Source organism: Nelusetta ayraudi, unplaced genomic scaffold (assembly GCF_046127955.1).
Source record: "Nelusetta ayraudi isolate G7.1 ecotype Tasmania unplaced genomic scaffold, CSIRO-AGI_Nayr_v1 ptg000155l, whole genome shotgun sequence".
NCBI lineage: Eukaryota > Metazoa > Chordata > Actinopteri > Tetraodontiformes > Monacanthidae > Nelusetta > Nelusetta ayraudi.
In genome coordinates, this window is record NW_027466205.1 from 164157 (window position 1) to 222894 (window position 58738).

The following is a 58738-nucleotide window of genomic DNA, read 5'->3' on the forward strand; positions in this document are numbered from 1 at the left end:
CTGGACCTGAGTCAATATTGAGACGGGGAGCAAATCATCCTAAGAAAAACAGTAAACATCTGTTTTGTGACTTGACCACCTCTCTCTCTCTCTCTCTCTCTCTCTCTCTCTCTCTCTCTCTCTCTCTCTCTCCCTCTCTCTCTCTCTCTCTCTCTCTCCCTCTCTCTCTGGCGATGTCGGCCCCGGACACCACTTGGGCCCCCCACCCCCCTTTTTTTTTTTTTCTAACATTTTCCATGAGAGCAAGCCTTGGAGTACCAGTAAAGTGGGTGACAGCATGTATAATATATATATTTTTTTTTTTAAGCGAGCGGGAGAGAGAAAAAAAAACAGAGAAGTGGCGCAAAAACAAAAACAAACCTTGACGCGATGACGGCAGTGGCTTGCGCCGCGCGGGCCCCCGGCCGCAGAGCAGGAACGCGCGGGCGGCCTTGACGCGATCCGAAGCACCGACTCGCTGGCTGACGACATTTATGGCCGGCCTCCTTGTGAAATAGTGTCCGCTGAAATATCGCTCCGGAGCCCTTGTAGCTGCGGGCCTTCGGTAAAGACGCTTGATTTGTTGGTTGTCAGTGAAGTTTGGTGGTGGGGGTGGTGGTGGGGGGGGGGGCAACCCAGCTCGTTCTTTGAAGGTAACGCCGGAATTTATCATCCTTGATCCATCTCGATCCTTCGTTGGGATAAATTCTGATTTTATGTTTCTGGGGCCGATCGAGAAGAAGCAGCAGCAGAGCGCTTTGCAGGGTTGGTCATCTTTACCGCTCCATACATGCATCCATACAAGTGGATCGAAGCCGCTCGAAAATCCAGCTCAACGCCCCCTCTGGTCTGTCGCATCACATAAAGCTGATCTGAAAAAAACACCCTTCTTGCTTCTGCCCTCTTTTCTGCCCCACCTTTGCAATTTCGGCCTCCGCTCCTGATGGCTTTCCCAGCAGGATGCGAGGGCCTTCCCAGCAGAAACGTTGACCGTGAAAAGCAAAGGCCTGAGTCGAGGTGGGGTCTCGTCAACACCTCGGGCCGACAGGTGCTGCGCCCCGCAGCGCCTGGTTTCGCCTTTTTTTACTGTGGCGAAACCAGAAGGCACAGAAACAGACTGTAGACTTTAGTTTAGTATGCATTTCCTTCTTAAAAGAACAAGAAATGGCCACCAAGCAGAGATGAAGCGCTCATGTCCAGGCTATTGTGTCGCCATCAAGCTGTACGTACAAGCAGTAGCAAATCAGTCAAAGTTGCCTTTTCACTGCACATCCGGTCTGAGCATGTCACAAATAAAGTTCGGGAATCTTGAATCAGATCATTCTCCTCGATTTTGACAGACCCAGTTTCGCCCTGCAACTCTTCCAAATCCTTTCTTTGGGCCCTTTAGTAAATGTTCCGCCTGGCCTGCCAGGTTACTTTAGCGCCCCCCGCCCCTGCGATATTACATCTTAAAATATATGAGTCAAAAAACATTAAAAAAAAAAAACAAAAAAAGAAAGATCCGCGCTTTTATGTCTGGGGTCGCGACGACCTGAGAGGAACTCCGTCATCTCCCCGGGCGACGCCGATTTCCTCGCACACCTGTCAGCATCCGGCCTGTTTACGGCTTCTGTGTGGAGGGGAGAGCAGCAGGTCCCGGTAAATACGCAGAACCCCGGGCGGAAAGTGATGGCTATTCCAGCGCCGCCGATGCCTCGGGAGACTTGGCACGGCTTGAGTCGTCCACCTGGATCCGGCAGAGCGCCGGCCGGGGGATACAGCCGGGGGGGGGGGGGGGGGGGGGGGGGTTGTCATGGTGATCCACAAAAACCGAGAAGCTCTTTCTCACATCCAGCCCCCCCGTCCTGAATCTCAGATCCAAAGTTCCAACTTTTGAAGAAAAAATAAATTAAATAAATAACCTTCGTGTTGTGGCTCTTTGGTTTCATCTCTCCTTCAATTCCCCTTTCCGTCCCCCCCCCCCAATTTTATTTTCCCCCACTCGTTTTCTTCCAGCCGCGCCCAGATTGAAAGACACGGGCAGTTTCAAAATTTCCGGCCCTCGACGTTCGTTTCCGGTCCTGTTCCAATCACGAGGGTGAGCCCTCCCCCCCCCCGTCCCCCCCGTGATGGGTGCCTGCTGCAGCGGCTCCCGTACGCTGTCTGCGAATGACATCGGTTCCCCTCGATTGGTCACATCCTGCGCTCCGGATATGAAACTGCCATGAGTGTAACCTAATGGAAACACGTCTGGCCGTTGGGGCGCGCGGTGAGGAGATGACGCTGAAAGCTCTTTGACAGAAGCTGGGAGTGAGCGCAAGCAGGTAATTCCCACATGTTTACATGGCAGACTTTGGACTCGGCCAGCAGCAGGGTTTGCAGCCACCGCCGCAATTTCTCTTTCGAGGTCCCGCCCCCTTGTGAAGATGGCCTTGTCTTGAAAATTCCCCCTACTATATTAAAAATGATTTGGAAAAATTCATTTTAGGAAGGTGAAGGCGAATGACAGGAGAATGTAGAGATGAAGGTATTCGAGTGCCTTGTCCGAGTCTTCAAGCGGCAAAATACGTTTTACCACCTTATTGGATTATATTCAGTCAAAAAATTTCAAACATTGAAGTTTCAAAGACTTCTCAAGAGATACCTTGCCAGCTTGGCAAAACAACAGAAGTAAAAGGAACAACCTCACTCATTTCAGTCCACGATTGAACTGGAGACACACCAGCAAGCGGTGCCTCCATTTATGTAACCCCAGTCCCATGTAGCTCGAAAGTATTGGCTGAGAACTGATAACTTGGGTGTTGCAGTACACCGGGACGGGGCCTGAGTGCGTATTTAAATGGCGCTATATACCTGTGAATACTAAGGCAATAATGTAAAATAATTTGGCAGGTGCCGCCAACAAATTTGAAGAAGTAAACACAAGAGTTGGTACTTTCCCTTTAAAAGAGAAAATTCCCTCCACACAGTATTAATTAAACAATTTCACCACAGATTGTAGTTGAAGCTAAATAATTGTTTCTTACAAATTTGTATTCAATGTTGACCTTTAGACTCTCACATAAGGTTATGGCACGCTTGACCAATAATTTCAAATGAGAAAGTAAACCCCAAAATGATCAAAGAAACATAAAATGTCCACAGCCCACGCTCACACACACATTCACCCCGGGTTCAAATAAAAAAAAATTTAAAAAAAACGTTGGAGCGTGGAAGCCGGAAACGATTGGCCGCTTCACTGGGGTTAGCTAGCTTAAACAAAAAGGCACGTGCGCAGTGTTTTGGGAGTACTCAAAGATCCTGTCACAGTCAGAGATGGCAATGGGGCGGGGCAAGCACGGTGCCGCTTCAACATCCAAGGGAAGGAGCGTGCAGCAACACGCGGCGGCGCATCACGGCTCCAATGAGAAGGATGCTAGCGGCTGAGCAAAAGCTAACACCAATTTCGCACTTCAGCTTGTCTTTGACACGTCACAATTCCCCGAGCAAAGCAAAACATGTCATTACCTCTGGCAGCGTGTTGCTGGCAGATCTTCAGAGCACACAAACATCACCACAGGACGACTCGTCGTCAGTCTTGGGAGATATGAGTGTTGTTGCTTCACTTTTACGGCTTATGGCTAACCTGCTCGGCCGCCGATGAAGCGGCTTCAGTCAGATGTTTCACTGCTTCACAAAAACGTGATCTAATAACACTGCCCCAATACAGATCTTTATCAAACCACTCTTTTTTACTCTGACTTTTAACTCTACATAGAATGACGGTTTTTAACTTCTTTTTTTTTTTTTTAAATCTAGCACATTTTTAAACATCATGAACTTATTACAGCATCACATTTTTATGTCCATATATAAACGAATGAATGAGAATAAGACAAATGAAAATAAGACCACAGGGCCGCATAAAATATTCATTTTAATGCATATTTTGTGAGAGAGTGGGGCAAACAACAAGAAGTAAAAGGAACAACCTCACTCATTTCAGTCCACGATTAAACTGGAGACACAGCAGCAAGCCAAATTTTGCATGAAACGGGACCTTTAACTTATTTTGTAAATGAACGGTCCTGGAACAACACTGCGTTTATTTTAAATCCCCGTTCCCCCTTCTCTCCGTCCACACTTTCACTCCGTTCGCTACCGGCCGAGTCCACCACCCATTACTTCAGGAGAGTTGGGAAAATAAACCGAACGTCCTCGGGTCTCTGGGGCCCATTCATCTCGCTTTTTTTCCCACTTATTATGCCACGCTGGAGTTGGCCTGGCGAGGTGCCTGGCCGTCAACAATGGGGCAACCAGCAGACATCCACAAACTATGCAGCCTCCACTCACTCCACCGGCTTTCCAGCAGCAGTTTGCTCATAAAACAACGTGACACGTCGAGATAAAATCCCGCCGCACTCCGCCGGCTTGCAGCGCTAACAATGGAAGCCGTCCGAGTTTAGATGACGTAAATCTCTCTCCCGCCCCCCCCGCCCCCCCCCCCACCACCACCACCACACACACCTACTTCCCTCCTTAAACGCTCGTGAGACACTTTTGTTTCACCGAGTAAACAGCAGGAATGTGTGAGAGAAATAAGAACAGCCACAGGCTGAGGTCAAGGCCACCTTTTCGGATAAGGGCTCAAATAAAGCTCAATTGGGAGGGTTGGTGGGGGTTATACCGCTGTCAGCGCCGCTGACATAAAGGTTTGTTGGTTGGTTTTAGTTCGCCAGTTGGACTCATTGGCGAACTAAAACCAATCGGAGCTGATTGAACAAAAATATACCTTATGTAAAACATTCAGATAGGCACAAAAGTTCAAAGTGTTTTCATTTAGTTGGATCACTTTCTACAACTACTGTACATAGTGTCCTGTCCTGGGGAAAACATACGTCGTTAAATGGCATATTTTTTGTTTTGTTTTTTCATCATAAATAATTGTGCGGGTAGCTGTAAGTGCACGGGATGGAATAAAACTATCAGTTGTACGAATATTTCTGGTTAAAGCTGGCTCGCACTCAGTTCAGTGGAAGAGAAAGGGTTTGATGGTGAATCACACTGAAGCGGGTCACTGACATTTGTTTCCATGCGACATTAGCTCATGTGGCTGCAGCCAGTGGAAAGCGAGAAGGTTTCAGCACGATGTCTATGCCCAATGCGTGCGTTCCTTTGCCATCGAACTTGTCCAGTTCCCAGTTTATTGTCAGGCTGACATCTCGTATAACCGTTTTTCTTGGATAAAAATCTGAGGTTGGACTTTGGAGACGGCGATCTGTGTGCACTTGCGCGTTTAACAGTGGAATTCTGCAGTGGTCGTGAAGAGAGAGAGAGAGAAGCGGGACGGTCACCTGAAACACTTTGCTTCAGGGCGCGCGCGCACACACACACACACACACACACACACACACACACACACACACACACACACACACACAAAGGACTTCATAAACACCTCAGTGTGCAACATCTGACTTCAGACAGTGGCTGCGCATGGTAGGATCATTTTCACCCACTTCTAACGTCGACATTCAAGAAGACCCTGCTTCATTAAAGAGCTCCGGCGATCTGGAATAGCGTTATATGCAGTCCCGTAGTTCCGCCTTGGGCGACTCCTCTGACTCTTTCCATCTTGTAACCTTTTCTTTTTTAAGTCTTCCTACTCTTCCTGCTGAAGGCATGAAAGGAAAATTGGGGGCTCATGCGTGAGAAAAACTGCACACGCGAAAAGGCCGTCTCCATCTGGTTCCGTGAAACTGCAACAATAGTACAGCACAAGAGAGGACAAGGGAGGAGGTGCAAAAAAAAAGAAAGGAGGCTGTTAATGCAGGAGAGCAGAAACCTGGTGTGCTGGAAACAGACACGTATAAATAGACGCATGATTTATGGACCATGCGCAAGGCTGCGGCTCTCGTGAGAGGCTCTATTTGCCTTATGTTATTAATTGTAGTAATTATATTCGCACCAAATGTTCTCACTCTCGAGGATCGCCTCGACCAATCATGTCTGGCCGCTGTTGTTAAAAAAAATAGCAATCAGCATTTGTCATGTGATTCAAGCAGTGGTGTGACAGCTAAACTGTCGTGTTTACGTTTTCACAGTTTAGCTAACACACCGACTTTGTGTTCTCTCAAAGCCTCCCTGAAATGTCTTTATAATTTGTCTCCAGTGGCCTATGCTGGTCACTTTGCTAAGAGCAGGCAGTGTTGGGTGGACTGGACTGTCATCCATTTCAGCGCCACGTTATTTAACAAATGTGGACTTATTTTTTTCTTCTTTTCTTCTTTAGGGCAGGACAAATTTTTCTATAAATATACAGCTGCAAATTCCTTCTTTCTTCTACACCTCCTCCACGTTCTCAATTCATTTCTTCTGACATTTTGAATTATTATTTGCCTTTAAAATTGACTCGTATTTATTCACTTTAAAATGTTGCTAATTCCCAGTAACCCTGAGTGCAAGAGGGAGCAGGAATAGCAGATGGATGGATGTTGCCAATTATTCAGTGGCAGCTAATTAAGGGAACTCTGTGTATGTGCAGCCACTTTAGCGTTGGCTAATCATATAAAACGTAAAAGTAAATATTCCGCTAAAAAAAAAAAAAAAAAAAAAAAAAAAAAAATTCTGTGACCATTTGTTTAGCTTTAGCCAAGGAAAACATTTACATATCTAGTGACCGGTTGGTGGTGGCAAAGCACACTAACTTTATTTGTAAGAAGATGACATGGCAGTCTAGTTTGGGGCTATTATCGTTGCTTATGCGTGCTATTACGGTAGTTATGTTCTTTTTTTGTCCAATGAGTTATCCTCTAAGTTGCCATATAAGGCTGCGGAAGAGGGATAAAAGCCACACGGGTAATCAAACATTCGCATGTGTGCACGGTGTGTCTTTTTTTTTTTATTGTCATACATCCGCGTTGCTTCCGCCAATACCAACAACAGGCTGGAGAGGAATAATAATCAAAAAGGAGCGGCAGGATTCTCAAGTCACGTGATCAACCGAGGTTCCGCCCCACGTCGTGTTTGAAACTGTAAATTCTGGAGGGGCGGTAACTTGGAAGCCGGGAGGTGGGGGGTCGGTCTTTTTCTTCTGGCACTAACAAGCAGGGACAGTGCGTTCACCTACCGGGATCCACCACCGCCATGGCTTCTGCACTGAATCTCACGCCGCTCACTTTGAGTTTAATTTATTTGTCGTTACTGTTCGCTTGCGTGCACTGCCACGACGATGCGGAGGACGAGCACGCCAAGCACTCCTACACGGTGGAGATGTTCAACGAAGCCGTGCCCACTGCGCCCCACTTTGTCATGTTTTACGCCCCGTGGTGAGTGGCCGTGCAAACGTTCATCAAAACAAAGTTTTGTTTTTGGTTGGTTTTGTTGTTTTTTTTTGTGTCTGGTATCGACTTGGCCACGGCAAGCGTTGTCGCTGCTAACAGTGAGATCATAGCAAGCACTGAAGTTAGCGCGCAAGAGCTAGCTAGTTAGCCACCTAGCTCTTTGCCTTTGTTTAAATGGGATGTTTAGCCGAGAGGCTAACTAGCGTACGCAGCTCGAGTGGAGCCGGTCATAATTTGTTTCACACGTGTCAGTTTTCTTAAAGTACTATCTTATCAAATGCGTCGATGTGTGGTCGACTCTTAATCTTAGCCGTCGGGGACAGTGTAATCTCCTCGGCTGTTCCAAGAGCTACTTTTGAGAGTTGGGAGTTTACCGGCGTTATGCTTACGTGGCATGCACTGATTGACTTTTGTTATGTCACTTCTTCCAAAAATGGGGTCTACGGGACCCCAGAAGTGCGCAAGGCGAACCAAACAATTCGCCGCCATGTGAAAGGCATGAAGTCGGAACGGCTCTTTACTCTACAATTATGGCCAGCCACAAGCAGACCTATGAGTCTGTCGTCAAATTAAATGTGTTTTTTTATTTTTTATTTTATTTTATTTTTTATTTTAATCTTGCCTAACTAAATAGTCCAAACAAACGGGTATAAAGTTTAAAGTCTCAACGTGTTGTGTTCATCTTCATCTTGACTGATGGTGATTTGGGGGGGGGGGCCCCCACTGTTGCTGTCCAGGTGTGGCCACTGCCAGAGGTTACAGCCGGCCTGGAACGAACTGGCGGACAAATACAACAGCATGGAGGATCCCCCCGTGTACGTCGTGAAGGTGGACTGCGTCCAGGACACCAAGTTCTGCTCCAACGTCCACGGCGTGAGGGGATACCCCACGTGAGTAGCCTTCGCATCCGCCTGCATTTTTTTTTTTTTGTTTGTTTGTTTGTTTGTTTTACGCTTGAGCAGCTGCAAGCAGGTGCGAGGCAAGCGGGCATCCGCCCTGAAAACCAGCAATTGCCTCGTTACTGATTGACAGAGGCGGTGACACATTGGCCTGCATTTAGCCAAGTTCCTCGGTTACAACCTCTTAAACCCTGGATTTTCGCTGACCCCGAAGAACCCGAGTCGCCGCTTTTACAATGGGCAAACTTTTCAAACGGAACTGTTCAAGGCCTTGAAAGCGGTTGTAAAAAAAAAATTGTGTAACGCGTTGGACGTTTTGTTTTGAGCCAATTTCTTGTATTTGCTTTGAAAGCACCACCCGGGCCGAAGAGTTTATTTAACCATCAAAGCTCTGTTTTTTTTTTGTTTTTTTTTTTGTGCAGGTTGAAGTTGTTCAAGCCAGAACAGGAGCCTGTTAAGTACCAGGGAGCCAGAGACCTGCAGTCCCTGGAGACCTGGATGCTGAAGAGCCTCCAGGAGGAGCCAGAAGTGAGTCTCAAGTTCTCTCAAATTCTTTAAAAAAAAAAAATTGCATCGCAAGAGCCGTTTGCTCACATCCTGGTTCTTGTCGTGACCCAGGAGCCGGAGTCGGAACGGGAGCCACCAAAGGCCCCCGAGCCCAAACAGGGAATGTACGAGCTCACTGCACTGAACTTTAAGGCCCACATCGCCCAAGGTAACGATGGAGAGGAACGTTTTCATGCAATGCAAAGTAGCCCATTGTGGTCGACGCAGCTGCAACCTGTCCGCTCATGATTTTCAATTTCGATTTGTTTTTTTTTTTTTGTAAAACTGCAAAAGTAGCCTAGTGGCGCAGAGCCCAGGAGCATGCTAGAGGGAAATCAATTTTTCAACATTGTCTTGATGGGGAAAAAAAAAAAAAAAAAAAATCTGATTCCGATTTAAAATCGATTAATCGCACAATCCCTACTACGCATTTCTGAATTAGCACCGTCGATGCGTAAGACAGATGTCCAAGTCCAAGTCCCGGGTTCGACCTGCCTGTTCCAGAAATGCAGCCCAAACCCGAATTGAAAACAAAGGGCTGCGTCGGCGGGGTCATCCAAAAGCAAAAACCCGAGCGTGCGAATCACTTCGGCCCGTGCGACTCGCTCGTGCTCCGTCGGATTCAGCCCCCCCTTCTTTTTTTTTCTCCCCCACCCACAGGCTCCCACTTTGTGAAGTTCTTCGCCCCGTGGTGCGGCCACTGCAAGGCCATGGCCCCGACCTGGGAGCAGCTGGCCACCACGTTCGAGCACTCCGACGACGTCAAGATCGGAAAGGTGGGCGGCGGTTTACGCTCACGGGGACTTGGGAATATTGAGATGCACTCACGAGAATGAGCTTAAAGAACAAACAGGACTCGGTTGTCCCGTGTTCAGCGCCCCGTTTCAGTCCCCTGCAGGCAAGTCTCAGTTTCACCCTCGCCTCAGAACTGAGACTCGGTTGCACCTCCCGCTTTCGTCGCGCAAACGTGGCATAAAATTTGACGCGAGGTTTTGAAACTTCCCGTCATTTATTTGCCTGCCGCGCTTTTTGCACGCGCTCGAGCTGCTGCCGAACAGGATGCCGGTCACATGACGGCCCGTCCGACCACTTGTTCAACAAGCACTCGTAAAAAAGACAAACCTGCTCACGGTGTGTGTGTGTGTGTGTGTGTGTGTGTGTGTGTGTGTGTGTGTGTGTGTGTGTGTGTGTGTGTGTGTGTGTGTGTGTGTGTGTGTGTGTGTGTGTGTGTGTGTGTGTGTGTGTGTGTGTGTGTGTGTGTGTGTGTGTGTGTGTGTGTGTGTTTTAACAATCCAGGTGGACTGCACGCAGCACTACGAAGCCTGCTCCGAGAACGGCGTGCGAGGCTATCCCACGCTGCTCTTCTTCCACAACGGCCAGAAGGTGCGCCGTTTTTTTTTAAAAGTCTCTGGCTGCTGCCGATGCCCACGTCCGACTCCAGGCTGATGACTTATTATTATTATTTTTATTTTTTATTTTTTTGCAGACTGACCAGTACAAGGGAAAGAGAGACCTGGACTCTTTGAAAGACTTTGTGGACAATCAGCTGAAGGCCAACGCAGCCAAGGAGGAAGAGGAGGAGGAGGAGGAGCAGCCGAGCGAGAAGCAGGCGGCTGACGAGATCCCCGCAGCGGCGAAAGAGGAGCAGGAGGTGCGAAAGAAAAGCCCCCGGCCGTGCTTTTGCGACTAGAGGGATCAAGTCAGTCATGTTTCTTCTCCCCCCGCAGTCCAAAGTATTGACCCTGACGGAGAAGAACTTCGACGAGACCGTCGCCACCGGCATCACCTTCGTTAAATTCTACGCTCCCTGGTAAAATGACGCCCTCTGCGTCCAGACTTTCCAATCCGTCTGTTCTAAATGTCCGCCGTCGGCCGGCGTGCGCGCGATCTGACTGGGGCGCCGCCGTCCTTTCCCTCCGACGCAGGTGCGGCCACTGCAAGAGACTCGCCCCCGTGTGGGAGGACCTGGCCAAAAAGGACTTCCCCGGCCTGGCCGACGTCAAGATCGCCAAGATGGACTGCGACGCTGAGGACAAGTTGTGCCGCAATCTCAAGGTGAGCGTTTGTCCACCACTTAGCTTTTCCTACCGGACGTCTAAACCGTAGTGACACAAGTCATGAGTATCTGACTTTTAACCAGGGACGCGCCGGTACTAGTATCAGCCGTCGGTACCGATACTTGTACTCTTGAGAATTTCAGAGGGCATCGACGCAATTAATCGCGATTAATCGAGAATCGCGATTTATCATGATGCAGTATATGTATGAATAAATAAATCGCGATTAATCGAAGAATCAATTTTTTCCCCCCCACCCCTATCTATAATGTACATCGGTGCATCCCCGCTTTTAACCTCGCAGTTGGTAGACATTTGCACAGCAAGTGCGTTTTTATTATTTCTTTCTTCTTCTCCTCTCCTCCCAATCCCCAGATCGACGGCTACCCCACCCTCATCATCTACAGAGCCGGCGTCAGGGGCAACGAGTTCCTCGACGCCCGGGACCTGGCGGGCCTGCACACGTTCGTGATGAAACAAGCCAGGGACGAGCTCTAAAGCACTCCACCACTCGGCTCGGCCACACTACACCACCGGCTAGTAGGACCCTTCCTCCTCCTGGCCGAAACCTTTCCGTACCTCTTCGTCTCCACTTGGGTCCCTCTTCCGAAAGAAGGAGTCCGCAGACGGATTGAAACCCGTCTGGACGTGTTTCGGTTGTGAATGTAATTCACGTTGCTTTCAACCCACCCGTCAGGCTCCTGGAAATGGAGAAAAGCATCCTGGTGGCTTGGTTTGTAAATTACTCTGACTGACAGCTACTTCTTAAGCACTAAGAGTAATATTTCTAATTAAAACAACAAAAAAAAAACATTGAAAATTTGCAGTGTCTGGATTTCTTAATCTGTTTAAATCAAATGAACTTTCTCTTTTCCAACTCCACGGTCAGGATTTTTCTATCCATGCCAACAATGTCCCGTCTGACTCGGCTCTCAGGGAAACGCTGACTAGAAGAAGTGACGATGGACGCATTGTTTGACCCGAGTGTTCTTTAAAGGCGGGAGAAACCAGGCCCGCCAGGTTAATTGCATACACTTGAAAAAATACACTAGAAACCTTTTTTTTTTTTTTTTTTGCTTGCGATGATGAGCCATCCCTCCACAATCCGCTTGACTCTTCAGTGTCAAGCGTGGACCACGATGCACCTTGTTTCAATCGGCCAATACATTGGATTTGTTCGGCTGCAGCGTCTTCTTCTCTTTTCAAAACTCCACTCTGAATTGTATAACACTCCCCTTGAGTCAGGCCCACAAAAAGTGTGTGTCCACATAGTTTGTGTACGAGGCAAAAGTTGCATCATTTATTGTTTACCCAGGTACGCAGAGATTTAGGAAAGGAAAAAAAAAAATAAGTCAAATTTGTTTGGAATTTCTTTTTTTATGAATACCACATGGTCGATGGAATTCCAGTGACAAGTTTTTTTTTTTTTTTTCCCCACCCGTTGGGTCGTGGACTGTGAGCGCCCATGCATTTTGTACAAAAAAAACCCAACAGAATAATGAACAGTTGTAACAAGAGATTTCATAATAAATGTTTTTCAAAAATAAGTTTGTACTTTGCGTGTTGTTCTTGCATGGTCTTGTTAATTATGGTAATGATAAGGTGCAATAAATAAGCCTAGAATGTACAAGTATTTACAAGGAAAAAAAAAAAGAAATGTAACAGTCTGAACATGATCACAAATGTAAACAGCAGCTTACCGGAGGTATATTTTCTTGTAATTCATGATTGGTTAGGCACATACGGTGTTTTGATTCTTGTTGGTATTAGTTTGCTTTTGTTTGAAAAAAAAGAAAAAAAAAAAAAAAAATTCTAATAGAAAATTTAAAAAAAGTAATTGCTCCATGACGGTCAAAGCTAACAGTAACGTGTTGGACAACAAATCTCAGCTCAACCCCCCCCCTCCCCCTAGAGGCTTAAGAAAAAAAGGGGTCCTTTAATTAAAGCTGGCACACAAAGCTTTGGTGTCAGCTGTTTCGGACTCGCTAGTTAATGTTCTTTCCGCGATTGCTCGACGGGTCGTCTTCTCAGGGCGGGCGGGAGGGTCCGAGGACGTGGAAATAGCAGGGGTTTTTTTGTTGCAGCAGCAGCAGCAGCACGTCGCTGTGGGGGGATAAAGCTGTTTTCTCTTCGGCCCCTTTGGAGGAAAAACATGGGCTCGGCCACCGAGTGCATCATGTGTTGAATCACAGCTCGGCGTGAGCCCGGCAAATATTGACACTGGTGAGGCGGGAGGAGGATATTTGAGGCAGCGCGTTACTAAAATAGCCTGCGGTCACTTTGGTTGGGTCCGCATTATATTTTGGGAGGGCAAACACGGCTTGAGGAGGGGAGAAAGGAAGGAAACGGGAATCGGCTCCAATGTGTCGTTTGTCTGGCAGGAGTTGGATTTGCATTGAAAAGGAAAAAAACACGGGATTTCTGCGCATTTTTTTCACATTTTCAGTCTCACGGCCCGGGTTCGCTTTTCGCTTTTCTGCGGTGACAACACTCCGCCGGTAGAGAGAAAGATTGGGAAGAGCTGGTCGTCTGAGTCCGACATCAGTTGGCTCCCCGACATCCAGGTGGCTGCAGTTCGCCCGTCTTTGGTTTCGTTCACGCCAACACAACGTACGAACTCAATGCGCGTTTCGGATGCAGCGGAAAGCTGTCCAGGGCCACCGGACTCCAAAAAGGATGAAATGAAACAAAACGTGAGCGACCCCAGCAGGCGGAGAGTCTCTCTCCCTCTCTCTCTCTCTCTCTCTCTCAGGTCCCCGTCACCCAGGATGCACCGGTGCAGTTCGCAAAGGCGGGCCCAACCCCGCCCCTTTTGTCGACCTGAAGTGAGCCGATGGTCGGGGGGGGAGGGGCGGCGTCAGTGGCAGCCGCAGGCCCGCACCACCATGTTCTTGTATTTCTTGAGGATGACGTTGGAGTTGTCGTCGAAGAAGAGCACCGAGATGGCGTGGAGCTTCGTGGGGGCGCAGCACGGCTTCGGCACGTTCTCGGGGTTCATCAGGTGGACCTGTGGGGAACGGAAGTGAACCCATCGAGGAAAAGAAAAGGAAGACTTGTCAATTTCAGTGACGACAACAATACCAGTGTCAACCTGGAATCAAAATTCGAAGTTTTCTAGCTGCAACTGCCATCTAATTAATGCAAACTTGCGTTGTGTTTTTTTCTTCAAGGTTGCAACATAATAAGTCCACTGTGGCCTTGCAATGAAAGTATTATGGCACCGTGACCCTTTATAGGGTTCAACGGTAACTGGAGTGGACTTGCGTCGCACTTTTCTGCACCTTAACAGTGCAGCAAAGGACTTTACAAGGCCACGCACACACACACCCCCATACACACACAGCCACTTAAACCGCCCTTAAACGTCCCAAGAGGGGATGAATATGACAGGAAGTGATGACTGGATGTCGTCTTACCAGCGTCTGCACGATGGCGTGGTTGGTGGCGTTCATGTGAGCGTTGAGCGGGAAGGAGCACTCGCCATCGCAGTAGTTGGCGGCGTAGCCCTCGGGGGCAATGATCCAGTCCTGGGACAGACACGGCTGTGAGAACTCAATCTATCCAAATATCGAAATTTCTATTTTATTCACAAACTTTTCGTCCTTTTTAACGTCAACTTTATTCACGAAATTTCGACTTTACTCACAAAATTTGGTCGTTTTTTGACATTAACTTTTTTTTCATGAACTTTCGTCTTCTTTACGTGGACTATTGTCACGAATTTTTGACTCTATTTACGAAATTTCAACTTAAACCTAAATAAAAATCTCCTTCCTGGAATATTTTTTTTCTCTTGTGGCCCTAATCCTCTTTCGTCCAAAATCGTCATGTGTTTGTTATAAAGGAAAAACGTTCACAATAAAAACCAAAAACAATTTCAACGGGGAGTCCGGCCTCGATTATAAAACACTCCCTGTCGTGCACCTTGAGGCAAAAAAAACATTTCCAGTTACCTGCCAGCCAAGCTCCCTGAAGCTGACGTAGAGTTCGTGTCTCCTGCAGGCCGTCTTCTGATCGCTGCTGTTGTAATCTGCGAACACAGACCAGAGAGACGCCAGTTACACGACAGTTTCTTCGGAGAAACACCAGCGGAACACCATGGGAGTTCGACACCGTTGCATCAGTCACAATCACTGAATCCCTCGTCTTGTAATGCACCCGGGTGGAGCTAGCGGAGCGAGCAAGCGAGCGAGCGAGCGACACGGGTCGCCGCGTCCGCGCACGCTTCACACCCCGCCCAATTTGGGCGGAGCCCCACGCGGGGCTCTCGATTGGCTGGGTCGCAGGGTGGGTGGACGGTCCCAGGTACTGAGTGGGTTCGGTTCCTCCGGGCGGGTGGAGGTGGAGGGAGGAGGGAGGGAGGTCATCGCTGGCAGGCGTCGCCTCGCTGAAGTCAAGACAGTGACACAGACTTTCCACTGACGTATCGAAAAGGGCTCTCACACACACACACACACACACACACACACACACACACACACACACAAACACACATACACACACTAGTCTCGCCTGCGAGCGGTAAGAACACAGCCCAATATGAACCTCACTCAAGTGAAGCAAACCTGAGGCCAACCTCCTGGTGGTCAGGTGATCGGCCGAGCAATATTTTCACAATATTTTATTTTCCCTGAATGCAGACACCGGCTTTCTGACACTGGGACTCCTGCAACTCTTATAAACCGAACATCCGTCGACAATATCCCCCCATCGTATCATTCCGATCTTTTTCAATACGATGCTTTGGTTTCGATACGGCGGGCAAAACGATACTTTTTTTTTTTTTTTTTTTTTAGGTTCAAGATGTTTTAAAAACTAATTTGAACAGCAACAAAATTGAATTGCTGTTACAGAGCAGCAAAACTTTCATTTTGACATTTGCGACTTTGGATCTTGACTCTTGTCCTCAAGAACGAGGCCCGAACAAAAATGTCATTCGGTTGATCGGAACGCACCAAATTTGCTGCCAAACGCGACCGAGGCTACCAGTGTTGGTTCGCTGGGTCTCAGCACGTCGTTTGCTCCTTGTAACAACATCGCGTTCGGTGTCGTCACTCGTCCCCGGCGGTGAGTCAGACTCCAGACGGGGGGATTTGTCGTTTAGTCACAGCAGCCAACACCCGGGCCGGCCACTCTGCTTGGCCGACCTGCCAGCAGCAGTCGAGGTTGGGCAGCTCAGACTGGGACAGCCATAGGCAAGTACACACACACACACACACACACACACAGGCAATTATGTAAGGGTCACTGATGGCCTCACATCTTAGCCATCTCATTCATTGCCGCTGACACACTACATAAACAGATATTCAGTGAGACGCACACACACACACACGCACACAAATGGCCCGATGGTTATCTACTCACATCCACTTAGACTCTCCTTTAAAAGGAGAGTTGACAATTAAATTCACAAGGGATGGTTGCACTGAGATTTCATCATCAAATAAAATTCCATTTTGTAACGAACGAACACACACACACACACACACACACACACACACACACACACACACACACACACACACACACACACACACACACACACACACGCCCATGTGATTTAGCTGAACTCCTTGCGAGTACAACAAATGAGGGGACACAGACTGTGACATGTAAAACAGAGCAATTTTAATGGGAATCTGGACAGGGTTTGTGGATAATTCATCACGCTAGCCATGTAACGTATGGGCAAACAGAAGTCCTTTCCAATCCCGATCCCACGCTGAAAAATACTTTGAATTCGGTTGCGTATTCCCAACACGTGCCATGGAAAAGTATCAGACGCAGATGTTTTGCCGTCTAGATTTACCGGCCTTATCGAGGGCGACAGCCCCTCTCGGACTGAACTGGGTTAATTCAGCCGGAGACAGGAAGCCAGAGGTGAGAGCGGCGGCCGCAGCCGTCACACACGGTCAGGTGTTTCCTCAGTTCAGGATTCTTTCATTTCCGACAGGACGACCAGGTCAGTGGGCGTCTGCTCATGTGGAAATATATTGTTCCTACGTGTGTGTGTGTGTGTGTGCGTGTGTGCAGGCAAGGCTCTTTCTGCGTCTGATGCCCGATGTCTACGGAGACGGAGGCATTGCTGCGCGTGCCCGACCTGCCCTCCGTGCGACAGATTTATTCGACGACGTCCGTCGCAACAATGGGGAACCGGGCGAGTCGCCGACCAGCAGCCGTGGGATTCTGCTGATTTGGCGGAATTGTCAAATTCAAAAAAAACGCACAAAACACGTTTTCCTTTTTAATCAGAAAAGCAGATGACATCGCCAGCGTCTCCGTCACCACGGCATATGCCAGGTCTTCTTTTTCTATTTTTCCCCACTGAGGCAAAAAAAAAAACCCCAACGGATTAAAAAGGGCCACACGTGCACCATGGATGGACATTTTGCACGTGCCAGGCGCAAGAGCCGGCAGGCAAAGCTGGAGCCAGAAGTTGCAGCCTCAAAACGGAGATCGTGGACGTGGACGATGAGACGGTGATAAAAATGGATTTTTTTTTTTTTATGAACTTCACACATTCTGTGTCATGATGTATACTCTGTGTCATGCTATTCAGTAAATGATGTATTCTGCCATCTTACTCTAAAAGCTACAGCAGCAACCGACTGATATTTTATATCTGATATTTTTAATACCGAATGTAAATGGGTTACAGGAGACCTTTGTTTGGGTCTAGCTTATAGTGCATGACGTTCAGTCATGCCACATGCAGCAGCAGCAGCAGCAGCAGCAGCAGCAGACAGGAAAACTGATCTGCACGAAGTTTGCTCTCACGTGCTGAAATGCACCATGCAAAGGAAACCCAGAACAAAAACCAAATAGGGGAGCTAGCCATGAGCTAAAGGGACTACAGGGACAAGAAGATCTGGGTCTTGGGTTCAAAAAGGTGGCAGGGGATTATCTCTCCTACCTGCCACCCACTAAGTCCCTGGAAAGGATAGAAAAAGTGAAAGAAAAACCCAGAAATGCAAATAGATGGTCGTCTTTGGAGAAGGTGAAAACAAACTTTGACCATACACAAATTCTGCCGATACATCTGCAACATAAAAAGTTTACCCCATTCACTCGCAGCTCCCTCGAGCCGTCCATCTCTATTATTAATGATGCGTTCCCGAACGGAGAGACATATCATCAGATCTCAGAGAAACTGCGAGAAATGAGTGTCCGACTTCTCGGCTGTTTGTATTATGCTGTATTACGCACTGCTGCGCGCTCATTATCGTGTCCAACCTGTCCACAATTAAACCTTGACAACTCATATCCAAATGAAACTTTGCAAACACAATAAACTGCAGTCTCATTGAGAGAGAGAGAGAGAGAGAGAGAGAGAGAGAGCACTTGTCAGAAAGTAGCGATGACAGTTCGAACTAATGGGACGTCCCATTGGTCCGACGATGGGACATTTGTCGGACGAATGGGGAAGTTCCCGTGAAACCTCCCTCTGTCAGCTTTGATTGCAGCCAGCTGAGGGAGAAACACAGGTGCGTCTCGTTGCTCTTGATTAGCTGAGGAGCCCACGACCTGGATTCTCTGCGTTATCTCAAGATGCCGCCGATGCATTCATTCCCCCCCCCACCCCCCTCTGAATCTGTTTTTTTTGTAGAGAGCTAGAAAGATAAAGTGCAAAGTCCCGTCCGCAAAATCCAGCTGCCTGAAGCACGAGCGGGCGGTGAAAATTCAAATCACTTTGACTAATGATTATACACAAGCATGTTAAGTCCGCCAGTTTGCTTATTCGTCTGCAAATGTATTTTTTTTTAATGCCGACCCCTCAAGCCCACCGTCTCCCCGGAGGTTTTCGCTCACAACAAGAAGTCGATACTATAATTGGCGTGATGTGTTTTTAACATCGCTTTCCCCACATTTCCGCGTTGTCAAAGAAAAGGAAAAAGACGAACGACTGGCTGCCAGAGTCCTGCGAGCAGCGGTGTGGGATTAAATTTTCTCTTCTTTTTTTTGTTCTTTTTTTTTTTTTTGTTTAAAGGCAGGAAGTGGATTTGTGGTCTGTTGGCATCTGGGGTATTTACACTTAATGAAAGCCTACAGCAAATATCAATATCAATACCCCAAACCAAAGACCCATGGGGTATGAATACTAATGGCTTTGAAGGCCGAGAGGTACAAGAGGAAGAAGTAAAAAGTTGATGCAGCTGACAAAAAATGGAAAATGTTTCCTAGTTGTAAAAGCAAACCTGCGGAGAGTCGTGTTTGAGGGTTCATCGAGTTGACTCTCAAAAACTCTCGCCTTCATTCAAAGGCCTCTAGGAGTCGTTTTCATCCAATTCTATTCCCAGCTTTGCCTTTAACTCGTCTTGATGGAGTCTTTTGTTGAGTACGATTTTCATTGATTTCATTTGCTCCTACTTTCACGGATTCAAAAAGGGTAGGGAGATAAAATAAATAAATAAATAAATCTATCACTAAATCCTCACAAAAATCTGAAATTCCAGGGGAATTCTTTGCCGCATGGTTTGGATCCCTAGTCTCCTCATCAGCGAGGCACCGAGCAGCACCTGCGCTCCCCCTCAGCTGGTTTGAATCAGCTGACGCATGCTTCTCTTCTCTTTCAATTTGATTTTTTCCAAGTTTTGTCTGTTTTGGTTCCAAACAAAACAAAAACAACTTTTTTTGAACCATAAAATGAATAAAAATACATCTCAAAATCTGCTGTTTAGTGAAGCTTCTTCTGTTTGATCCAAAGATTCCTTAATTTCCTCATTATCTCCCCGTTTTAGTTCCTCTGAAACTTCTCTTCAATCTTTTACCCAATCTGTTTTTTAATGGCCCGTCGACCGTTTGATCAGGCAGGCCGGGAAAACAATTAACTCACCAGCAGCACCTGCAGAAATGTCCCGTGTGTATTTTTATTCGCTGCCGCTCCGGACAAAATATTTGACTATCAAATGGAAGCGGGATTTCCTGTATTGGCCTGAAAAAGGGTGAATGGAGCCATTGAACGCCGAGTTACAGCGGCTTACCTGTTTGACCTGGAAATGTTTTTTTGTTTTTTTTTCCCACCACAAGTAAACGAGCGTCCATTAATGCGGCGACACTGAAAGTCTCCACCGGGGCCAAATCGCGTCAAAGCCGCTGAGGTGTCGGGCTGCAGGTCACGTCTGGCCTTGTCCATTCAAAAAGGAAGAGCGTGGAGCGCTTGCTGAGCGCAACACAGCACAGCAAAGTTTCTGGGGGAAGGCCTTTAAATAAAATAAAACTACTTCCTCTTCCTGGGTCGGAAGGAACGGATGTAAATTAGGTTAAAAGCACAGCTGTAAATAGTCCCAATTTGGAATTCAAATACTTTTTTTTTGCCATTAAGTTGTAGTGTAAAGGCCTTCACACACTGGTTGTGCGACAAATAAATGAGACGGAAATGTAAAATGATGCGAAATTATCTCCACGAGGGAAAATTGATTCAAAAACATTTTGAAAGGAGACGACAGAGAGGTACCATTTCAAAATGTCGGTGGGAACGTTTGTACATTTTGATTTATTATTTTCTTTTGTGTTGATCAAGTGACATTCAGCGCTGAGTGGCAAAGGCCGCCAGCCTGTCCAGTCTGACAGGCGTGACAGTTTGGACAAATCAACTCCCGTTGAAAACACCGGGGGGTTGTTTTCTCACCGCGCCGTGTTTGCTCTCAGCGTGAGAACGGCCGCGGCAAGTTCGCACTCCGAGGGGAAAAAAAAAAACCCTTTCGGCTCATTATTCACGTGAGGGGCGGGGGAGGGGTTGGCGTTAAAAAAAAGAAAAAAAAAAAGAAAAAGCACATTCAGTGCGTAAAAAGGCCCTTCGAGCTGTTAGCAGGCGGTCACAAAAGCCTGGTGTTTATAATCTGTTTACATCCGAGTCCCTAAATGCTTTAAAAGGGACGGCGAGAGTCCCGACGGCCTCCAAGACATGAAAGGGGGACGTCACCGCCGTCCCCGAAGCTTCTCCCCTCGCTTCCCTCTCACCAGCCACCACTTCTGAAGTTTATCTTTCTTCCTGTCTTTCATCACAGAGGTTATTAAACCCTGCGATGGAGCACCGCCACGTCTAATTACTTGACGGTAAACAAAGGGGGAGGTCGGGCGCGGGGGAGGGGAGGGATGAAGAGGAGGAGGAGGAGGAGGAGGAGGAGTGAGATGAAGGCCGCTGGCCCGACGCCGTGTTATTATAATTCTTTGAGGGATACAGTTAGCGTGGTCAGTCTTTTAGCAGCGCGGCTAATGACTGGCTAGGCCTAATTACAGGTCGCCCTGCACTCTGCCGGGGACATGACAGTCCTCCCTCAAACGGCTGTTAGCTTCGCCCACAGCCAAAAAACCCAACCCGACTCCAATTACCTCCACCCGCAAAAACCCTCAATTACCTTCAAGGGTGTTGCATTGTTCTTTTGGCAAAGCTACACAGGAGGGTTTTTTGGGTTTTTTTTTTCTGTTCTCGTCACATCAAGAGAAGTTTGGAGGGCCGTGCTAAACAAAAATACACACGCCGCGCGTTCAACTCCCGAATGCATAAGCGGTGCACGTGGCCCGCTATGATGAGCGCGATGACGTGAAAAGCAGGGGGGAAAAAAACAAAAAAAAAAAAACGATTTATTCGTCGCACGACGGCGCGGCTATCGCGGATCTAATGTTGCAGAAATTTGTTTGGCTCAATATGTCCACTCCGGTCATCTGGAAAACATTTAATATCGCATGCCATTTTAGCAACGGCCCGTTGAAAACGTGGAAATGAGAAAATAACAAGTCCCAAAGTCTCGCAGGGGAATACAGCAGGGAAAATAAAGTTTCACGGTTAAAAGGTTGTTTCATATCCTCGACGTTTTCAGTCGGCGCGGCCAATTTTTCTTTTTTTTTTTTTCCTTCTTCGAAATGGGAATCACAATCAAACTCCAACAAAGCTCGGCATTAACAAGCTGTCTGCGATCCCTCAAATACGGACAAAATGGATAGAATGGGTTTTCCCCCTGCCCTGAGTCAAGCCGATCCAGCGATTGGCCACACAGGTCAGTGGTTTGCAATTGTTAGCCAGGGCTGGAAAGTATATTTAGAAAACACACAGAGTAAAACAATTCCTGCTTAGGTTTTTTTTTTTTCAGCCTTCATATAGAAGCTGGTTCACTCTAAGATCGTATGATTGGGCACCGGGAATGGATAAAACACCCCCCTGCTAGCTCTCAGGAGTGGGGTGGGGTCGAGGCGGGGGGGGGGGGGGGGGGGCATCTTCCACATGTTCTTTCCCCCCCGTGGTCTCTCCACAAGACGGATGCTCTCGCCATCATCCATTCCGCCCCCCCCCTGCCCCCCCGTGTCTCTGGTGTGAGCGATGCGGTATTGAAACCATATGCCCTCCTGAATTCCTGCCGGATCCTCCCGTCTCATCCCATTCTCGGCGGCCCTCTGCGCTGGCCGCGGACGCCGTCGCGAGGAGAGGGAGGCCTCCCGGCTTCCTGTGTCGGATCTAAATATTTACACTCCCCGTTGTCCCGAGTGGCGAGGCGGGAGAGGCCTGTGATGTTTTGGGTTATGTAAAGTGCAGTCCTGCAGGATGCGTACTTAACAGATTGTCCTCGTTGGGGGAGATCTGCGAGCAGATTTACCTCGGGTGGGAAGTTTCCTCAGGATCGGGGACTTGGGACGGAGAGGCGCAATGTGCCCGCTCGTGATCCCTCAATGGAAATAAACTTATTGTCACGTATTGAACGGCATCAGAGACGTGTGCGAGTGTGTAATAGTTGGAAACTTTGAAGAAGACAATGTAAACATCAAGTGGTTACATTTTAGATTGCCGCGTGTATTGCTCTTTCGCCCTCTCCTGAGCTTGCCTGTGAACTACGGTGGCCTGCGCACTCAACTTGGGTACCTAGTCCAACCTTCTTCTTCGTTGGTTTTATTTGAAAACCCGAGCGTTCACCCTAATTACGAGCTGCCAGGCAGCTGGATTGTCCACACCAGACGTCCTTAGAAATGTGGCGGTGCAAGATGGAAACTAACTGGGAGCAAGAACTAAGAACCGCTCTACGGGTAGGAAAACCAATTTACTTTTATTGTACTGCAAGTACACACTTTTATTCATGTATTTATGTTGCTGTATATTACGTTTTTGAATCAAGCCAAACATTACACACTGGACCTTTTAAAGCCAACCCAGATTGTCGAGCACCCCGTGTTTCCCACCACCGGCTTCCACGGGACACCTAAAGCTGAAGACTGAAGCTAACCGGGAGTGAAAACAGGTCCAGAGCGAACATGTGTTCTACTCCAACCCCTTGGAGCATAACGAATGACCAGTCCTCCGTCTCCGCTGTTATGTCAGCCGCGGCTTTCATCTCGTACAATGACTGGGAGTCGGGCTAGGAGGGGAGGGGGAGAAAAAAAAAAAAAACAACTCCCCACAGGAATTTAACTCACAGCCTCTCTTGTGTTAACAGCAGCACTTTGGGAAAGTGAGATAGATGCAGCGAACAAGCGAGGAGCTGGAGCCAAGACGTTTCAGCGAGCTCTCACGGACGGCCAGATGGAACCCCCATCAGGAGGAGCAAAAAAAGTAGAACTCCAAAGGAGTAAATGGGAGCTTTTACAGGTGCACAATTCAAGTTTATCATCGGAAAAGATAATAATTCTCAGCGTGCATAAATTTTGAAAGGTCCAAAATTCTGCAAGAAATACTTGACCAGATTTTTCCAACAATGATGCGCGTCTCCAGCACGTTGGTGAACTCCCAGACATGAGAAAAGCTGATGTGCGACACTTTGAAGATAGCATGTGCTAAACACACAGTTGTGCACAAAAAAAAACATCACTCTGCCCCAATACCCCACTGGTACTTTGTGCCAAACTTAATAATGTTCATGCCCGCCAGGCTGGAACACTGTGTTGTCTTCGTCCCCTTCGAAACGCGCAGAAAGCCCAACAAAGTATGAGTTTTTAGCAGGAAACTAAAACAGGAAGTTGAACGCGGAGGGCTAAAAATGCTGTTTCCCAGATAACAGATATATACGGATTTGTAGGGGACTTTCACGGTGCGGGGCCGCTAGTTTTGAAAATGTCGCACACAAACTTCAGCTCTATGTCGATGGTAGAGTAAAAACTATGACCTCCGAAGGTTCCGCGGCTACGCAGCTAGTTAGTTAGCCGCCGGTCGTCACGGCACTGCAACATCGAGAACGTGAAGGCGCGAGCTTTATGAGCCGCGCCAGTAACAAGCGCACTGAAGTCACTCAGGAGCAAAATGAACTTTACATGCAGCCGGGGAATACGCAGCAGGTGAAATGTGGGCAACTGACACATCTGGATCGAAACGGCTCATTGCATCATCCGCCGAGTACGGGGGGGGGCCGATAAGGTTCAGCGGATGATGTCACCTGTCAAGATGAATCCGCAGCCTGTATCCTACCGTCAGGGGGATACTTAATAAATCACACTGGCGAGCTACATAAAAAGCAGCCAGCGTCTATAATCGTCCCCGTCCTGCGGTACATATATTCTTATCCGACCGGAATCTGTGTACCGCATGCCGCGCTAAAGATTAGCCATTCACCTCGCACACCTGCGTTCCTCCTGGCTCAAGCCCCTGTGACAAATTAAATACCCTCCTTCATGGCTCCTAAGCTCCATCTGTGTTTTAGAAGGGATCCAGAAATCCCCTCCAGAGATGGCATCTTAAATACACACCACCGTTCAAAAGTTCGGGGTCAGTGGTTTCTGCATTGAACTCCCATTGTAGCCAGCTTCATGAAACTGATCTACTGGATTGCTGTGAAACCGTTACTAGTGCGTGAAAATCAGTCAGGCTGTGCTGAACACATTACGGGACAGCTTGAATCGTGGAATGTCGAATTAAATGTGATTCTAGAGAATAAGTATCAAGTGTGCAACATGCGGCCATCATTACAGAAATTCAATGCTTTAGAATTGCTCAAATATGTAAACATTTATAAAAACAAAGCTTTGTGTTGCAATCACACTTAGCTGTGTGTGCTAAACCATAAAAATACTGAACAAAGCATCATGATTTATATTTTCGGCTCTTTAAAACAGCCTAGCTCTTGGACTGAAGGGGGGCGCTGAACAGACGGATCTGACCTGAAGTACCGGGGGTCATACAAAAAGAAGGCTCTGTCACTGACCTGCCGGGGCCAGGCCTCTGGATCCGTCCTGCGGCTGCGTGGACCGGTTGCGATTCTGCTGCCGGCGCTTCCCACCGGCGGAGCGGGGCGAGCGAATGCGCACTTCGCTGACTTTGAAGAACGCCACCATGAAGGGCTGCTTCTCCCACGCTCCGTCCCGTCCCACCAGGCCCGCCTCCTTGGGGTTGATGCTCCGGCCTGAAGCGGAAGGACGCGCGCGGCGCTCGTGAATCGTCCGTCGCCGTCTGAGATCGGTGAGACGCGAAGCGTAAACGGAAAACGCATCTTACCGCTGCTGGTCTCCACGCTGACCTGCAGGCCCAGGTTGTGCACGGGGCTCATCACCCACAGGTTGCTGGTGGCGGTGATGTCGAACTCCAGCCAGCCCTCGTCGGAGGCCCACAGCCGCCGAGTGTCCAGCAGGAAGAGGTCTGCCTCCCTGCCAGAACATTGCGCATTAATTATTAGTCAAGGACGCTTTACGTTTTAGTTTATTACACGTGTATATAATGGACAAAGCAGTTGAAAAAAGGGGCCCATGGATGGAAACTAGTTTCAAAATAGTGTTTCATCTGAATTATGGCACTAAATCTGGAAAATACATACCGTTTGTGCCTCTTTTTTTTATGAAAAACCTGCATATTACCTCCATCTTTTATCATTCATTATTCAAACAAGAGATCATAACAGAATAATAACTACGGCATGAGACATTTGAAGTGCAAAATGACTGATACCCTTTGAGTTTATAAAATTAGAAAACACATTTTTAGCCTCTTAAGAGTTTCGCAACAACCCCTTGATAACGCGATCGCAAATGAGGACGTGGTCTTTCTCTTTCGCAAAAACCAAATGGGAACCCGGCGGCCCGTCTCCCGGCAACGGAATCATAACAGTGTGACAGCAAGATGGATCGCAACACTTAGCAGAAAATTGCTGGGATGCACGCCGTCGCACTCCGGAGTAGCCTCGGCCATCTCGGAGGGACGGGGAAAAGTGCAAATCTTTGGAATGGTGCCTTGCAGGTATGTTAACATCATCTGCGGTGGTTTGCCTAACTACACTAAAAAAAAAAAAAAGATTAACAAAAAAAAAAGAAGAGAAAAATGGACTAGAGTGGATCATGAAAAGACAATCTGGAGGAGGGCCCTCTCCTCCCACCGGCCAATTACGGCAGCAATAACATAGCGTCGGGGTCCGTGGGCGCCTCCCCTCTGGCCGACATCAAAAGGCTCGAAATCGTCCAGGTGTTCGGAGAATGCCCCTGCGGTCATTCGTCGGCGGCCGCTCTTTATTGCTCGTTAATGAGAGCGTTTACCTCCCCGCCCACACACACACACACACACACACACACACACACACACACACACACACACACACACACACACACACACACACACACACACACAACACACATTCCAGGCCACCACCGAGCTCACACATTTGGTGCGGCGCGGGGTGGCTAATATTTCCACAGCGTTGTCTTCGGCCAACATCAGCAGATGGGGGGGTTTGGGGGGGGGGTCCATCAGTCGGACCGACAAGTGGGAGGATCTACTGTAAAAAGCGCTCACTGTTTAAATGAAGCGGAATAATGAGGTCAAAAGGCAGCTGTGGTGCTTCTTTTGACAGGGCAGTAAAGGCAGTAAATCTCCTTTATAAGTGCTGTCAGCAGGTGTTGGTCAAAAAATAAATAAATCACAGCGTCTCTCCCACTTGGTTCAGGCGCTTTCATCTGAGGTCCCCAGTTAACACTTGTTTTCAGAATCTTCATTTTTCATCTTCGACTCCAGGAAAAAGTTGCCTCACATGATCAGTCGCCTCCCAAAAAATGTTATACCGCATTGAGACCTCCGTTTGCAGAAGGTTTATCCAAAGCTGTTGATTTTGTTGACCACACTATTTTGCTTCCCAAATGACATCATTATGATGTTCAAGAGCTTTCATATAGGTTGCTTGACAGTACTGTTACTCATCGTCAACCATCTGTCTGTGCCCAGTTAACATTTGGCGTCCCCCAGGGCTCCATACTCGGCCCCTTATTGTTCCTTGTGAACATAAATGACTTGGCAAATGTCCTGACCTATACTTTTTGCTGATGATACAAATTTGATTTTGACCAACTAAAAATATCAAACTAAACATTGAAATTGGAGGAAATTGTACAATTCAGGTTTCAACCACTAAACTCTTGGAGGTTTGGATTGACGAGAAGTTGTCATGGACAGAGCGTATTAAGCCTACTCTACTCTCATCATCAGAAAACTTAGTGGTTTCATATCTCAGGGTGTCCTTCTACACTGTATCATAGTGGAATTTATGTGCATCTCAGTTATTTTGACATTGATTGAGCAAGTACGTACCCTTCAAACTTTAATTAATCATTCATCGCATAAGAGAAATTCGACAGGCTAGCCAATTTTACGAATCAATCATATACATATATATATATATATATATATATATATATATATATATATATATATATATATATATACACATATATATATTTGTGTATATGTGTAAAAACAACTGTGCCATATAATTACAATCACTTCACATGCTCGTGAGGACGCTTTTGCAGAACTGCCCCCCCTGGTCACGACACCCTCATTTCTCACGCATTCCATTCCAGCTGTCAGTGAAACCACCCCGATCAAACGAGCAGTACAAAGGGTGTCGGCCTAATTAAGATTTGGATAATTACAGCTTAGCGGCAAAAACAGGAGTCTGTGTTTTCTTCTTCGCGGGAACGAAGGGCATTAGAACGCTGGTGGATCCCAGCGCTCCATTTCTCCTTCAGGCAGAAAATGGGCCAAAACAAATCAGACATTTTATACCGATAACTTTTACACACAACTCTTCCGACAACCTTCCGATTGTTTAATGGCCTGAAATACCCGATGGCTTTGTCAGCAGATGCCCTTTGCTCCTCGAATTTATTATTACAAAGCGTGACCTGAGCAGATATTCTCGCTTTCAGAGCAGCGGCACCCAGGTTGTAATTTTCTTCAAAGGTAAAAAACCCTGTCCTACAATAACAGAGAAATTGGAGATATATGGGCCCTTTAATCTCCGAATATCCCCCGCAAAAATAAAAGGCTTCACCAGCAGGCCGGAGAGCACAAACCAACCATTGTAGGGATGAAGGAATGCAGCAAATAAGAAGCTCTTGATACTCTCAGAAACCTTTTCATAAGCAGAAAAATACACTTTGTCAACATCTCTGCCTCATGTCCTTCCAATCCACCGACCTCAGAGCAGATCGGCCCGAGCCAAGCACTGTAATCTGAGGACGCTTGTTGCGTGTAGAACCAATATTTATGGCTTGACGGTATTAAACACAAACTCAGAGGTCAATGAAAGTGACTTTGATCCACGTTCAGTGGCAAACACAATACACCGGGTGACAAAAGGTTAATAAAAAAAAAGCTCTGGGCGGCCCCTCAAACAAAATCAGAAATAGGGATGTTGATCCGCCCCTGCAGACAGAATGTAAATGTTTGGCGTGCATGAGCCGGGCTCATGCGGGAGAGTTTTGCGGGAGGATTTTCACCCGCTGCTATTTTTAAAAAGTGTGGCTTTGCTTGATTTCACAATGCAAACACGGCAACGTCCAAGAGTGTGTCAAATAGAGGGGGAAATTTTCTTTCTGTTTTTTTTTTTTTGGTCAATATTTTCTTTTTGTGAATTAACAAACGTCGAGTCAGCACGGCTAGTCTTTTTGGTTTCACTATTTTTTCGACCACACAGCGCAATGACTTGCAATGACTACAGATTTTATGGCCAAAAACTTAATTAAATTTGTATTTTTTTTCCTGTCTAATGTCTGAGTCGAATGTTGAAGTCTAAGTCAAACTCTACAATTACACAAGAGCAAAAGTTGTGGCAGCCGAGGAAAGACATTTCCACTATGCAGATGACGCTCAGATTTATCTTATGTTTTCAGGGACAAATAATTTGTTATCATCTTATTCATGTCTTTTTTTTAATTTTGCAAGAAACGTCCCTCTAAACATTTAGACATATTTATGTTTAATTTACACAAGTAAGTATTTTCAGTGTCAGCAGTCATTCTGCTGGTGGATTTGCTTCTCCTTTTGCGACATATTTCTAAAATGTATGCATGCATTACCAAATCGCATACTTCCGGCAAACTCAAACTTGGTTGAATTTCTTCGCACTTCAATTCATCATTTTTAATTTATGATCATTTCTCAATTCTGCACCTACAGGGGTGCTGCCAAAGCAAAAGGAGTTTCCGCATTCGACTGTGGTGTTTTTTGGGTTTTTTTTTTTTACCTGTCCGGGTGCTCCTTGACCACTTGGTAGACCCTGAGCAGGAACGTGTCGTTGCGGAAGGCGCGGCTCACACACTCCTTGTAGAGGCGGAACTCGGCTGCGGTGACGGCCTCGCCCTCCGGGATCAGCGAGAGGTTGAACTTGAACTCCTTGTGGTGACGCCGCTGCGGAGAGAGTTCCCTGTCGTACTCGACTGCGGGGGAGGAAAAAAAAACAACACACAAACAGGACGCGGAGCGCGTGAGGTCATTGCATCATCCACAAAGAGAAAAAAAAAAAGAGACATTAAGCCAAATAGTACGTGTATTTCGCAATACATGTTTTCTTTTTATTATTTTTTTTTTATTCTTGGCCTCTTGGATTATATTTTTATTCGACGGATCGAATGGAGCTAGACATGATTCGCAGTCAGTCTGGATGTCAGACATGGCAGAAGGAAACCACAGACGTCTTTAAAATGATCACATAGGATTTATACTAATAGGTTTCATGGAGTCGAGTTACCCTAGAAAAAATAAAACCCTATTATCTCCAGCTAAAACCCATGATCTTTTCAGGCTGCAGCAAACTTGGAGGCATTCTCTGACCACTTCTGACGGCACGGAATGACCTAAAACCAACGCACGGGCTCCCGCCTATACTTTTTAGTTGCAAGACGCGCCATAATCATAATGTGCTCTTGCAGCTCCTCACACAACCAGGGATTTTGTTTGCCCCCCCCACCCCCGCCCGAAAGAGAGAGAATGGACAGATCCCGCTTGTAGACGGTGGCGCGGAATGAGGATAGTCGATGAGGAAGCAGCGGACAGAAATACCCGGGCATACATGAGTAAATGCTAACTATAATAAGCTGGAATCTGCAAACGATGCAAAAGAAAGAAAGAAAGAAAAAGGACAGTGACACAGTTGCACAACGACTCAGAACACACCACAAGGCGACTGCTATAAACACATTCTTTTCTCGAGGAGTCACAGTCCGTCTAATTAAAGAGCCAATTGTAAGGCTGGGGTTTAAAGCAGGTCATGGTGGGACAATGCGGGACGACCATAAGTGACAGGCTGCCTAGCTAGGCCCCTTTGCATGTGGCGAGGGCATTAAAATAATCAGAGCCGGCGTCTCAAGAGCAGGACGTCGCAATCGCAGCATGAGACAATGGTGTTCTTCAATTTTTGCTCAATTTAAAGGCTGAAAGATGTCATTAAGAGATGCCAAACTAGCCCATTCACTGCCCAAACAGTCGTCTCCGACTATAGCACGGCGTGATGGAAGCCTACCGCTCCTTAGCGGAAAGACCTCCCGTTGACTTTGCCGAAAGTACGACTGTACTTTCAGTCTAGTCACACAGCTACTCACAATGACGAGACACAATGGCAAAACCCGATCGTCCAGTGCCTAACCTACCATAACGACCATATTGGATCAATCCTCATAATAAATAAGAAAGAATCAACACATTATGGTGGAAAGCAGGAGGAATACATATGGAGCTTTTTCAGCTTGGAGAACATATGTTTATCTTGAGCTCATGAATTATGAATTAAAAATCAGTGTTGCGACTATTCTAAACTGTCAGCAAGATTTCATCAGATCAGTACAACGAAAGATTTCTCGGATGTAGCTTGTGTCTACTTATTTCAAACTCAATTTTGAATCTAAATCTAAAAGCCCCAATAGAAAAGTATTGGTAATGACATTGGCGATACGACCTTTGGTTTTACTTGGTTTTGGATCACAATGGGAATCACTGGTATCGCACATCACCACAGATGAAACGTTGGGTTCATTTCATGATGAGATCATCGGCTAAAAATACGTGCCAATGACACACTTTGTTCCCCCGAGCCATCGCTGACGGGCAAATTGCGTGGATGCGGATACCCTGGAACCAATCAGACACTCCCAAAGAAGAAAAGTGGCAGTTGTAACTCGTCGTCACACCCAGGAAGGTCGTCGGCGTTCCCGTCGCCCAAAAGGCACTTTCCCAGTTGCACAGACGCAGAAAGTGACATCCAAGGACAGGAAGTGCCGGGCGGGGAATGAAAGTTTTTCTAGCTTGGCCGCTCACAGGAGTCAAGCCATTTTCTCCTCCCGCTTCTCTTGCTATTTCAGCTGTCTGAGGGCGAAGGCGGGGTTACACCCCAGACAAGTCGTCGGGTTAATGCAGGGCCAAATGAAGACAAACAATGCTAGACATGTTTTTGGGCTGTGAGAAGAGGCCGTAGTACCTGGAAGGAGCTCCAGTCAGACATGGTTCAAAGAATTGAAGTCCACACAGAAAGTCCCCAGCACTGGAGATCGAACCCCCGACCTTCTTGCTTACAAAAAAAAAAAAACATCTGGAACGCAGTGCACATTGCATCAACTCGGTCAAAACAAATTATAATAATTGATGCCTGCAAGGATTCAGATCTGATTCTTCACTTCAGACACTTTCCACTGAGGGAAAACCACCAATAGAGCAGGAGATGTTATTCCGATCAGCCTCGCCGTGACTGCTATCAGATGTGACAGTGGCCGTTCCATCAGCTCGGCTCCGCCGGCTGCCCACACACACCACACACACACACACACTCAAGTCGAACTCTGAGTGTGTCCGTGTGTGTGTGTGTGTTTGATAATGGGTCCGCTGCAACGCTCAGTGGTAGATAGATCATCCAGCTTGGGTGTATGGACGATTTAAGCAGAGGTCACGGCGCTCCAAATGACTCTACAACCCTGCCTTCAACAGCTCCGGGCTTAAAGACCAACAATTTTATATTCCCTCCCTGAGAATCAAGTGACGGGGGAAACTCTTTGATAAACTGTCTCTGGGTAGCCAGAAGGTCAGGACGAGGTCCGGCAGCATGAAATATTTATCACATCTGCCGCATAACATCAAATATTGAAGACTGCCTCCGATGGATTTCAACTTGAATGACAATAAAAAGGAGGGGTGGGGGGGGTCAGTCCTTCCACTGATTAATAGTTGCTTTGCATTGAGAACTATTCTCCAAATACATATGGCTCACACACGTAGGTGCATTTCTACTGCAGATTCTGCAACGCCGCCGTGACGCAAGTGTCGATTTCCAACGAGAGCCAAAACCGGGAGTATTTTACAGCAGGAAAAGGTAAAGGAGGACTAAGGTTACAATCGGCCATTCCCATTACCCACTGACCTGCACAGATCTCACAGTGGACTGAAAATGAGGGTACACCGCAAACGGCAAGACAACTGGGTTACAAAGTTGGTGAACCGACAGACGGTCTGGTCAGTTTTAACTCGGAGGTTTTGATTTGTTCCCAACGCCAACATATTACTCACTGCAGAAGCATATCGTACTGTAAGATTTTGAAATCCCAAATGCAAAGACAGGTTGACGTCGACTGACGTAGGTAGAATTTTAAAGTCGGTATTAAGCTGTGTATCATGCCATGTGATCAACGCCATCATTAGCAACCGATACCACACAGTCGATCTCGGCTCATATCATTGTGTTTACCTACTTCCATAACACATAAATGACAAAAAGCAGTTCACCCATGTAAACCTGCACTGCTGCTGCACAACCAGGCCTAGTATTTCATGAGGATAAACATACTTTGTGGTCTCGCGTTGCCACTACACAAACCTTTCTTTGTAACACGTGAAACTGTAATAACCATATTTTTCAAAAGAAAAAAAAAAAAAAAAAACCAAACAGTTTGTGCGACCTAATAAACACAAGGGGGAACGGCGCAAAAACTAAACGGCAGTTTGGCGTTCCAAAACTAAGAGAGAGGGTTTTTCGGCTTGGAGCCGAGGCACCTCTGGCTGAGCGGCGTTCCAGCTGCTTCTCCACCTTCGCAGCTTGAAATTCAATTGGAGCCCGCCGAGACTTCACGGATCTAGAATCAAAGGGAAAGCCTTAGCGCAGCAGTAGCAGTGGCGTAACCCCTGCGCTGGCGTTGCCGTGATGTGAGCACCGAGACGAGAAAGGAAAAGAAGAAGAAGAAGAAAAAGACGCTGGAAGCGACTTATATTTAGATGAGCAACTCATTCAGGCCGGCGCTATGTATGAAAAAGGGGTCATTACCTCTGCCGAGGAGGTTATTTTTTCAGTAGGGTTTGTTTGTCTGTCTGCATGGTTGACTGTCAGCAGGATTACACACACACACACACACACACACACACATACACACGCGAAAAAGAAAAAAAAAAAAGTAGTGAATGAATTTTCCACCAAACCCTGTGAAAAGGACGGAGCGCGGGCCAAGGAAGAGACCGCAGGAAGAGTGTTTACGCGTCACATCTGCGCACACAATCCGTCAGTTCCCCCTTGTAGCTGTTGTTGTTTTTGTTGTTGCGTTCCCGTGTTTCGCCGGAGGTTCATGCTAAGAGACATGAAAAACATAATCGGGCCCGAGTCTCTTGTGACCTCCGTCGCGTCCACAACACAGCCGAGGTTTACCGCGAGGGGAAAGAAAAAGAAACCCGAAGTCTAGGATTTCTGCAGTGATTCACCCAAACACCGCGGGGCCACGCAAACAAACAAAAGATGGAAAAATAAAGAGGGGAAACGCTCGGTCGGTGAATTCGCCACAACGGCTCATATGAATTTAATTAAGGATATGATAGCAGGTGAAAGGATGCTTGGAAGAAAAGAGGGTTCCGTGCTTTACGTCCTGTTTAAAAGTTATGTTCCTTTTGCTGTTGTGTGACACACTTCCTGTCTTTGTTCTTTTCCCATCAGTGTGACGAGTTGACCGCCCTGATGAGCGCCACCTATCGCTAACCCGCCCCTTCCTCGTGCAGCGTTTCACACCGTATCAGGCCGTAGTCTAGACGGCCGAAGAGGACCCATGCTGTATGTAGATCAGTGTGTCCTTTTTACTCTTCAATGTAAAAAGTGCTTGGAACAAGGGGCACAGAAACAGGAAGTGCATCCAACGTTAGCCAAAAACTGAATTAATTATTTTTTGGTGAAAGCTGGGATAGCATTTCTTGGAAACAATGCCATGTTTTTGTGCAGGAACTCCACCTTTGTGAGTTAGTCTATGTTTGATTATTTCTCGGTCTATATTTTGTGAACCTTGTACAGTCTTGTTTTGATATTCATGACATAATGTATTCTTCAACATTACGGCCAAAATGCAAATAGCCTGATGTCTCAACTGGAACTCAGCATTCACTCCCACCGCAATAAATAGGAATTCCAGTCCCAATCCCAGGCACATTTGCAGATGGTTGTTTTTCATTCCAGCCCACCAGAAAACAGTGTACTTAGCCCTTTGTTTACATCCTCACACAAAAGAAATGCTCACTATTAGCTTTCCCGCCAAAAACTGACGCTCTGCTGTTCCTTCCGCGTGTCTAGAACGGTCTCAGAAGGCTGGGGGAAGGCGGAGGGGGCGAGAGAAAAAACCCTCACTAACTGCTCATTGTGGTATGCAACCTTCAGAAAACAAGAAGTAGCACCCCCTGCAGACTAACCCTGACAAAGGAAAGTGCCTAACAAATGAGGCGCCGCACGGGGAGGGTTGCAAAAGCACAAGGCGACCAAGGCAGTCTGGGAAGCAATGAGAGGAGGCGAACTGGAGACGGCGACAGGGAGTGAGATGGATGATTTCCAGATTCGCTTGGACACTTTGGTAGAAGCTGTTCTCTCGTTTCCACCTGCGCAACATCTGGTGCTGCTGTTCCCTTCCTGCTGCCGCGGCCTAGTCAGGAAACACGCACGCGCACGCACACACAGGCACCCCTTGACCCTGGGAATCACTTTCCATCACATGTATTCATGTGTTCCTTATATACGCTGCCGGCGCATAATGAATGGATGTCAGTGCGGCCATAAATCACCAGGCCTATATTGTGGTTGTGAATCTGAGCTCACGGGCCGGCGTTGAAAATTTTAAGATATAAAACAAGTAGATAATCGGTGACAGTGTGTGACACGGAGCATCCATTACCGCAGTCTGTAGGACAGTTCATCCCCGTTCTATCATGATGCAAGAGTTCCCTGGAAAGTAGGGCATTCAAAATGATATATGAATTCATTTAAAGGTGTATTAACAGAAATAACAGGCCATAGTAGAAAGGAGACCTGGTCTGGATGAGCTCAGACCAGAGGAAGGGGCCGAGAAAAGGCTTTTCTCGTCACAGCTCCAAGGGTTCGGAATGCAGACAACGCGACATTTGTGTGAAACAATTACTGATTACAACACAAGGGGTACTAAAAAAGGTGCAGAAAGCGAGAGCGCGTGGAAACCAAAAGGCAATGAAGGTGGAAGGTTACACAAAGAGGGACAGAGGGGAGAATCTCATGACAGTGAAAAGTTTACAATTTTGATGCCCTAATGAACGGCTTGGTAGGCAGGACGGTCGAATAAAATAAAGTGTAAAGAATAGGGATGTTAACAATTAATCGATTATCGATTAATTGTTGATTAAGAATTTAATCGATTAAATTGAATTAGTCGCAATTAATTTACCTTTTTTTTTTACACGGCCAATATCATTATAACAGTGTAGTGGCAGGAAAGAGTGATCCACCTGTAGATACTGTGATGGTCATAATATACCTAGAACAAGTTACTTCAGAAAAAAAAAAAAAAAAAGTTGAAATGTGACCCATTAGAAGGAGGACACATTTTCACTGATCTCGAATGTAAAAATGGGTCACATTGGACTCAACTAATGATTAATGACTAAATAATATCGATAATTTGCATCCCTAGTAAAGAAAAAGAAAAGTTATCCTTATACTTCTCGAGCCAGTCAATTCAGTCTCTAGTAAAGTGAAGAGTCCATCACTAATACAAAACCGTTACATCCCATTAGAGTGTGGGCTAAAAAATGATGATCTGGAAGTAGGTGCACTATGATAATATGAAGAAGAAGAAGGAGAAAAAGAAGAAGACGAAGAGGAAGAAGAATTGTACAATAATGGTGGGGATGGGGTCGGCTGGGAAAGAGCAGTGGGTACCGTGCAGGATAGGCTCGTCTGTGGTCGGTGGCCGAACGTTTCGCTCGCAACTCCCACCGCCTGGAGGCCAAAGCCTCGCGGGGACAGCTGGCGAACAGCCGCGTGCATCAAACCCCTTCCCGTTTCACTCTCTCCTTCTCACACACACACACACATCCCATAACCACGGAGCAAATCAACAAACAACCACCCACCATCACCAAAATACTTTCTGGCCCACCGCCGGATCTTGACTGGTAAAATCAACCAAAGGGGATGGAGGGATGGGCGGGGGTGCGGGGGGGCATACTCATACGGGTTTTTCTCAAAGGCAATTATGCCGGCGTCAGATATGAATCACCACTAATGAGAGGACGACTGGAAACGCCTCAAAGCTACATAAAAAGTCAGGTGATTAGGATTAGTGAGGACACACGGGTACGATCGGACGACGGAAAAAAGCCGCCGGGCACAACTTTCACAAACAGCCTTTCTGACGGACGCATTTTCCAAAAATCGATCTATTCCATCTGCTCTATTATCCAATTTTTGTGGCAGATTAGCTCCAAGCTACGGCGCAAACACACAAGTTCACATTTGTCTCACGAACTGAGTCGCAGGGGAAGCAAAACTAAAAAAAAACAAGCGGATACGAGGAGGAAACTTTGACATTACGAGTTTCAAGCGAAACGCATCAGTGCGGCTCAGCCAAATATATCTGCAACACATCCGACATATGGGGTTTTTGTTGTGAAAAAAAAAAAGATGCTACTGATAAAACATCTTGCAGCTTTTGCGAGAGGAGATGAACCCCAATCGCCAGCAGGGTAAGCCACTTGGATTTCACAGCTCCTACTTTTCCGCCAAGCCAATTCGTGCTCGCAACCAGAGGCAACGCAAACGGCGGGCTGGCGCTTTCTCAGAGGCCGAGGGCTGGCGGGCGCCTCTCCTCCCGAACGCTGAGACGTCGAGTGCCAGTGTTGACATTCAGTCTGCGACACAGGTACATTTAGAACGCCGCGGTTTTCCGTCGGCCTTGTAAGCGAGGCGCTGTTTGGTTTTCAGCCCTCCCACTCAGTGTCCCCTGGAAGAAATGGGATGACTGCAGTCGGAACCGCTGACCTTTCTGAACCAACATGAGGGAACAAGAAGCCAGTGTGGCTGCGAAACCAGCGTAGCGCTCCTCTGCAGCGGTGGCCACTCCGGTATCATTTACACAGCGGCACGGGATCCTCGCGTTTGCGTCTTGCCAAAACCCCCAAATCCCTGTAAGACCCTCAAAAAAAAAAAAGCTGACTGCTTACTAATTAAATCTGCCATGTACTATTTCCTCCCGCCGAGGTCGTGAGAAGGAGTGGGATAGGGAAATGAAAGTGAATACCGGGAAGCAGTGGGGTGAAAAACATCAAGAGAAAAACTGGGGGAATTTGTTGTGCAAAACCTGTTGTTACTGTCTGAGAATTTGCAGATGTCCAACCCGATGAAAAAGACTTCCTTCCCTTTTGTCAGAAGCGTGGGAGAAATTTCATTTGCCTAATTACAGCCTCTTTCTCCCCTTGAAGGTTTCTGAGGATTGGTCAGATGCGTCTCGCCGCTTGAAGTGACGCCGCAGAAAGCCTGTTTAATTAGTCGAAGACAGAGAGGGAAAAAAGGGCGCCGGGCCTCTTTTTCTCGTGAGACTTTCGCAGCCGACTCGGCGACCCGCACTTTGTAGTCACACTGGGACATCCAGAGGTCCGTTGCACATGGAAAGCAGCAGTTTCGAGCGCAAAGTTGTGTTTCCTCCGTCTCACTTCTCTGCGTTACGGGGCTTCGTAGTCAGGCAGCCGAAAATCCGCTCCCGAGGTTGAGGCAGCGATCTGTGAGGGTCCGCTGGGAGTCGTCATTAACTTTGAAGCATGCGCGCGTGTGTGTGTGTGTGTGTGTGTGTGTGTGTGCGTGCGTGCGTGCGTGCGTGAGAGACTTTGGAAACTCATCCTGTTCTCTGATCTTCTCCCCTTGTTCCGGCATCAAAGCCGACACACTGAGAGCCGCAGGACCAGCCAAGGGCCACTGGCAAAAGAACCAGAGTTATGCATGTCGATGCACCCTCCCCACCTCCCACCCTCTCTCACACACACACACACACACACACACTCACACAGCATGTCTGCAACCATCAATTCCTAAAAGGAATATGTGAGGCAGTTGTGCGTGATATTTTTGCAGTTACACTCACAATGACCGCAGCGAATCTCTAAGAAAGGAGCTCACACACTCCCTTTTGCAGACGGCGTGAGAACATTTAGCGAGCGCGGCAAGGTCTCACACCCAAACCACACAGTGGAGTGAGGAGTCGGGGCCGGGCAGAAGCAGAGGTCCACAGCGAGGTCCTGAGGCAGTGAGATCAGCCCCCTCTGTGGCCTGCAGAGGTCCGTGAGCAACACGGAACAGCGGCCTGCGGCTTTATTGATCTCCGTCCAGCGCGAGTCGGGACAGTGATTTTTCGCACTTGAGCGCAAATTACTTTTGCATGACAGGGGGGCGGGGGGCGAGACGAACCGGGGAGTGTTTCCAAAGCTGCGAGCAATCGGGATGATATGTGGCTTTCGCGAAATGAGAGACATCGACGTGAGCCGAGGACTCGGGCCAAACATTTGTCGCCGATTGCCGTCATCGGGACGTGAAAGTATCTACGAGTTCGGATCATCTTATTAGTTTGTCCGAACGTGCATCCGAAAGAATGGACCGGGATGCTTTAAAAAAGCCAGAGGCAACATTTTTAACTGTCCCATATTGGGCAAAATTCATTGTACTAGTTTTCCTCCAATTCCGTCCGCCTCCAGCAAGTCACGGAACTCCCCCAGTAAAAAGAAAATTACATCCTTTACTTCTTCTGCTTGAGCCACTACTGCGCTCAACACGCATTCCTGGAAAATCGTCCATTTGTGAGGTCATAAAGGACACGGATACTGCTCCCAGGTTAGCGACAGTGCCCCAAACCAGAGTTCGTTCTACCCGCTGAAACAACTTGTTTTCGTTGGAGAAACGTGGATGGTGACACAGATCATGGATTTTAGGAGAAGCCTGTAGACAGAGGGCTACATTTGCTTTTCTTCTAGAGTCCACAGAGTCCTTGCAAATTTCCAACGCTGTTCCATTGGAGTGTAGGTTGAAAAATTAAGATCTGAACGGGCAACCTTCCTACTCACTACTACCGAAAGACTCAAACAAATCCTGATAGTATTTGAACAATTTTTCGTCAATATTACATGATCACTTAGGGAACAAAAAACTCCCCACACACCCAAAACACAGTTCAGAAAAACACAAAGTCAGCTGACACATTATTGTCAGAACTCAAAAATCTCCCTTGGTTGATCATCCAACCTGACTTTCTGAAGAGTTCCAGCAGGGGAAAAAAAAAAAAAAAACTGCTCTCAAAGGTAAACTATTGAATTTCATCTACATGGCTACAAGACCCGGCTTACAAATTGCACGAAAACTGCGTGTTGTGAAGAGTCAAAATCCCAGATTTGAGTGGATCCTGCTGCAGAGTCGCCTCTAGTGAATAAGACTTGGAGTCCAGTTTTGAAGAGACCGCTTCGCAGAGATACAAGATATCTTTAAATTCTGGGTGTATTCCGACCTCTCATCACTAACTCCCTTTCTAGGGTCCAGGAATAAAAAGAAAAACAAAAAAAAACGTGTTTTCTTCTTTCACACGTTCGTCCCTGCCTGCTCCTCATTGACTGCCTCCCACAGGTTAGAGTCTGGGATGACCTCACAGGCCAGACATCCCCATGAACGAAGGCCTCAGCTCAATCATATAATCACATTCTTCTATGGCAATCGTTCTCCGTATAATCCTGGTAAAAAAATATATATATATCTTTGAGTTTGTCCGTCCACCCATCCAGTGCCATGGTACAATGTCAGGCCTCGCGGGATCTATCTGCACAGGAAGAGTGTTCGACTCCTGCTCACATAACCCCGAGCTCTGTCACCACCGTGGCTGCATTCCACACAAGATGATGACATGAAGTCTGAAAACGCATCTATCTGTTGTCAGATTGAGACTTTTTTTTTTTTTAAATCGGCGTGTGGGTCTGTGTACACGTGTGTTTGTGTGTGTGAATGTGTGTGTGCTGTCTGGCCCTAAGGGTAGGCGGATAATTTGCCATAATTGCCTCCCTGCTGAGGCTTCACTAACAGATAGACATCTGAGGTATGGCTCCTGGACTGAGCAGCCTCGGTATTTCCACCGACCACGGACTGACAGCTGAATGTTTGCAGTCATCGGCTGCCCGTCGGGACCCCCGGTTGGCTTCTGTTTGGCTGGATGCGCCATACCTGTGTGTCAGTGGGAGATGTAATTCCATCAAGCGCAATTATCCTGGATTAAGATGTGAGCTCATTCACTCGCCCGCACGGTTCACTGGTGCAAATGCCGTCGATCCATTGGCTAGGGTCCCTCATTTTGCCGCAAAAGTAGAAAAGAAAGGAATATATCGTGGCTGGAAATAGAAATTTCTCTCATTCACCAATTAGTACCATGTCATTTGGGGTGGGTGGTATTTTGCCTCAGACATGGATGGATTATTGATTCCTGCTAAACCTGACTAAGGTCCAAGATACTTTGATGGCACCACACAAGCAGAAAGGAGACAAGTGGGTTTTTTTTTTTATTCTTAAGTTGTTACTTGGGTTTGGGTTCATGGCCACAGTAGCTTTCCAAGGGGTGCAATACTTTTTCCTCTGTGAAAAAAACCACCATACCAGAGCATACCGAGCCAGAAAATACCAAAACACAAGAGGCTCCACCGTCTGCCACCAGACTGGTGAGTAGCCAATGAGTGAAAGTTCAATTCCGGGCAAAATATCCGGACAAGGTGGAGTTTCACAAAAGCCTTTAGTGTCAGGAAGTCCAAACTTTTAAAATAAGCTTATAAAAGACTAGAACCACAAAAAGACAAAATCTAATTTGGTAACAAAGTAAACCAAACCACTCCCTTTTGTGAAGTGCTTGCAAAGAAGTAGTGAGGGCCAAAACCTCATTCACTTGTAAAAGATTGGAATATATATGTAATGAGTCGTTACATTTTATTTTTATGATCCAAGTCATTTATAAAGTTGGCACCGTGTTTGATAGGAATGTTTTTGTGTTGGCTTTGTGTGTTGAATCAGGATTTAAACGAGGATACATCTGGGATATGAGTTGCGGTTTTGCACTGGAGTCAAGATTGAGATCCTTTTTTTTTTTTTTTTTTAACACTGCTAACTGGTGGTCAGGGCAGCATCCTGAATCCCCAAACAGGTGTTTTTTTTGTTTGTTTGTTTGTTTGTTTTTTGCCAAATTAAGATCCTGTTGTTGGACCTCACAACAGTCTAGACCGACCGTTTTTGGTAAACGCTGGGAAAATATACCTTGTCTGGAAACACAGGGGAACTTCATGGTAAAACCGTGGCAAGTTTGTGTGCATATAAATTGCATGTGAATGCTTTAACACCCGTGTCCATAATCAATCTTTACGCAGGTCTGTTTGAGCACTTACACGTCTATATGGCCGCAGAGAAAAAGCTAAGTGACATTAATGGCCCGGCTGCGATTTTTCCCTCAAGCCCCTGCAAAAACAAGTGGTCTTTTCATTGGACGTCATTTTGAGCCAATGAGCTTTCAACAAACGGTTTGCAACGTCTTTCTTTTTTTTTTTTTTTTTTTTTCAATCGTGGGGGAATTTCCATGAAATGAGGACATAAATGAGCTGGAGGAGAAACAATGCGGCAAATATTTCAATCCACTTTTATGCAGCCTTAATAAAAATTTAACTCGACAGCGGTGCAGCTGTCACAACAGCACTGAGTCAGACTGACGGTGAGCCTACGCCTTGATTTTCTTCGATCAAGACTTCAAATGTCCTGAGAGGTCGGAAGATGTCACATGAGATGCGAAGTGATTGCGTTGCTGGATGATTAAACGTCCGAATCAACAGCCACATTTCACGTCGTTCCTTCTCAATCATCTTTTTCCCCTCCTTTTTTTTTGGCAGAAAAAACGCCAGCGGCCACTCTGTCAAGACATGCACGAGAAAATAAACACAGCCAAAAGGCCGCGGTTATAAACAGAACCAGTGACACCAAAGTCTTTGCCCTCTAACTTTTGTGACTAACAACAACAACCCGAAACCAGACTCATTTATATTGCATTACACGGCGGTGCTGCAAGATGCATTGTTTAGAGTACACAGGAATGTCTGGATTTCTGGGAGGAAATTAGCGAGAAGCAAGGCTGGTTTGTTTTTCCTGAGATACAGCAACTTCCGATTTCTATACATCATGCCAATTAAAACAGTGTTTGTTTGTTTTTTACGTCGACTTCAAAAAAAAATTGTTGGCAGCAGAGGAACAGGTGTACTGATGATAGTACTCCCCGACGCTGATAAAGATCAGCATTTATTTGGGAAAAAAAATCGGTGACCGTGGCACTCAAGAGGATCTGATTGTTTGAAGAAAGAAACCACTGCTGTTGTTCCTTCTTTCTGCTTGAGATTCAATGTCCTTGATGTTTGGCTCCATTTCCTCGGAGATTTATAGGACGGAGGACGACTCCTGACCGCCTACTTCTTTGGGGTCGTGACCGCAAAAGCTTCTCAAAAAGTAGAAGGGGGAAGAGAAAGAAAGAAAAAAAAAACGCCTGCTTTGGAGATTCGCCGCACTTTCGGCGCAAAGTGAATATTCCATAAACAGATGTACTCTCGCGGTTTCGCTTTTTCTTTTTTGTGCCGGTCCATTTCAAGCAAAACAAAACATTTCTGTGGGTTCAGCCCCTCATTTTTATTGATGTCGCTTCAATATGAGAATGGCGGTCCTCAGGAAACCCAAGAAAGCATGAAAAGGTCCCATAACAGGCTGCTTATTTATCTGAAGTACATTACGGCAGATGTTCTGCCTAGGTGGCTTCAATCGCCCAACAGCACAGTCTTTGCTTTTTACCGCCGACACGCAGGGGCAGGCAGGGAGGCCTTGCTGGAGTGATCTGCGGTGAGTAGCGTCTGCTACTGGGCAGCGGCTGTGCACGCGTGCACATCTTGAGCATGTGACCGAGCGAGGCTTCTTTTGGGCCCAGATACGGAGGAAGCCGGTGTCAGGGCCGAGAGATTGATCTGTCCTGAGGGATCAGATAAATAGGGAAAAAATATCTTTGAAAAATGGAAACGCAGCTGTTTCCAAGGGGAGAAGTCGACACGACGGTAGTCCCGCATACCACCGGCACACGGTAGAAAGTCAAAGCCCCTCCGCGGTGATGTTTGGGAAGTCCATGTCCCCTTCTTATCACTGCAGATTCAACGTTTCTCTGCTTCGACGCGTGCCTTAATGTTGCTCTCCACCACTTTATCGCCCTATCCGCACCTCTCCTCTTTTGTCTTTGGTCCTGCCTCAGTGCGATTCCCTTTGCAAACTCCGCGGTGACCACAATACTTTTCACCGGCTTGCAGACAGAGCGTGAAACACTGATAAATCAGTCCGGGGCCGGCCTCGCTCCCTGCGGGCTAACCTCGCTGTAAGATCTACTGCTTGTTTTACATGTGGGCACAGCTCCAAAAACAGCCAGAGTAACCAGACACCTGGATATTCAAAAAGCAGGTGGGCCTCGAGGAGAATCGGGAGAAAAATAATCAGCGTTTCTAATAATACATCTGTCCTCCGTGTCAACACATTATTGGTGGAGCGAAAGCGCAGGGGCGCTTTGGTGTTCTCGACCTTGTTTGAGTTTTGTGCGGAAAGCCAGATATGAAAACCGCCGTGAAAAATGAAGTGTTATTTCAATTTGAGGGGCCGCAGTAAGAACTGTTCCCTAAACACTTTTCCTTTCCATGTAGAATGCGGTGAGCTACAAGCACAAGGTCAGCGCAGAGTTGTCGCCGACCACCGTAAACAAGCGCCTGCAACAAGACATTGGGGGAAAGGCCTTGTTGGGGGATGGCAGTATGTTTATTTGGATAACTACATAGCAAACAGTGATCAGTAAAGATGGCATTTGGCATTATCAGAGCACATACTGACCTGTGCTGTCCAAATAGCCATTGACATGATCTGATTTTTTTTTTTGCACAAGTCAAGGATGTTGCTTTTATGACTAAATGATATAGTTTCCAATTCAAGCCTTGGAATCCTCAGAATGGAGGCAACATTCGAGGAGCCTCAATTGTGCGAAATTACGAACTCTCGGATTGTGTCTTAGAACGACCTTTAGCATTGCTAAAAATGAGACTTCCTCACTGACAAGGATTTACGTGGGGCCTTTCACCGCTCAGATAAAGTGTCCAAGAGACTGGCAATTGAGGGGCGTGGACGCTACAGGAGGAAGGACTGGGCAGAGTTTCCCACTGCACATCCTCAGTGATAAGATCCTTTTATTCAGCAATGCTCGTCACGCCGGGAGCAGATACGTGATGCTTTGGGTGTCCTCGGTCAGCGTCCAATCCCGAACTTCTAGCAGACTTGCCGAGATTCAAACAGCAACGCATTGCTTCATTTGGTTCCTTTCTCAACAGCCCTCATCCTCACGAAAAATTCTCCTTGTTTTGGGGCGAAACTTTATTGAGGTCCAAACCCTATCCAAAAGAGTTTGGCTCTGGCTGGAAACATGGGATGAAAAAAAAAAAAACATCGGGTAGTTCATATGGCTTTGGGGGAAATTGAAAACAGGTGACGACAGGAAACAAATCAAACCACTATCAAGTCCTTCCAGATACGTCCATTACTTACCCACAAAACAACAAACCCGCACACAGCGTTGCTCTTCCTCCTCTCAGCTCTTTTTCTCTTCGCACTCTTCCTCCAATGGACCAGTCTCCAACTGTTTTCCTGCCAGCATCGTGTTTGGAAGTCAAGCCCCGGGTCGGCCTAGGGCTCGTAAATTTGTCAGCGGCAGGGGCGGTTGAAAGGGAGGCTACTTGCTCAGGAGGGTCGGGAGCATCTGCGCCCCACACGGGGCTTTTTTTTCTTCTCACTTTGGCCCCACGGTTGTTGTTTCAGGCACGTCCTCTTTAGAGACATGACCAGCCTGGGAAGACACGGAGGTCCGAGGGGCACAGCTTTCTCCGTGACTCCAGTACTTCTTTGACGGAGGCAGAGTCTTGTATAACACGGTGGAAGTTCTTGGGGTTTCACAACTGCATTTACGGCGACCGCCTTTCTGTTCTGGCGTCTTTGTTCATTCTCCGGCCCCTGACCCCGACCTCTGGGACAAAACTCTGCCCCAACACACTTGTCACTGTCAAACAAACAATTATCGCTGCTCGTCCGTGTAAGTATTTGTATCCACTGTGTTCAGCAGAGGTGTGTTTTTCAAAACTTGTAGGTGAATATATATTCCTTAGCTGGCTGTTGAGACGTACGAGAAAAAAAAGACACTGTCCCAGAACACAGTAAAGCCACAAGTCACTCCCCCATTGGCACATTTGACACGTGCAGAAAGTACAGTTGCCTTTTTCAGGACATGAAAACATAAATGTCAGACTCGAAACTCACATCTGGGGGATCGTTGTCCAGAGGCACTGCACAACAAAGGACGATTACAACACAGACAAAAACAAGATGGTAACTAGCATGTGGGTTACTCAACAAAACTGCACCGCTTTCCTTCAGCAGCTCCTGGAAGGAATGCTGTGTCTTACCATAAAAGTCTTGCCATAAAAATACCGAGGTTGTTTTTTTTTGTTTTGTTTTTTAAGTTCGGACTTAACACATCTGCATCTGTTTTTACGGTCGTTCACAAAGTAATGTTAGAGTGTTTTACAGGGGAAGCTTCCATTCCGATCTGCCCATAAGAAACCATCCAATACAAAATTCACTTTATCGTTATGTTCTTCCAAAAGTACCTGTTTCTAATCCCTCACTGAATGGCCCAGATATTAGTATATCCTTTACCTTTTTGGCTTACTTTGCTTTTCAGATGAGGGCAATTAAAGGAGCTCTTTGTGATGTCGCAAAGGGACAACACCGCTGCTGTGCGACTGCCAACGTGGTGTCTGCTCTCCTTGACCACATCACAGCTTCCTTTTTTGTTGGCTCACAAATAAAATAGAGTCCAACAACACGCATCAGTTTTGTTGGACCAAAGCTAAAACAAAGTGTGTTTTGCAGAAGTTGAGTTCCTCTTCTCTCTTTATACTACAAGTATTAATTTTCTAAAGTAACAACATTGACTCAGAAGTGAGCAGTGGAAATTGGAGCCGAAAACAAATGCTCCAAAAGGAAGTGCTAAGTGATGCTGTTAAAGTGATTAAAGTAATGGTTCCAGAAGGGTTTGAATCAAGGGCTTGTAGAAACATAGCCCACCTCAACCATTTGTCAGGATTCTGATTTCCTTCAGGTTTTTATCATTCTTATTACAAGTAACGCTGTGTTGAGATTACTTGTATTTAGATCAAGATTTGCCCCATCTTCAACCTTTCTTATTTGTTTTCTTAAGCACCTGGTTGCTTTTGTCGGCATGCTATTAATAATCGTTTAAAAAAAAGTCAATCCACTTGACCACAAATCAAAACTCAGGTTTCCATACATACATATTTTTATGAAACGCATTATAAATGTAGGGTTCAAACAGATGTGCGTGGTAAATTCCAGTTTGTTCTCATGAAAACCGACATGCAAGCACCCTCGCATGCTCATACCACTTCAGTTCACGGCAAGGCAGCTAAAAGTCAGGATAAATGAATATATGTGTCCATCTATTCTTCTCTTCCCTTCCATTTCACCGGGATCCAGTGTCAGCGTTGGCAGGCCGAGCTGGGTTTTCCAGTCAGCGCTCTCCTACGCAACTGAGGCTGTTGAAAGTCGACTTCTTCAGCGCGCTCAAACATTCAAAACAATGTTACAAACCCCATTCTGAAGGCATATAGTACATGTTGAGAAGTCAGAAATATGAGATTTCAAATCACATTTCGGCCTACGTAGACTTAACATGACTTAGGCCCTTTATTTGTATATACACCTGTTTACGTATACAAATTGGAATGAAATAACTCTGTATCTGTCTTTTATAGAACCAAACACATGTGCTGTTGCATTTAGGTATATGTGTATAGATATACAAATATATGGGTGTAACAGTCAGAAACCTAGTGAGAAATATGAGATTATGAGTTTTTTAATTGATTGCCGTTGTACTATCAGGTTCCCTTTTCATGTACCCACTGTTTATTATTTAATTGATGGTTTACTTCTTGTCCCGGTCTTTTGAGTACCTAATCTGCCTATAAGTGAAAGTGCCTGTAACTCTTTTGTCGTTTTGAGGTTAGAAGAGAATGTTTCTGTAGTTTATAGTTAGTACAAAAAGTACTGCAATCTTGCTTGCAACTTGCATCTTCGATTCTGGACCAGTCTGATGTGATTTTTTTTTTTGCATGATGAAAGGGCCTCACTGACAAGGATTACCTCACAAAATGAGTTATCTTTTCAACCCTCTGCCTTACACCCCAGCTCATGAAGGACCCTAGAGTTTCCGCAATACAAGAATTCCCGAGATTTAGGTGTGGAATATCACAGAACTGCCAGTACTTTGAGAGAAATTTTGGTTTTCGGGAAAACAAGCAACATTCCCTAGAGTCACTAATGCGTGGGATCACCACTGCATCACTTCGCAAGCACTCTCGCCCACTTTAAAACAACCCATGCATGTCAAAGCGGCCGCTAGAGATGACAGACGCACGAAAAGTACAAGCTGAGACTGGACAGTTTCCAGTTTGTTGTGTAATTCCTGATGTGAAAATGTGTGAATTATGCGCAAAAGATTGCTTGCTATTTGGTCCAAAACTGATGTGAAGAGCAAAATAAAAATTGCGAAAAAGGTGAATGAACAAAATTCAAATGAAACGGAACGAAAAGGTGATTTTTTTTTTTTTTTAGGGGGGTGTGGACTGCAATTTTTTTTTACAGCTCTACAAATGTGACGAGATGGAGGGAGAGACAAAGTGGGCCGATGTGCGAGCGGACAATGAGGCATGGCAGAACAAACAGAGCAACATTCCTCCACGCATGCACCCAGAGGTGATAAATGGAAACCTAATCAGATGTTCCGCCGGGTGCTTCGCCCCTGCTCCCGATAGGCCGTCACCAGCCGGGTAGCGCGCCTCACCTCGCCTCCTTTATCTCATCGCGCTCCTCCGTGCCCGTGCCGCTGCATAACCCCCGAGCTGGAATGTCCAAAGAGGAGACGGACCAGGAGATGAAGCGGGAGGCGTAATCTCCTTGTTTAGCCCCCCTTTGCCCCCCAATCTTCACTGCCATCTTGTCAAGTGTTTGTCAAGAGTTATGGCGTGGGAGGGGCGAGGGTGGGAGGAGATATCATCGGAGTTGGGTGGGAGTGCGGGGGAGGGGAGGCATGGAGTGTTAAGAGCAGGGTGTGTGGCAGAATGGACTTGAAGTGTAAATGGAATGCCTGCTTACAAATGGTTATCTGACGACCTGACCGATCCTGCACACCTCCAGCCCCGCCGAGAGCGAGAAAGATCGGCATCAGTTCCTCCTCTCTGACTCCGACTAGCTAAAAAAAAATATTAAAAAAATCGGAAAAATCTGAACGATGGCAAGGACGCCAAGCGCAAAACGCACAGACGCAGAGGCACGGCCAACGTGTTCCCCGCGAAAGCCAGAGGACTTTGACAACCAGTGCGATCACCACCATAAGTTATGGGAAGCACTTTAAAGGGCTGTAACTCAATAAGCGGGATTATTTATGTGTCTTGGACTTGGCTTGTTCTCGAGCCTTCGGTACAAGATCGAGTAAACTAATAACGGCGGTGAAATATTGGATGGCGTAAACAGACGAAAAACAAGCACAGGCGTTTGGGGGGGAAAGTCTTCAGCCGCCAAGTTTACATCTCATAAAATGTCTTTCTCCTTATTTTTTTTTTTCTTCGAAATTGGGCTGCAACATATCTCGAATTTTTTTTCACTTGACTTCTGACTGGCGCTGTTTATGCTGCGCTCCGAGCTTAGGTGAACGCAACGGGTGGTCTTGTAGTCGGGTTTCTCTGGAGGCCTTTCAGGAAGTGTTGCGGGAGAGAGTTTTATCCAAAGCTCCCACGTGCATCAAACAATTGACTCTTTGATCGAGGCCAAGCTAATTATTTGATCGCGCCAGGGGCTTTTCCGAACGCGTTTGGCCGCGGAGGAAGTGGCTTACCTGGGGTTTAGAGGCTGAGAAATGCAGACAGGCATCATAAGACAAGGAAAACAGACGTTTAATAAGCGCACCGCATTTGTGGATAAGCCGGGTGGGGGGGGGCGGGGGGAGTGAGGGGGCGCTAATCTCCCAGAAAAAGCCCGCTTCTTAAATCTTCTGGCTTGTTTGCCTTTAAAGTGTGGGAGGTAGGCTAGCAGTGAGCCGGGCTGTTGACTTAGGTAAGAGGGCCGGTGACAGCTCAGCGAGAACTGTTCAGTGGTGTGTGTATGGATGGAGAGGACCAAAGCGAGGGTGGGTGTTGTAGGAGAAAGTCCTGACGACAGACAAGTGCACCGGAGCTTCAAATAATCCTGGAGCACTCGAGGAGTGAGACGCTGAGAGAGTCCCGAGTTGGGACTGTCACGACCGCAAACAAAAAAAAAAACAAAAAAAATCTCTGGTTCAAAGGCGATGGTGAAAAGTGTAAAGTGTAAAGTGAGTTACGTCGGCTGAACTCGTGCGCTGAGAGTGTCGGCAGGATTGGCAAATCCAAGTGTCGCCGCTTTCGCGACGAGGAGACGTGGGCGACACGTGCGGCGAAGAGCCAACAAGGGCAGAATTGTGTAATACACAGTAATGAGAGGGTTGGAGCCTAAAAAGCAGGAGGCAGACAGGGTGCGGCCATTTGTGGAAAAGCACAAAGACATCAGCCTGAAAAGCCATGGGTGGTTCTTCCTTCGTCCTTGGTTTTTAGGGCTCGTGCAAGGGTTCTCCTGGTTGGGACGACGGAGAGGGCGAAAGGCAAGAGAAAGGGAGCCGCCTGGGTCGAGGTGACCAGTATTTCCCACCCGTCTGTCCGGCTGGCTCGCGAGGGAGAACCATCGAGGTTGAACAAATCAATCACAAGTAAAAACAGGCAACAAGTAGACACTCTGCAAACCCGAAAAAGAAAATCGGGGCAAGTGGTACGGGAGTGCATGGCGTGTTTGTGTCACGGAAACATTCATTTGTCCTCAAGAGGGTCACAAATATTATTTGTTCCCAATTAGGTTGGATTCCCCTCAGTTTCAAACAGTAAGTAACGTGAGAGACTGCGTTTGACTGAAGTCCAGCAACGGCCCGTGAGATTGAGTGGAAATTCTGTCATTTCCTTTACACACTATCTATCAGCCTCCAGAGCTCGACAGATTCAGGTTCTCTGCAGTGTCCCATGTCAAAAATCATCAAGTTTGTTCGTATCGGGCCATATTATAACAAAGTCATGCGAAGCAACCAACATCCACGGAGCAAGCAAGGAGGCTGTTGAGTGACAGCGTTCACGTATGATGTCCCGAGCACATAAATGTCGAGTGACCAAGCTCTTGTTTTCAAAAAAAGGGGGCATGGAAATGGTTCGAAATCAACAGGTAGAGGACGCATGATATGATGACATAACACCACGAGAGCTTCACGTACCCATTCTTAATACTTAAAGTCTGATGAGGAAAATCGCGTCGTACCCATTTCAACGTGGGCAGACACCAAACACTAATAGAGTAAACACATCATTTGCAAGATTTGAAGTTGACTTGTTGAAAGCATGAGCAAAAGAAATCACTTCACCCTCCGGAAAAACCAAACATCTACCTCGCAAACAACAACCGGAGGCCATTGAGCTGTGAGCTGGGACTGCTGCCGTGAGCTGAGGGGCCACGGCGGAGCGCGGGGCATGTTCAGAGCTGCGGTGTGTGTCACACGGCGTGAGTCATTCGACGCGCGGTGCCACTGCAGTAGACCTCAGTGGAAAGCGACACGTCCAGAGGAGGGGAGGAAGGGGGAAAAAAAAGAAAAAAGAAAAAAAGAAAACGTGATGAAAATGCTATTCTAGGAATGAAGATGAAAAGGGAGCTGGAAATTATACTTCTTCAACACCAGGTTAAAGTTTTCCACTGCTTTTGCTCACCGCTTCTTGCAACATTGCTGATTCTGAGCTTGGGGGGGGGGGGGAGAAAAAATTAAAAGATGACCCGACAGAGAAAAGGAGGTCGGTGCGGGGAGGGGATTGTGTGTTGTCACAGGGAGAACACTTGAGACTGGATGTAACAAGGGGGCTCTTAAATCTACCCCCCTCCCAGGAGAGAACGCTTAAAAAATGAGCACTCTATCCCTGCACCGCTGCAGCAGCTGGCCGCGGAAGACACCGGGTCAGGCCGGAGCTTAAATCACTGCCACAGTTTTATTGGCCGTGGGTCACTCTGGGGCGGGGGGGTGGGGGCGGGGGTGGGGGGGGTCGTTGGCGCAGAGGGTGATTCGCTAATGCGAGATGGTAAATTCTGTTCAAGAGCGGGCGGAGTGCGATCCATCCACGCACGCAGGTGGCGGAAACCGTTGGCCAAAATCAGGTGCCGCCGGACTCAATTGTTGATAATTACTTGTTTTTGCACTTTATTTTTTTTTTTTTTTCATAATTTGAAGCTGAGCTAAACGGTTGGTCTGAAGCTTAACAGACACAAAATACACAGAGACGCATACAAAGCGCTTGCGGATGCAGAGCCATCGCATTCCAGAGTGTCTTGTGCGTGTAGCTCGAATAAAAGATTCTCTCTCCTCCCCCTGCTGGCCGCTACATGCAACTGAGCTCTCGTGACGTCGTCCCTTCTCCATCCTTCCCTCAGGTGCGCAGCTGCAGCAGGTCGAGGCAGCAGCCCAGAAACTGTCGATTTGTGGTTATCGCACGGGTTTGGTTGCCCTGCTTCCCTTTCGCCTTTTCAGTCATCACAAGAACAATCGATGCTCCAAACAGCTGTCGCTCGCGGACCCAGTCGCCGCCACTCCTCTTTCCCTGAGCTTGGCCTCACCAGCGCACGTTTCCCCGAGAGCCACATTTGCGGCAGGCCCCGTCTGCACATCCCGTTCCGTGTTTTTCAAATGATTTCAGACAGATTTTCTGGCTTTTCTTCCTCCTCCATTTATCCCCAGTCTAATTTGTCCAGCGTTTGTTTTTTGTTGTTGTTGTTTTTTTTTTCAGCCACAGGTGATATCCAGATTTTTTTTTCGACCCGTTTCAAAATAAGAGAGACCACCCAGAACTTTCAGATCGAGACTCCCCAGGCCATTTTTTTTTTTTTGTTATTATTACAAGGGGCTTCAAAAGTTGCTGCGGACAAAACTCCTCCAAACAAGCATTAAAAACCAATCGGATGGCAGTGACACACGGTAGTCATGCTCGGGCCCTTATTTGCAAAGCAGATGGAAAGCCTTGGCCTGTCCAACATTAATTACAATCACATTCGGGGAGGAAGCCGTCCCTCCTCCTCCTCCTCCTCCTCCACCTCCCCCTCCGCCTCCTCCTCCTCCTCCTCCAGGGCGGTTAGGACTCCACGGCTGGAGGAGATGGCAACCTAATCCCTCCGGTCGCCGCAGAAATCTGAGGGAATCGTCAAAAGATGCACAGGACGCAATTAATCAAAGCGGAGAGCCAGATGTGCAACGGCACAGCGGCTCGGACCTCGAACTCACGGCGCGAGAAAAGGAGCGCGCACAAAAGAAAACACACAACACACTCAGAGTGCCCCCACCGTCACATTCCCCGCACAGGAGCCAACGGAGAGGTTTTTTTTTCGACACTTGATACCAAAGCGGCGTCCACCTCCTGTCTGAATATCTGGTTTTCATCACAGCACGTTGCAACATCCACTCTCAAGGGACCAATAAGCAGAAGACTTTTTCGCTTCTTTTCTGACTCAAATGCCCTCCGAGCCTCACACCAAAATGGACACGCAAAAACTGGAACGACAAACTGCCAGTCGCATCGTGTCTACGGCTACGATAACACTAAGACCGAGCGCAAGGCATTTCAATGACACGTTTCAATCCCTTTCCTCCAAAAGGAATCTTTTGTGATGGCTTTATTTACTCTCCAAGAAAAAAAAAAAAAAACATGTTGTTGTTCATTGAATATCCATCTATCTATGTCCCACCGCCTGCTTCACGTGCACTCCGAGCCGCGGGGTGCTGGGGTCTCTCCCAGTTATCTGAGGACGAAGGCCAGGCAAAACCCAGTTCATCGCGGGGGCCATCGCGTCGAAACAAACAACCATGCACACTCGACGACACAAGAAAGGGTTCTGGGTTGGAATTGGTTGAAAATCTGTTACTTTTTTCGCTCTAAAATGATCAAATAACGGCTGAGGAGGTGTGGAGATGCAACCCGCTGCCTGGAGTTTCCTGCCGTCACAGACGTAGGCGTCAGTTCCCTGAAGAGAATGGCCATCCATCAAGGCTTCAAGCGCCCTTGTGTCCGGCAGCGTCTGTCTCTGGCAGCTCCTTCTCCTGTTTATCTCCAGGCGCTCTGTTTAGACTCTCCCAGTAAACACTGGGAATTGCTTTTTGAGGAGTTGGGGGCGGAGGGGGTGGGGGCGGGGGGGCTGTGTGTGGCTTTCACGCTCCAATGTCGTTCTGATTAAAGCGTCCCTCTGTATCGTCGCTTGGGGGGATAATTAAGGGCCAGTCCGCCGCAGCAACACAAACACCCGGCTCTGGAGGTCAACGGGCAGTCGGCGGCAGCGGCGGCGGCGGCGGCCCTTCCGCGTTGCAAATACCAGCGGGCGGTGGTTGACGGTTTTGCTGAGTGCGCAGGCTCTATTTTATCCCGCGGCGACATAAATCACGGCGGGGGAGGAGTTGATTGCGCGGCGCGGACCGGCGACCACGGAATCTCGGTAAATTCGTTTGGGGAAACAAAAGCGGAGCGACGGCCACCACCTCTTCCACCTCTTCCCAGCTCCAGAAACCCCCGCGAGCCTGCGCGTCAGGGACGGAGCTACGTCGTGGCCAGTGGTGGTCATTGCCCCCCCCTCCCGCCCCATACATCACAGTACAGTGAGGGATACTTTGACAAAAGGCAAGGCAAGGCAGCTTTATTTATATAGCACATTTCATGCACAAAGCAACTCATTGTGCTTTTTGCATGATTAAAAGACCTTATACTTCCACTCCACAGAATCTCAATTTTCAATCTTATTTTTTTTTTCTTCAATATGCAACTATTTAACATGTATAAAGTTTTTTTTTTCACTCGATGATTGGCCTGGCTTATATTCTTGGTGGAAACAAGTCACTCAAGAATTAAGAATTTTAATGCAACACTAAACTCTAACCCTCGGACAGCAGGAACAAGCTCAAACAGGCTTGTTATCATTAATATTAACATTGGTGAAGATTTGCTGCCCTCTCATTCATAGGAATGGTGACAGGTGTTGCAGCTATTATAAGGTCACCCTCACAACATGTTATATTTTTTTAGTTTTTAAACACAAAAACCTATCATGAAAACTAATGTAGTCATTTCACGTATCTACGTATTGCCACCCCGTATGTGAGCCATGATCTCACCCAGCGTGGGTTCGTGAGTGATGAGACGCGCGCGAGTTTATAAACGAAGTTGGATTTTGATTCGGTTTTGTTAAAGGTTGTTTTGGTTGTTTTTTTTTTTTTTAATTCACATCCCCTACTGCGAGAAAAAGGAGCCTCGCGGGGGAAAAAAGAAGAAAAAAGTTGGGAAAAAAAAAACACCTGTTACCGCCGTCGGTTGAGCGCGAGGTTCGGTTTCGGTTCTATCCACCCAACATCAACAACAACAACAACAACAACAACAACAACAACCGCAGGTGGCAACTCACTCACCCAAATTGACGAAGCTCATCACCATGTCCGCGTCGTTCAGGAAGGCGCTCTCCTGATTGGTGGCCAGGTGGGGGCTTGCGGTCGTCCTAGCGCCGCTCTCGCGCTTCCCGCCGGGCTTCCCGCCCAACTTCTCCACCACCTCGTCCTCTACCTCCTCCTCCGGACTCTTCCTCCTCTTCTTCAGCTCCTCCTCCTCGGACATGGTGTTGTACAGGTCCAGCATGAAGAGCGGCGCCGAGTTGTACTTCCCGTGCGACAGATGCGGCCGCGGCCGGTGCGGCAGCCCCAGGATGGACAGGATCTCCTTCTGCATCTCGCGCTTCTCGTGCGTGCGCAGCCGCCGGTGGATGAAGCCCGGGTGCGCGTCGACGCCGCCGCCCCCGACGCCGCCGCCGCCGCCGCCGCCCAGCGAATGGTTGCCCCCCGCGACCAGGACCGTGCACTGATAGACGCTCCACCACAATCCGACCGAGGCGAGCCAGCAGCCGGTCATGGTGTTGGCCCCGCGGTGCTCTCCGGAGTGTCTCTGGTCTTGGAGCTTTGGGGGTCAACGAAAAGTTTCACCCCCACAAAAATAAAAAATAAATAAATAAATACAAAAAAAAAAATTTGATGAGTAAATAAAAGCCAGTCAAAGCGTTTACTATTAAAAAAAATATATATATGTGTATATATATATATATAAAAAAAATCTGGACTCACCGCGAATTAAAAGCGGGATAAGTCTCACGAATCAAGCCATTGGAAGCGCTTCCTCGAGGCAAATGCGTAACACAGCGTCGGCCCCGCGTTCATTCCGAGCGCGCCGCGTCGCTCCGGGATAAAGTGCACCATGTGAAACTTTGTTCGCTCCGAGTGGCACCTTCGGCTTCAGAGGGAGATCGCCGACGAATGAGGAGCAAAGCCCCCGACCGGATCCATTGTGCGCCGTTGTCGGTAGTTGTTCGCGTCTTACAAAAGGAAAAAATAAGAGTTTGATCTCCTCAACGCTCCGTCACAGCTCCACTTGACGGCCACCTACTCCTGCAGGGACTGCGTGTGAGAGTCCGACACTGATCCCCGCAGGTTGCACTCCGTAATATGCGTGCGTCCCTTTCCTTCTGTGTGCGTGTTTGGTACACGCCCACTCGGCGCTCGCTCCCTCGCTCAGTCAGTCAGTCAGTCACTCACTCAGCCAGAGGTGGAGCTCTGCGCGCAACAAGGTTCTTTTCTTCATCATCCCGTTTCCACACTTTGTTCGGTACAAGCTTAACGGCGCGCTGTTAGCACGTCATGTATTTTCTGAGTCAGATAATACTTTGGAAACGAGGACTAACCGACCGTGTTTCCAATGTTTTAACCCCCCGCCCAACTATTTGGAAATTCGTCATCTTCAATCTTTAAAAAAAAAACAACGCCGTTTTAAATGAAACCGTGTTGCGATAAATTAAACGCCGAATTCCATCTTTGCACATCCTGAATGAGTCAATGAAGGTGCGGGACGGACAGAGAGCGGCGCAGGTTGCGCAGCTGAGGTGCGCCCTCTGACGACAGAGTGAGGGACTGCAGCCTATAGGGCAGCTTTAAGCCGTTTATTGAAATAATTGAAAGCAGCGCTTAAGCTTTTCAGTGCTGTGTGTGTGTGTGTGTGTGTGTGTGCGCGCGCGCGCGACAACTTCTTGCTTTAAACGCCCTTAGTGGAATATTTTCTGGGAACTGCTGACATTAAACGCACTCGAAATATTCATTTGTCCTCTGCGTGGTCACCAACATCATTGCTGCGCTTTCGTTTGCCATAAATGAGAGTTTGTGTCTCCGTCAAGAGCAGATTCACTAATTCGGGTGCAGTTGTTTCCTCCAAGTATGCAAAACTTAAATTCTGACATCACACTATGATACAAGGGAGATGTGAAGTCAAGTGGGGCTACATACATACATACATACATACATATATATAAGAAAAAATATATACATACCACTTGAATATATAATATATACATATGCTACCAAATCTTCCATGCTGGCCCCTTTAAATAACAGATTTTTTTTTTTTTGACTTGTAATCTCAGACGCTAATAAAAAAAAAAATCCTTTCAAGGACACATGAAAGGGATTCTTCAAAATCTTGCGTTTCCCTCCGTACCAGCAGTCCCTGCAGCCTCCTCACCTGTATTATGTCTCGGCGGCCCTATCGGAAGGCGATGCTGCAGGGTGATAAGACAGAAAAGGTGTCCGTATCTCTGCGCGTCTGCCACTGCTACTGCTGCCCCCCCCCCCGCCCCGGTCCGGCCTATCTTATCTGCACGTGAGGAGTGAGAACCTGCATCAAAGCCACACATGCCACATACCACACACACATACGCACACATGTAAGCAAAAAGCACACAGGGACAAACGCGGCAATGTAATTGCAAGCAAAATCCAATCTCAGGCTCGCTAAAACTCGGATTTCGCACTCCAAAACGCCTCAAAGATCTGTGCCGCTGACTGAAAAATGGCAAACGGGAGCAATACGTGTATTTCTACTTAGAACCTTTTTTTCTGTTTTGGAGACAAATCCGACTGTTGACGAGAGAAAAGAGGCGCTCCGTGTCACACAGCTAGGTCATAAAGTCCAACCGACTCCTTTGTTATAAACTTTTTCTCAATTAAAAAAAAAAACAAACAAACATTTGAGCAACATAGCATACGGTTAAACAGAATAAACATTTTTGAGTACCAGTGGAACCAAGTGGGACCTTTCTCACAGTACCCTCATAATCTTGATTCTGTTCCTGGTACTCAATACATGTTTACAAGGTTCTCTGTGGATGTGAAGAAATGAAAAGAACAAGAAATGGCCCCAAACAATGTATGAGCCACTCATACTCATAATGAATGGGCTTGGTCCATGTCTCTTTTTTTTTTTTTCTTGCCTTCTTAATGCAAAGAACACACTTTGGACATTCCAAGCTCCTCCGCCGGCCTGATGCGGTGATAAATAAGCCGCCAGGCGTTTGCCGACAGTGATTGAGAGCAGCGCTGAAATACCTCTCTCTGTCCCCAACAGTTAGCTTGACACTAGGCAAACGTGCACGCTTGCCTAATGTCTGTGGTTGGGGAAGCGCATCCCCCAGAGGCAGGACAGGTGAGTGTCCTGCGTAAGTGTGTGTGTGTGTGTGTGTGTGTGTGTGTGTGTGCGCTGGGTGGACTGGGAGCAGAGCAGAGCGGAGCAGAGGGAGGAGAAGAGGGAAACATTAAACAGAGGCTCTGTGTCCTGTCATCACACTGTCTAGACAGGACACCTCCTAGACCTAATGAGGTCTTTGTCTGTCTGTATCTATCTTTTGTACTACACACACACACACACACACACACGAAACAAACACACACACGCACATTCTGCTATAAGTTAATCGTCCCTCTCCCTCTGTGACATTTTCATGAAAGAGCATTAAAAGGTCAAGAATGAGTTCATACAGAATTTTTTTTGTGTGTGTGTGTGTTTTTTAAGAGTGTGTACCAAAACGCTCACATGTGCATGCAAACGCGCGCACGTGCACACACGCACGACGCACAAAATTAGGGGTGGGGTGGGGGGGAGCGCGCTCCAAACCCCCGTCGGAATGCTTACACCTGGCACAGATCTGACGAGGGCTGCATCTTCTGCAGTAATTACACGTCAAGGCAGACACCAACACACACACACACACACACACACACGCACGGACAGACGCACACGCGGTCGCACACACTGGCGAGCACAACTCTTACCCCCAGTCATCAAGCGTTTCCAAGTAAAAGGAACAACAGTGAGCTGCAGCAGGCACCG

General features: G+C 47.3%; 2 protein-coding genes across 2 annotated transcripts; one reads left to right on the forward strand and one right to left on the reverse strand.

The window, feature by feature from the left end:
- Positions 1 to 7013: 7013 nt before the first annotated feature.
- On the forward strand, positions 7014 to 12332 carry txndc5 (thioredoxin domain containing 5). Its single transcript, XM_076013747.1, has 10 exons — positions 7014 to 7268; positions 8021 to 8173; positions 8605 to 8710; positions 8801 to 8897; positions 9389 to 9504; positions 10025 to 10111; positions 10215 to 10379; positions 10456 to 10538; positions 10654 to 10783; positions 11161 to 12332. The coding sequence occupies exons 1-10, from the start codon at positions 7087 to 7089 to the stop codon at positions 11281 to 11283; spliced, it is 1242 nt and encodes a 413-aa protein (XP_075869862.1). The 5' UTR covers positions 7014 to 7086; the 3' UTR covers positions 11284 to 12332.
- A 252-nt stretch (positions 12333 to 12584) lies between these two features.
- bmp6 (bone morphogenetic protein 6) lies at positions 12585 to 56299 on the reverse strand. Its single transcript, XM_076013746.1, has 8 exons — positions 55651 to 56299; positions 54949 to 55486; positions 29211 to 29403; positions 25199 to 25347; positions 24909 to 25106; positions 14739 to 14815; positions 14202 to 14312; positions 12585 to 13792 (listed from the first exon to the last, which is right to left on the reverse strand). Exons 2-8 carry the CDS (start codon positions 55439 to 55441, stop codon positions 13643 to 13645), a joined length of 1371 nt encoding a protein of 456 aa, XP_075869861.1. The 5' UTR covers positions 55442 to 55486; positions 55651 to 56299; the 3' UTR covers positions 12585 to 13642.
- Positions 56300 to 58738: the final 2439 nt, after the last annotated feature.

Bases quoted from the DNA above. Each gene is read 5' to 3' on its own strand.
- txndc5 (XM_076013747.1), top strand. From the start codon at position 7,087: ATGGCTTCTGCACTGAATCTCACGCCGCTCACTTTGAGTTTAATTTAT. The intron at 8,174-8,604 runs GTGAGTAGCCTT...TTTTTTGTGCAG, and splicing joins GGCGTGAGGGGATACCCCAC to GTTGAAGTTGTTCAAGCCAG. The intron at 9,505-10,024 runs GTGGGCGGCGGT...TTAACAATCCAG, and splicing joins ACGACGTCAAGATCGGAAAG to GTGGACTGCACGCAGCACTA.
- bmp6 (XM_076013746.1), bottom strand. From the start codon at position 55,441: ATGACCGGCTGCTGGCTCGCCTCGGTCGGATTGTGGTGGAGCGTCTAT. The intron at 14,313-14,738 runs GTAACTGGAAAT...TGTCTGTCCCAG, and splicing joins TCAGGGAGCTTGGCTGGCAG to GACTGGATCATTGCCCCCGA. The intron at 13,793-14,201 runs GTAAGACGACAT...CGTTCCCCACAG, and splicing joins ACGCCATCGTGCAGACGCTG to GTCCACCTGATGAACCCCGA.